We start from the raw sequence: 60132 nt of genomic DNA, 5'->3' as shown, positions 1-60132 counted from the left end.
TACTTTTAAGTGTAAAGTTTGATTTTTACTATGATTTGATTATCCTTATCATTAGATCATTTTAATATTTAAAAATTCTCAAATTTTGACACTAATTTACTGGTCAAATTTGTGATTTATAGTTTGTCATGTCCAATACAACTAGTTGCAGAGTTAGAATTTAAATTCATAACCATCTAGTTATTTTAATAGTTCAAACGTTCAATCTTTGAAACTTTTGTATTATATGATTTATGTTTATGATTATTTTATCTACAATCTCAATTCTAGTTTCTTGGTGTATTATGTTAATTATATTTATGATTACTTATCTACAAATTTGATATCAATTTGAAAGCCACTATGTTACGTATAAGATTACTTATCTAATTTCTAAATTAAAATTAAAATCTACCAGGTCAATTATGTCACGATTCTGGTTTTTTGTAACACTGTGTTAATTATATTTCTAATTATTCATCTACAATTTTGATTCCAATTAAAAAAATCACTATCTATGAGGACTTAGTTAGAGGGATCGCTGTTAGTATAAACTTTTTAATACCATTTTCTAAACTTTCAATTTTATCCTTAGGGAAAAACTTTTAATTTTTGCTCTAATTGTTTAATCACATTTTGCCAATATAACTACCCTAAGTATTGTAATTACCAACTTACTATAACCTTATGAACCAAAATTCTTCAATAAATTATTGTGAAAAATAAAATTTTTATAAAATTAATTCCTTTTAATTATTTATGTATATAATTACTCATCTACGCGAACTAACAATTAAATTTAATCCTTAAGATTGTAGTACACATAAATACATTTATGGGCTTTTAACTTACCAAAATTGCCCTTCAAATTTTGTCCTTCGCCAATTTGGCCTGAGAGCTGCTCCCTTATGTATATAATTACTCATCTACGCGAACTAACAATTAAATTTAATCCTTGAGATTGGAGTACACATAAATACATTTATGGGCTTTTAACTTACCAAAATTGCACTTCAAATTTTGTCCTTCGCCAATTTGGCCTGGGAGCTGCTCCCCAGCTAATGCCAATTATTGGATAATCCGACAAACCCAATTAATCCATTCAGAATTATCTTCTCCCAAGTCTCTTCTCTTCCTCCATCCTTTTTTTTCAAAATTTTCATTTTGTCATGATCTTAACTAATTTTGTTTCATTATTATTATTATTATTGTTGGTTTTATTTTATTATTTTATTTTCTCTTAGTTTGTTAACTTGCTCATTTTTTAGCATTACCAATTTATAATAAGTTTTAGCCTCTTTTTATATTCTTATTATTCAATTATTAAATAATATGTAATTTTGTGACATAGAGTATAAATGAAAAAAAATTGGTAATTAGGCTTATTGAGCATTATAAGTAAATATTTAAAACTAATGATGGGTACAAAGAGTGGTATAAATTGATAATTTAGTTTGCAAAAATGAATTTAAATGAGTTTATAAAAAGTTAAAATAAATGGGTTATAAATGGATAATTGGGTTATCCATTTCATTTTTCCCTTACCCATTTATACTCATTTAATTAAATGGGTATAAATGAGTTGACTCACTTATACCCATTACCCATTTTACCCAATCCAAACCCACCCAAGTCATCCATTTTGACACCTCTAGATGAAACCAGGAAATCTTGAGTGAATAAATGACTTTCTTGCATCAAAACCTGAGTTTTGTTATTAGCTATTACTGACAAGGTGTTTAACATACCAGTCCAGTTTTCAGAGTTACTATCCCGAGTTCAACATGCCATGTTGGTGCCAGCTGGGTTATGGTTATGAAATTGGTTTCTTGTTAATTATTATTACAAAAAATATTTATAATTGGAAAAGATTCAATTCTTGCATACTGAATAATAAATATTTATAGGAAAAATCGTTTAAAATGTCTTTCACATTTCGTTAAATGAAATAGTATTTTTCTTAAAGAAAAAAGAAAAAGTTGGTTAAATTATATTAAAAAAGAATTAAAAAGGAAAAATGCAATAAAGGAAAAATGCTTTTGAACCAATAAATAGAATTAAAAAATTAAATGACAAAAATTGGATAAATTACTTTAAACAAAATAGAAAAAAAGAACACTTTAAAATGTCTTTAAAGACGTCATTTTAAAATAATTGGGGATGTTGCATTGGGTCAGGGGAGGTTTTTGCAATTATCCCAAAAAACAATGCAATCCTCTGCAGAGTGTTTCTCTCACCAACAAGATAAATAATAACCAAGACAGCTAAAATATTCTTCTCATGTGCCAACCTTTCCCTTGAAGAGTGGATAAGCCTGGTTTAAATTCAACACGACGTGAGTTAAGAAAAATTTATGGCAAAGACCTACAATTCAAACTGAAAGCCTGAAATGACATTTACCAGAAGATCAATGTCACAAAATCACAAAGAAAAGTATAGGGATAATTGCAGAAACCCCCCCTGACTTTTATAGTAATAGCATTGACCTCCCCTATCAATTTTGAAATAGCACTGACCTCTCCTATCAAAAGTTGGAGGCAATTTAATAGGCAAAAGTGGGTCAATTTACTAAAGTACCCTTGACATGATTTAATTTTACCAAATGAATGTGATTAGTACTTTCATCAAACCAACAAAACATTTGTTAATAAAAATTACACTAAATTAACTATTTCTGCATAGTTTAACTAATTAACTAAATAACTAATTATCTAATTAATTAATAACTAATTATCTAATTAACTATTAACTAATTAACTAATTATCTAATTGTTAATAGTTATTAACTAATCAAACTATTTCTGCATAATTAAACTAATTAACTATTAACTAATTATCTAATTAATTAATTAACTAATTAACTAATTTCTTTTTATCTAATTAACTAATCTCTATTTATCTGATTAACTAATTAACTAAATCTGTTGTCTGTCCGAAACTAATAAACTATTTGCATGTTAAACTAATTAACTAATTAGCTGCTTAACTAATTAACTACCTAATTATCTAATTAATTAATTAACTAAAGCTATTGTCTATCCGAAACTAACAAACTATTTGCATGTTAAACTAATTAACTAATTAACTGCTTAACTAATTAACTAATTAACTAACTAACTAATTAACAAACTATTTGCATGTTAAACTATATGCAGTACGCATTACCTATTTAAAGTATCGGCTCTTTATAGGTATTTTACTTTCAAACATTTAATTTATAATAAAAACATCAATGTTTGTAAGTAAAATTCAACAAGTGTTACAAAAAATATCAATATTCTTACTTTCAAACATTTAATTTATGGCCCTATGCCCCTCCATTTTTGTAAGAATATTACTGTAACACTTGTTGAATTTTACTTACAAACATTGATGTTTTTATCATAAATTAAATGTTTGAAAGTAAAATACCGATAAAGAGCCGATACTTTAAATAGGTAATGCGTACTGCATATAGTTTAACATGCAAATAGTTTGTTAATTAATTAGTTAATTAGTTAAGCAGTTAATTAGTTAATTAGTTTAACATGCAAATAGTTTGTTAGTTTCTGATAGACAATAGCTTTAGTTAATTAGATAAATAGAAATTAGTTAATTAGTTAATTAGTTAATAATTAATCAGATAATTAGTTAATTGTTAATTAGTTTAACTATTAACTAATTAGATAATTAGTTAATTGTTAATTAGTTTAACTATTAACTAATTAGATAATTAGTTAAGCAATTGTCAAGCAAATAATAATTGTCAAGCAAGAAGAAGGCAAAATTGGAAGAAATTTCTTATCTCACTTCTACAAAAGCTGTCAAGGAGGTTTCTGCAACAAATTGTTACTGTTCAGGGGAGGTGAATGCAATTTCTAAACCTAGAGGGGAGGTCAGTGCAAATCTCAGAAATCTTAGGGAAGGTTTCTGCAATTATCCCAAAAGTATAATCTTTTTCTTTCTCAAGTCGAATGATAGGAGCAAAGCTAGTCAACATTCAAAAGATGCCTTAAAAAAAATTTAAAAAACAGCAAATGTCTACACACAAAGGAAAACTTTTCTTTCCCACATCATTTGCCCTCTCTGGAATTTTCCCCCTTTTTGGCTTTAGTTTTCTTATGATTATGAGCACAGCTAAAAATACTCAGCTACAGTGACAACATAATTTTTAATGTAATAACCCGTAATAATTCACTATTATTACAAAATCATTGAAACTAGACTACAACCGCCAACTGCTGTATCTCAAGCTATAATTTTTTAAAATAAATGAAAAAACAGCTAAGCACAGAATAATTCCCAATCATTCGTACCATATTATGTAAAAAGAAAGAAGCAATTAAAAAATTTGAACTTTACGAGAATTACTACCAACCCAGAAATAAAAACTCCTCAAATGAAGAATACCGCATCTGCCACCAAAGATTCACAAGGACTTGTGAAGCTTAAAAAAATAAACAAGAAATGCAATCCAGCATTAAAGGACTAAAAAACAATTTTTTTAGATAACTAAGCACATATTTACATGAATGATGGTGCTGTTGTAAACAAACACAATGGGCTTACGAATTTATTATTGATTCTGTTGGGCTTCTGCTGGGGAAATGAGTGAAGGTAGAGAGTGTGAATTGTCAGTGTGTAGAAAATAGAAATGTGAATATAAGAACCCTAATTTGACGGAGAGGGCGTGATTATTTAAGCGTCCTTGTTGCCCTCAAATTTGGCTTGATTTCTGGTTGTGTCCCCGTATATTTACAGTGCCCTTGTAGGATTTCCATATTCTAGAATGAGATGATAGTCCCTGAAAATGTGAATGAGACTGACATCTTCCCAATTTCTCTTCTTAAGATGAGAAGCTCACTGGAAATAGGATGTGAAACTTCTACACAAGAAGGAAGGATTATATTCATTTCATTTGCTGCATTTAGTGCTACAAGTGCCAAGGGGCACTGCTTCACCAGAAATCATCCTTCAATGTTTATTTTTTTGTAGCTATCTTCAAACCATGAAGCTTTCTGTTGTTTTCAAATCCTTGCGTAGCTATCCCGCTCTTCGTGTGGTTACTGGCTCTCTACAGTCTCGTGCATTTCAGCCTGATTTCATTCCCAGGGATCCCAAATCAAAGCCCGTAAGACACAAGTATCCAGCTTTCTATGATCCTTATGGCGCTAGACCCCCATCTTCAGATAAGATCATTCGGCTTGTAGAGCAGATTGCAGCCCTGTCTCCGAAAGAGCGTAATTTTATTGGTCCCACGCTTAGAGACAGACTAAGGCATCCTATGATTCCACCAGTTTTAGTGGAGGGCATGGACTTGAGTCCTTATGGAGGGTCTGGTGCTGGGTCTTCAAAGGCTGAGAAGAAAAATGTCGAAAAAACTGCATTTGATGTCAAGTTAGTAAAGTTCGATGCTGCTGCAAAAATTAAGGTGATCAAAGAGGTTCGTGCTTTCACAAATTTGGGGTTGAAGGAAGCCAAAGATTTAGCTGAGAAAGTACCAGTTTTAATTAAGCAAGGTATCACTAAAGAAGAGGCAAATGATATTATAGAGAAGATTAAGGCTGTAGGGGGAGTTGCTGTTATGGAGTAGATTTTCACCGAGTTTTGTATGCTTTCTTTGAACTGTTATCAAAGTTCTATTGCCAGTTTTTTGCTCTGATAGACAAACAATTGTCATTCTGAAGATGTTGTTCTTGCATATTCAAAAGAATGAAACTTTCCTTGCTAGGTAGAGGAGGACCATTATGTTTTCCTTCAAATTTGGTTTTCATACTTGATATTTTGTGCTGACCCTTAATGGGATTTTGGGATACGAATGGGCCACCAGGGAAGTTGGCTTAACAGATGTCTGGTTTGTGTAAAATTGCTGGTGTATGATATTGGAATTATTGCTGATTTAGCTGTGATTGCAACTTACAGGTAGTCTGTTTGGTTCAGCATTTTAACATGGCGGCTGACTTTTCAGTGGCCGCAAATGGCCTCTGTCCATTTTTGAGATGTCCAAACAGTTACATATCAGGCTTTTGCCAGGTATGAAAATTTTGGAATTGAATTATGAACTCTCAGCATGCGATTTTCACTTAACTGATCCCCAGCAATTAACAGACCCACACTCTAGTAGATAACATATTTAGCCACTTCATGCAATATTTGAGAATTTTTCTTGCGCAAATATGAGATGTGTAACCTTCATTGTTGTAGTCGAATAGCATTCCTAATTGACCAATTGTTACAGGTCAATCAGTTGATCTTAACCTGAAAGCAGTAGTAGAGTAAATAAACATGATTGTGGTCCAAGTCTTCAGTTCTTTGGCCAGATGATAGTTAATATACGATTATGGTCTTGATTGTTCAATTCTTTGGATGGATGGATGGAACTTTAGGGAAATTGTTCATTTAATAAATATGTTTGGTCTTGATTCTTCTAGAAAAGAAAGGTAAATCCTTAAAGGCGAAGGCAAGCTCTTCAAGTGTTGAACCTTGAACATGCATGTTACCTTTTTTGCTTTTGGGTGATGACAGTAGATAACATTTCCATGTGGAGCATGACCGAGAAAGACAAAGGTCTAGAGAGTGGATGACTGTGTTCATTGATTGATTTTCCATTTCCCAAGTTATTGCATTAGTTGATCTTCCAACTTGGTTAAGGTAGTGGTTGATGACGAATGAGTTGAGACTTTCCAAAAAGGATTTGCAAACGTGGATTCATAATGTGTCAATTGCGTCCCCATGTTCCAACTCTTATCCCTCTTGTGAAAAGCAAAGATTTTTCAACTTTTTTTTTTGACGTGAAAGAACTGATGGTGAAGAAAATTAAACATGAGCAATGACTTTGTTTTAACTCATCTTTCATCACAAAATCCTTAATTAACACGGCTTTTAGCATAAAACTTGGCTGCTACTACTTTTCCTCTTACCTTTCCACAGAAAGTAAGCAAGAAATTGACAAATACCTCCTGCGTGCCCTCATAAGTATTATTTGGCTCGTATTCTCCCAAGATATAGGTGCCTATCAAACTATAATGCGACGCAAGAAAAATAAGAAGTAAATAACAAAAGAAATGTGAAAATAAAAGCCATAAAATCAAACTAGTATAACTTACCTCTATACATAAGCTCTTTTTTTTTGTTCAAATTACTCAACAGGAGTGTGCATCAAAATCAAATTCGGTAATTTGGAATTTTAAATTTGAAGTTTTTGGAAATTTGGACATTAGAAAATTTGATCGATTTCAAATTCGATTTCACAATTTCCAAATTCAATTTGAAAGTCGGTAATAACCGATTTCACCTAATTCTGTAATTATATGCAAGTTTTGCTAAACTAAATGCCAACTTTTGTATAATATAAGTGTGTAGTTATACCATAATATATAACTAACTTAATAAGACTTATTATTGTATTGTTTTATAATACTATTATAATTAGATTTATTATTATATAATATAAATTTTTATATTACATATATATTAATATATATAACACATACGAATTTGAAATTGAATATCAAATTAGGTATTCGATTCCGATTTCGCATTACGAATTCGAAATCCAAAAGTTCATTTTGAGAAAACGTATTCTCAAATTCAAACCAAATTCGTATATTTTGAAAATAAAAAAATTTGATTTCCTTTTCACTTTTCGCTTTACCGATTTCGAGAATTCCAAAATTCGAATCGAATTCGATTGAAAAATCGATTTTTTTTAAGTTACATGCTCCTATAACTCAGAATGAATCACTTATTATATATTTATACTCCACCTACGAAAGGACATAAGAATTTATAACTCTCTTGTAGTATAAAGCTAAGTTAAAATATCTAGCTCAAGAAAAAAAGAAAAATACACACTTACACTTTTCATATTTTTTTTCCGTCATTTCCCTAGAAACAAAACAAGCACCTTTAATGTAGTAATAATAATTTTAAAAAAAATGTTCGGGGGCCATTACAAAGGGCACAGTAAATATATGGGGACACAACCAAAAATCAAGCCAAATTTGAGAGCAACAAAGACGCTTAAATAATCGCGCTCTCCCCGTCAAATTAGGGTTCTTATATTCACATTTCTATTTTCTACACGCTGACAATTCACACTCTCTACCTTCACTCCTTTCCCCAACAGAATCAATAATAAAGTCGTAAGCCCATTGTGTTTGTTTACATCAGCACCATCATTCATGTAAATATGTGCTTAGTTATCTAAAAAAATTGGTTTTTAGCCCTTAAATGCTGGATTGCAATTCTTGTTTATTTTCTTAAGCTTCACAAGTCCTCGTGAATCTTTGGTGGCAGATGCTGTATTCTTCATTAGAGGAGTTTTTATTTCTGGGTTGGTAGTAATGCTCGTAAGTTTCAAATTTTTTAATTGCTTCTTTCTTTTTACATAATATGGTATGAATGATTGGGAATTATTCTGTGCTTAGCTATTTTTTTCATTTATTTTAAAAAATTATAGCTTGAGATATAGCAGTTGGCGGTTGTAGTCCAGTTTCAATGATTTTGTAATAATAGTGAATTATTACTGGTTATTACATTAAAAATTATGTTGTCTCTGTATTTTTTAAATTATCCCAAAAAAAAAACAATAAAAGAAGGCGATTGGGAAAGCCATAAAGGAGCCAGACACTGGTAAAGTAATTTACGGGGCCAAAGAGTAAAATCAATAAAAAAAAAGACATTATTGGAAAACGGGCACTTAAATATCCGTCAGGGTTCTTATTCGCGTTTGCACATGCAGATGCTTCTCACTGTCCTTCTCTGTATTTGTTTATTCAACCCACAAAATCAACAAAAAATTGGTAAGTTCATTTGTTTGTTTATTTAGCTGTGAAGGATTTTTTCCCCCTGTTAAATGGATGATTTATTTATGTTTTAATTTCTTGATCTTGATTGTAGCTTGTGAACCTTTCGTTGCTAATGCCATATTGTGTCTCTCAGGAGTTCTTTATTTCTTGGTGGTTAGCTTTTCTCCATAAAGTTTATATTTTGTTATAACAATTTGTTTCTGGTGATTGGATTTTATTTTGTGCTTAGACCTATTGAAGTTCGATGAAATTGTTAGTTCTGGAGCCTGAGTTATTTATTTTATTTTATTTTATTTTTCGGCTGGAACTGGTCTGAAACTCGAATGAAGATGGATGTAAAATTTGTTCCCTAAGATGGCTGTTAAGGTTTCTTTTGCATATGAGTCAACTATGAATGAAAATAATCCGAAAGTACTTCCACTTGTTCCTTAAGCCCTCGAATGCCTTTCCTAGTTTTTCTTTCTCCTTTGATCTATTGAGACATTGGATAGTTTGGATTTTGAACAAGAAAATCTTGCAAGGGTACTCAATATTGAATCGATTGGTATATTTTGCACATTATCTTTTCATAAGGGTTAGGTTCATTCCATAAGTCGACCACTCTCTTTAAAGATTGTTCCTTTGTAATATTTGATTGCAAGTAAGAATGCAGCCTAATACCAAACTTAATCCAAAAAAACGTTGCTTAGTATTTAATTTGTTGTATGCCTAGTCTGCCATGCTCTGGGTATATGCATGGAAGTCAATTCCTAGAATGCTACCATTTACCAAAACAGTCTTGCGTGGTCTTCTTTCCCAAAGCACATTCATGCAAAAAATATTTATCAAGCATGGTAGCCAATGGCTTCACATTGGTGGACTGAAAATTTATGAGTTGTAAACGGCTTGCAATACTGGATGTCATATTGTTGATTAGTCTTCTTATTCCAGTAGTATTTCCATATTCCAGAATGAGATGATAGTCCTTGAAAATATAAATGAGACTAACATCTTCCCCATTGCTCTTCTTAAGGTGAGAAGCTCACTGGAAATAGGATGTGAAGCATCTACACAGGAAGGAAGGATTACATTCATTTGCTGCATTTAGTGCTACAAGTGCCAAAGGGCACTGCTTCACCAGAAATCATCCTTCAGTGTTTATTTTTTTGTTGCTATCTTCAAACCATGAAGCTTTCTGTAGTTTTCAAATCCTTGCGTAGCTATCCCGCTCTTCGTGTGGTTACTGTCTCTCTACAGTCTCGTGCATTTCAGCCTGATTTCATTCCCAGGGATCCCAAATCAAAGCCCGTAAGACACAAGTATCCAGCTTTCTATGATCCTTATGGCCCTAGACCCCCACCATCAGATAAGATCATTTGGCTTGCAGAGCAGATTGCAGCCCTGTCTCCGAAAGAGCGTAATTTTATTGGTCCCACGCTTAGAGACAGACTAAGGCATCCTAAGATTCAACCAGTTTTAGTGGAGGGCATGGACTTGGGTCCTGATGGAGGGTCTGGTGCTGGGTCTTCAAAGGCTGAGAAGAAAAAGGTCGAAAAAATTGCATTTGATGTCAAGTTAGTAAAGTTTGATGCTGTTGCAAAAATTAAGGTGATCAAAGAGGTTCGTGCTTCCACAAATTTGGGGTTGAAGGAAGCCAAAGATTTAGTTGAGAAAGTACCAGTTTTAATTAAGCAAGGTATCACTAAAGAAGAGGCAAATGATATTATAGAGAAGATCAAGGCTGTAGGGGGAGTTGCTGTTATGGAGTAGATTTTCATCGAGTTTTGTATGCTTTCTTTGAACTGTTATCAAAGTTCTATTGCCAATTTTTCGCTCTGATAGAGAAACAACTGTCATTCTGAAGATATTGTTCTTGCTGTTAATCGTCAAAAGATACGAATTGCAAACAAACGGATGTTACTAATAATCTTTGAAGAGAATCCTTTCAGAAATGGCACCAAACAGGTCTGAGGTCTTAGAGCAAAATGAAGATAAAAAAGGTGAAAAGCACTGAGGAAGATGTCGGACGCACAAAAGGAGAGTATCAGACGTCCGACATCCATTGAGTATCTTCGGACGAATGAAGAACTCAGACTTGGACGTCCGAAGAAGGCAATCCAGGGCTTCTACAACTACTGATCAGGATCGGACGCTCAACACCTGAGCATCGGACTTCCGACAAGCATTGCTGCTCTTCGGACGCAACATCTTGGATGTATCGGCCGTCCGAAAGAATTAAAGAGGAACCTCCAAGTTTGCATCTTACCCTCGGACGCATGGCGAGAAGGGATCGGACGTCCTAAGTGGGTCAAGAAAATTTCTCGAACTCACTGACCTCGCTCGGACGCATAAAAACTGACTACCGGACGTCCGACAGCACCAATGGCTAGTTGACTCTTCAGATGCCTTCTACCCGTTGACAGCATTAATTGAAGAATTTTCTGATCTCCTATAAAAAGAACAAAGTCAACCACCTCAGAAGAACTTTACACATTAAGTTTACATCAGATCTTGAGTGATTCAAGTGTGTGAATACTCCAAAAAGAAGATTTGTACTCTTAGTTGTGTAATTTTCTTTTAACTTTTCAAGTGTGATCTAATTTCATCAATAGTGTAGCTTTGTGAGGGTTATCCGTGTGATTGTAAAACTTCTTTGCTTGTTCGAGTGAGACTTGAGGTAAGAAGGAAATGATCCTTCGTTTGTACACAAGAGATTGGTTGAAAGTTGATCTACTGTGAAATAGCTTGATACATATACAAAGTGTTGTTCAAACTTAGTCAAGTTTGAAATTTGGTTTGCAAATTCCATCCTCTCATTTATTGTCTTGATATAAATTGCTTACTTGTTCTACTTACAAACTATTTGTACTAATCCATCAACTGGTTTTCAGTAAGGTTCCTTTGAAAAAGAAATCCAGGTCAAAGAAAAGGAGGAAAGGTGTCTCATATCTTGGCCTGATTTTTAGTTAACCTAATTCACCCCCCTCTTAGGTTGTTTTCGATCCTTACAATTGGTATCAGAACTTGGTCTCCTTGAGGCTAAGCTCAATCGGCTTGGGAGTAAAAAATGACAACCAACAATGCCATGTTCTTTGAGGGACAATCTGTCACCAGACCTCCTATGTTCAATGGGTCAAACTATGTGAGCTGGAAGGAGAGGATGATCATCTTCTTACAATCTATTGATATTGAGCTATGGTTTATTGTCAATGAATGACCGTTTGATACTTCTACTATTGATGCAGAGACGAACAGGCCGAGATCAAAAACAAGAAGGGAACTAACTGCTGAAGACAGAACTCATCTTACTCTAAATGCCAAGGCGATGAACATTCTGTACAGTGCTTTAGACTCAAACGAATCTGTTAGAGTCAAGGGCTGCAAATCTGTAAAAGAAATCTGGGATAAATTTTGAGAAATACATGACAGAAGTGAAAATGTGAGAGAACAGAAGAAGTCCATTCTGGTCACGAAGTATGAATCCTTCAAAATAGAACCTCACGAAAATATCGACAAGATGTATTGCAGATTCAATGATCTTATTAAGGATTTAGAAGTTCTTGAGAAAGATTACTCTCTAGGTTAGAAAAACAGAAAAATTCTGAATGCTTTGTCAAAGGATTGGGAGAGCAAAGTAACTGCCATTGAGGAAGCCAAAGATCTGAACACTCTATCTATTGAATCCCTTATAAATTCATTAACCTCTTATGAGTTAAAACTCAAGTCTAAGGTGTAGGAAGAAAAAGACACAAAAGTTAGAAAAAGCATAGCTCTGAAGACCTTACAAGAAGAAGATGATACAATCTCACTTGATGAAGATGACATGGAAGGTGATGACAGTGACATTGCACTCATCACACGAGGCTTCAAAAGAATATTCAAAAAGAGAAGATTCAGAAAAGGAGGACATAGCAATTCCTTTCCAAATCAGACCAACAGTTTCAGAAATAAAGGAAAGCTAGAATTCAACAAAAAGCAAACTGACAAGTGTTTTGAATGTGGCCAACCTGGACACTATGCAAATGAGTGTCCAATGGAGAAAAAGAAGGAGAACAAGGTTGAACGAAAACCAAAGTTCAACAATTTCCAAATCACCTGGAATGATTGCAACTCAGAAGGTGAAGTTGAGGAAGAAGAAGAATCTGCTCAAGTGGCTTTCATGGCCATTGGAGATGAAGAGGTAACTTAATGCAACTCTCAAACTGATAGTGATAGTGATTCTGATGAAGATGTTAATTCTTTTCTAGAAAAAATGCACAACAATTTAAAAGAATCATATGTTAGAAACAAGGAACTAAAACAGAAAGTTAGCTTTCTATTACAAGATAATGCAAATCTTTTTCAACAAAACAAGGGTCTTCAGCATGAAAATGAGAACCTGAAAAGGATTGAAACTGATGTGCTTGCTGAACTTGACAAAAGGACAAGATTCTGTAACATATTCAGAAGTGAACAATGCAGTCTAAATAGGAGGATGGATGATTTATGTCAATTGTTGCAACAAATAAAACAGACCCGCCTTCAGAAAAACAACACTGAACCTCATCTTAACACTCATCAGACAAGATTGAATTATAGTAAAAATGAGTTTAATATCTACAGGAGAAGGCAAGTCAAATTTATTAAACCTGTTCATTTGATTGATCTAATAACTGTATGCAATTTTTGTTGTCAATTTGGTCACATGAGTAGCAACTGCTATGTTTAGAAAAACATGAGAAATGGAATGAGATGCATGTGGATTGTTAGACATAATGCTAACCATGAAGGACCCAAAAAGTAATGGGTACCAAACATTATATTGTGGACTTCTGTGTAGGTAAAACTGGTGAACATTGTTAAAGAATCAAAATGATTCATAGATAGTGGTTGCTCAAGACATATGACTGGTGATGCATCCCGGTTCATCAAGCTCAAGCCAAAAACAAGTGGAAAGGTTACCTTTGGAGACGATAATAAAGTCAAAACTATTGGAGTTGGTGATGTTGGTAAGAATGGTCAGACTTTTGTTCTTAATGTTCTTTTAGTTGATAACTTGGGCTACAATTTGCTAAGTGTTAGCCAACTATGTGATAGGAATCTGCTTGTATTATTTAAGAAACATGAATGCCTTGTTCTTGACTCAAAGTTTAACATTATTTTCAAGGGAAAAAGAGTTAATGATATTTATGTGGTGTTTCTTGAAAAAGTTGATGCTTCTAGCCTTAGTTGTCTCAAAGTTGCAAATGAGGATCCCTGGTTGTGGCACAGAAGGCTTTGTCACTTCAATATGGATTTGCTGAAAGAGATTTCCAAAAAGGACCTGATTAGAGGCTATCAAAACTCAATTTTTGTAAAGATCGCATCTGTGATGCTTGCCAATTTGAAAAACAAGTTAAGATATCTTTTAAACCAAAAAAATGTATTTCAACCTCTAAGCCCTTAGAACTTCTTCATCTTGATCTTTTTGGCCCAACTCAAACCTCAAGCCTTGGTGGGAAGAGATTCTGTTTTGTTGTTGTTGATGACTATTCTAGATACACTTGGGTGATGTTTCTTGCACATAAAGATGATGCTTTCAAAAACTTTGTTTCCCTGTTTGCAAGGTTCAAAATCTGATTGGTTTAAAAATCATAAAAATAAGAAGTGACAATGGCACAGAATTTCATTTTTGTGATTTTCCTGAATTTTGTGACAACAACGGTATTACACATGAATTTTCTATTGCAAGAGTACCTCAGCAAAATGGAGTGGTTGAGAGGAAAAATAGAACTCTTCAAGAAGCTGCTAGAACCATGCTCAGTGAATGCAATTTGCCAAAGTACTTTTGGGCTGAAACCATAAACACAGCATGTTATACCGTGAACAGAGTTCTCTTAAGACCAATTTTGAACAAAACTTCCTATGAGCTCATGTTTGACAAATAGCCTGTTGTTGGTTACTTTAAAGTCTTTGGTTGTAAATATTTTATCTTGAACATCAAGGAACATCTTGGAAAGTTTGACAAGAAATCTGATGAGGGAATTTTCTTGGGATATTGTGAAAACAAGAGAGACTTTAGAGTTTATAATCGTAGAACTCTGGTTATAGAAGAAACCATACATATCACTTTTGATGAATCTAATGGTGATACTTCCATGAGTTGCGGTGAAGATGATGATACAGGTGTTCGAGATGAACTAAAGAAGTTGACGATCAGCAATCAAGACACAGCCCCATCAGAAAATGATTCAAAGGATGATGAAAATCAAGACAGTCCTGCTAGAGAAGACAATGACAGTGATACTGAAATTCCTAGTGATTTTCCAAGAGCCTGGAAATTTGTCCAAAATCACCCCAAGGAACTTATCATTGAGGATCCATCTGAAAAGGTCAGAACACGTTCCTTTTCAAGACAATTAATAGATAACTTTGCATTGGTCTCACATTTTGAGCCCAAAAATGTTGTTGATGCATTAAAAGATGAGATCTGAATTTTAGCCATGGAAGAGGAGTTAAATCAATTTGAAAGAAACAAGGTCTGGACATTAGTTGCTAGACCACAAAATCACTCCATTATTGGCACTAAGTGGGTTTTTAGAAACAAAATGAATGACAAAGCTGAGGTAGTTAGAAATAAGGCCAGATTGGTAGCCAAGGGATACACTCAAGAAGAAGAAATAGATTTTGATGAATCTTTTACACCCGTAACTAGGTTAGAATCTATTAGAATGTTTTTAGCTTTTGCATGTTTCAAGTACTTTAAGTTATTTCAAATGGATGTTAAAAGTGTCTTCTTAAATAGTTTTATTGATCAAGAAATTTATGTTGATCAACCTCCTGGTTTTGAAAATGAAAATTATCCAAATCATGTTTTCAAACTCTCAAAAGCCTTATATGGCATAAAACAAGCTCCAAGAGCATGGTATGAACGTTTGAGTGATTTTTTGATTGAAAATGGTTTCAAAAAAGGTATAGTGGATACTACCCTTTTCACTAAACAAAGTTTGCATGATTTTCTAATTGTTCAAATTTATGTTGATGATATCATATTTGGTGCTACTAATGAGAGATTGTGCAAGGATTTCTCCGAGATCATGCAAAAAGAGTTTGAAATGAGCATGATGGGAGAACTTAGTTTCTTCCTTGAACTCCAAGTGACACAAGCCCAAGAAGGAACATTCATCAATCAAACCAAATACACCAAGAAACTGCTGAAAAGATTTGGTATGAAGGACTCAAAGCAAGTTGGAACACCCATGTGCACATCTGTCAAGCTTGACAAAGATGAAGAAGGTACAAAAGTTGATGAAAAGAAGTATAGAGGTATGATTGGTAGCCTGCTTTATTTAACTGCGAGTAGACCTGATATCATGTTTACTGTGTGCTTGTGTGCTCACTTTCAATCTTGTCCAAAGGAATCACATTTAACTGCTGTAAAACGAATCTTTAGATACTTAAAAGGAACTGTGAATTTTGGCCTTTGGTATGCTAAATGTTATGAACTTCCCTTGTATGGATTCTCTGATGCTGATTTTGGTGGCTGTAGAGTAAATAGAAAAAGTACAACTGGTATATGTAATTTTCTTGGAAATTGCTTAGTGTCCTGGTTCAGTAAGAAACAGAACGCCATTTCATTATCTACCACCGAAGCAGAATATGTTGCTGCTGGTGCCTATTGTGCTCAATTATTGTGGATGAAAAACACATTGAATGATTTCAGTTTAGTATATAATTCTGTACCTATGTTTTGTGACAACACTAGTGCCATCAATTTGACAAAAAATCCCATTCAACATTCTAGGACAAAGCATATAGATATTAAGCATCACTTCATTCGTGATCTTGTCCACAAGGGTGAAATTTGTATTCAATACGTCTGTTCCAAAGATCAAATTGCTGATATTCTCACAAAAATCCTTCCACTGGATCATTTTGTATATCTGAGAACAAAACTGGGCATCTCAAAAAAAATCCTCTAAGTTTCCATTTGGTCACTTCTTATCAAATGTCCGATACATTTAGGGCTGTCAACGGGTCGGGTCCGGGCCGAAATTCATTATTCCAGATCTGGACCCGAATTACTATACCGGATCCGGATCCGACCCGTTTATCCGACGGATCTTTTATTCTATGTTCCGGATCCAGATCCGGCGGGTCTCGGATCCGGGTCGGTCTACCCGAACAAATTTAGCAAAATTTATGATTTCTAATAAAAATGAGAAAAAAAATATATTTGTAAACTAATTTCTAACTAATGCAAAGAAAAACCAAATAAGAAAAGAAATCAAATTGACTTTATTCAAATACATCATCCTAATCAAATTATATTAATGAATATATATTTTTTAAATTATTAATTCATTTATATTCGGATTCGGATCTAATACGGGTCGAAATACTATATTCCGTATCCGACTCATTTTTTTGTTTGACAAAACGGATCCGGATCAGGATCCGGGTAACGAAATTAAATCCCTACCCATACCAGCAATAATTTTACGAATCAGGTCCGGATCCGGGTCTAGACCCGACCCATTGACAGGCTTAGATACATTCAAAACGGACGTCCGACAGTGTTCTTCACTCTCTTCTGGAAAGGCACTGGTTCGGACGGTTGTGTCAGATGTTTCACTTCATTCGGACGTCCGACACTCAAAAATTGAGCCTTATAAGACAGTTACCCACCTCACTCAGTTCATTTTCCTCCACGGTCTCGGACGCAACCCTTCAGTCTCCTCTCAAATTTAAAATTCAAATTCCTCTCTCCTCAAATCAAGTTCCAAGAAATTGACTCAACCAACGGCCTTACAACTCTGTTGCCCGTTAACCACCCGTAAAAATCACTCCTAACCCCCAACTACCCCATTGTTCCCAATTCACATCCGAAACCCTAATTTCTTATAACTCTCTCCTTGTGACATTTCAGTGCATTCTCACTTTTTGTTCATACTGCATTCTTCCTCTGAACCACACATTCTGCATCAAAAACACATCCACATTGCATCATGGTTAGAATCAGAGGAGGATCTACTAGTGCCGGACGGTCCTTTAGACTTAGAGATGAAGACATTGAAATTGTGGAACCGTCTACCAAAATACCTAAAAGGAAGATTGTGACCCAAGGTGGTAAAGTGAGGCAAACTGCCCAAAGAAAGAGGGTTACTCCAACTGCTGAACCATCTGATGAGCAGATAGAAGAGCAGAACTCTGATGAAATCACAGTTGGTGGAAATGAGGAACCAGAACAAGCTATCCAGAATGTTGAATCTATCTCAAGGCCATCTGGTAAAAGAAAAAGAACAGCAAAGAAGAAGAGCACTCTCCAATCCAAGAAAAAGCAATCTGCTGATCCCTCTGATGATCAGCAGAATGAGGGAAACATTGCTGAGACTCAGCAAACACCTGAACCCTCCACCAGGAAATCTCCAAGGACAAGGACTGAGGCTTAAAATGTTGGGTCATCTGGCACACAAACCTCAAATACGAAACGTTCTGGAAAGGTTCCTGTTTCTCAGCCCATAGAAGAACCCACTCCTTTCCCCAAATTCATTGATGATGAAACCAGAGACAGATTTGAGTTAGTCTCTCAAAAAGGATTCATCACCCAAAGGCTCATCCTTCCATATGAATTTCGTAAACTTGATCTTGAACCTGTTATTAAACTGTTTGAATTCCAAAAATGGACTCACATTCTGACCATTACTCATGTCTTTTACCCTGACATGCTTTATCAATTCTTTGCTAATCATAGAAAGGGTAAATCACACATTGAACTCATCTCTAGGGTCAACTCTATAGACATTACGTTAACTCCTGACATTGTGAATTCCATTCTGAAAACTAGTATTGAATCTAGTTTCAAAGGAAAAATTGCAAATTTCTTTTCGTATGAGGAGTTTCCTTCTGCCTACCATCATTTTTACAATGCTAAACTCATGACCTATTTTCAAACCCACTTCAATACTCCTGTTGAGGTAAGATTAGATGATCTCAGTCCTCAGAATCTAATCATTTTCACCATCATTTCGAATCTGTTGGTGCCAACTGATGGCCACAGAACAGATGCAAACAAAAAGAAACTTTATCTTTTCTACTGCTTTGTTGAAAAAATCCGCATTGATTTTGGATTTGTAATGTGCAAGTTTCTGCTCAAAATTAGCACTGACAGTCGTAGGAAGCTCTCTTATGGCAGATTTCTGACCCCTATCTTTACCCATTTTGAAATAACTTTTTCTAGAAAATCTCCCAAAGACAGTGCTTCATCAGTTTTCTCAAAAGCTTATTTTGAAAGAAAGAACTTAAAATTTTTTGAAGGCCATTGGTGCTATAAGGAGACTATGGCTGAGTCTAGAAGGAAAAACTTCCATGAAACCCCTATCACTCCTAAGGCTCCTCGTGATCAGTCAGGTTATATCTCTCCTTTCACCATTCATCCTAGAAAGTCTGCCAGCAAGTCCTTCGCATCCAATTCTGAAATCATCTCCTTGCTTGAAGACCTAAAACAGCATGTTATGCTTATTGAAGATGGTCTCATGATGACTATGACCCCTGCCCAACAATCTTCCTTTATGGAAAAAAGGAACCTTTCTTGTGCCTCCAATACCTGAAAATAATGAAAATGCTCATCAGAAAGAGCCAAGACCTGAACCCACAGGGCCAACTACTGGTACTGATGCCACACCAGCTTCCAGCTCTCAGCCCAAGGATAAAGGCAAGGCTCCAGCTACTGTGGAGGCATATGAAGAAGACGATGAAGAAACTGAAGAAGAAGAGGATCCTGAACAGTTTCGTCTTGCCAGAAGGAGGCCTGGATCATCTAAAATCACTATCTAGGCACTGCTAGGTCACTGCACTTTATTTTAGGACTTGTGGTTCATCTTTTGCACTACAGAACTTTTCGTTTGTTATGTACTAAGAATTATATTTCTGGTCTACTTTTCGTACAATTGGATGTTTTCTACTATTTTTGATGTTATCTGCTATGAATAGCTACGTTTCTGTGTTTGTTATGAATGAATGTGTTTCTGTGTTTCTGGGCATGAATGGACTTTTCTGATATTATCTGATCTTTGTTGTCAAAATTTTTATTGCTAATGGATCACTGATGACAAAATTGATCAGTTCTAAAGAAATTGATCATGGCAAACCTGCTTTTGTGATGACAAAAAGAGGGAGAAATGTACTAGCACTAATGGTATAAAGAAATTAGTTAGGGGGTGTCAGTTTTAGGGAGAGGTGCATTTCTTTTCGTATACTCATTGCACTTTGTTAGGGGGAGCTGTTATCCCAGTTTGTATTTCTTTTTGCTCTATCCATGTGTTTTGCCATCATAAAAAAGGGGGAGATTGTTTATCCCAATTCATATCTTTTGATGATTAACAAAACAAACGGATGTTACTAATAATCTTTGAAGAGAATCCTTTCAGAAATGGCACCAAACAGGTCTGAGGTCTCAGAGCAAAAAGAAGATCAAAAAGGTGAAAAATACTGAGGAAGATGTCGAACGCACAAAAGGAGAGTATCGGACATCTGACATCCATTGAGTATCTTCGGACGAATGAAAAACTCAGACTCGGACGTCCGAAGAAGGCAAGCCAGGGCTTCTACAACTACTGATCACGATCGGACGCTCAACACCTGAGCATTGGACGTCCGACAAGTATTGCTGCTCTTCGGACGCAACATCTTGGATGTATCGGCCGTCCGAAAGAATTAAAGAGGAACCTCCAAGTTTGCATCTTACCCTCGGACGCATGGCGAGAAGGGATCGGGCGTCCTAAGTGGGTCAAGAAAATTTCTCGAACTCACTGACCTCGCTCGGACGCATAAAAACTGACTATCGAACGTCCGACAGCACCAACGGCTAGTTGACTTTTCAGATGCCTTCTACCCGTTGACAGCATTAATTGAAGAATTTTCTGATCTCCTATAAAAAGAACAAAGTCAACCACCTCAGAAGAACTTTACACATTAAGTCTACATCAGATCTTGAGTGATTCAAGTGTGTGAATACTCCAAAAAGAAGATTTGTACTCTTAGTTGTGTAATCTTCTTTTAGCTTTTCAAGTGTGATCTAATTTCATCAATAATGTAGCTTTGTGAGGGTTATCCGTGTGATTGTAAAATTTCTTTGCTTGTTCGAGTGAGACTTGAGGCAAGAAGGAAGTGATCCTTCGTTTGTACACAAGAGATTGGTTGAAAGTTGATCTACTGTGAAGTAGCTTGATACATATACAAAGTGTTGTTCAAACTTAGTCAAGTTTGAAATTTGGTTTGCAAATTCCATCCTCTCATTTATTGTCTTGATATAAATTGCTTACTTGTTCTACTTACAAACTATTTGTACTAATCCATCAACTGGTTTTCAGTAAGGTTCCTTTGAAAAAGAAATCCAGGTCAAAGAAAAGGAGGAAAGGTGTCTCATATCTTGGCCTGATTTTTAGTTAACCTAATTCACCCCCCTCTTAGGCTATCTTCGATCCTTACACTTGCATATTCAAAAGAATGAAACTTTCCTTGCTAGGTAAAGGAGGAACATTATTATATATTCCTTCAAATTTGGTTGTCATACTTGATATTTTGTGCTGACCCTTAATGGGATTTTGGGATACGTATGGGCCACCAGGGAAATTGGCTTAACAGATGTCTGGTTTGTGTAAAATTGCTGGTGGATGATATTGGAATTATTGCTGATTTAGCTGTGGTTGCAACTTACAAGTAGTCTGTTTGCTTCAGCATTTTAACATGGCGACTGACTTTTCAGTGGCCGCAAATGGCCTCTGTCCATTTTTGAGATGTCCAAACAGTTACATTTCAGGCTTTTGCCAGGTATGGAAATTTTGGAATCGAATTATGAGCTCTCAGCATGCGATTTTCACTTAACTGATCCCCAGCAATTAACAGACCCGCACTCTAGTAGATAACATTTTTAGCCACTTCATGCAATATTTGAAAATATTTCTTACGCAAATATGAGATGTGTAACCTTCATTGTTGTAGTCGAATAGCATTCCTAATTGACCAATTGTTACTGGTCAATTAGTTAATCTTAACCTGAAAGCAATAGTAGAGTAAATAAACATGATTGTGGCCCAAGTCTTCAGTTCTTTGGCTAGATGATAGTTAATACACGATTATGGTCTTGATTCTTCAATTCTTTGGATGGATGGAACTATTGGGAAATTGTTCATTTAATAAACATGTTTGGTCTTGATTCTTCTAGAAAAGAAAGGTAAATTCTTAAAGGCGAAGGCAAGCTCTTCGAGTGTCGAACCTTGAACATGCATGTTACCTTTTTTGCTTTTGGGTGATGACAGTAGATAACATTTCCATGTGGAGCATGACCGAGAAAGACAAAGGTCTAGAGAACGGATGACTGTGTTCATTGATTGATTTTTCATTTCCCAAGTTATTGCATTTGTTGATCTTCCAACTTGGTTAAGATAGTGGTTGATGACGAATGAGTTGAGGCTTTCCAAAAAGGATTTGCAAACATGGATTCATAATGTGTCAATTGCGTCCCCATGTTCCAACTCTTATCCCTCTTGTGAAAAGCAAAGATTTTTCAACTTTTTTTTTTGACGTGAAAGAGTTGATGGTGAAGAAAATTAAACATGAGCAATGACTTTGTTTTAACTCCTCTTTCATCACAAAATCCTTAATTAACACGACTTTTAGCATAAAACTTGGCTGCTACTACTTTTCCTCTTACCTTGCCACACAAAATAAGCAAGAAATTGACAAATACCTCCTGCGTGCCCTCATAAGTATTATTTGGCTTGTATTCTCCCAAGATATAGGTGCCTATCAAACTATAATGCGACGCAAGAAAAATAAGAAGTAAATAACAAAAGAAATGTGAAAATAAAAGCCATAAAATCAAACTAGTATAGCTTACCTCTATACATAAGCTCTTTTTTTTTTCAAATTACTCAACAGGAGTGTGCATCGAAATCAAATTCGGTAATTTGGAATTTTAAATTTGAAATTTTTGGAAATTTGGACATTAGAAAATTCGATCAATTTCAAATTCGATTTCACAAATTCCGAATTCAATTTGAAAGTCGGTAATAACCGATTTCACCTAATTCTGTAATTATATGTAAGTTTTGCTAAACTAAATGCCAACTTTTGTATAATATAAGTTTATAGTTATAACATAATATACAACTAACTTAATAGGACTTATTATTGTATTGTTTTATAATATTATTATAAATAGATTTAATATTATATAATATAAATTTTTATATCACATATATATTAATATATATAACACATACGAATTTGAAATTGAATATCAAATTAGGTATTCGATTCCGATTTCGTATTGTGAATTCGAAATCCAAAATTTCGTTTTGAGAAAACATATTCTCAAATTCAAACCAAATTCGTTTATTTTGAAAATAAAAAAATTCGATTTCCTTTTCGTTTTTCGCTTTACCGATTTCGAGAATTCCAAAATTCGAATCAAACTCGATCGATAAATCGATTTTTTTTAAGTTACATGCTCCTATAACTCAGAATGAATCACTTATTATATATTTATACTCCACCTAAGAAAGGACATAAGAATTTTTTTAAGTTACATGCTCCTATAACTCAGAATGAATCACTTATTATATATTTATACTCCACCTAAGAAAGGACATAAGAATTTATAACTCTCTTGTAATATAAAGCTAAGTTAAAATATCAAACTCAAGAAAAAAGAAAAATACACGCTTACACATTTCATACTTTTCCCCCGTCATTTCCCTAGAAACAAAACAAGCACCTTTAATGTAATAATAAAAATTTTAAAAAAAATGTTCGGGGGCCATTACAAAGGGCACAGCAAATATGCGGGGACACAACCAGAAATCAAGCCAAATTTGAGGGCAACAAGGAAGTTTAAATAATCGCGCTCTCTCCGTCAAAGTTGGCTGTTAAGGTTTCTTTTGCATATGAGTGAACTATGAATGAAAATAATCCGAAAGTACTTGCACTTGTTCCTTACTTAAGCCCTCGAATGCCTTTCCTAGTTTTTCTTTCTCCATTGATCTATTGAAACATTGGAGAGTTTGGATTTTGAACAAGAAAATCTTGCAAGGGTACTCAATATTGAATCGATTGGTATATTTTGCACATTAGCTTTTCATAAGGTTTAGGTTCATTCCATAAGTCGACCACTCTCTTTAAAGATTGTTCCTTTGTAATATTTGATTGCAAGTAAGAATGCAGCCTAATACCAAACTTAATCCAAAAAAACGTTGCTTAGTATTTAATTTGTTGTATGCCTAGTCTGCCATGCTCTGGGTATATGCATGGAAGTCAATTCCTAGAATGCTACCATTTACCAAAACATTCTTGCGTGTGGTCTTCTTTCCCAAAGCACATTTATGCAAAAAATATTTATCAAGCATGGTAGCCAATGGCTTCACATTGGTGGACTGAAAATTTATGAGTTGTAAACGGCTTGCAATACTGGATGTCATATTGTTGATTAGTCTTCTTATACCAGTAGTATTTCCATATTCCAGAATGAGATGATAGTCCTTGAAAATATGAATGAGACTGACATCTTCCCCATTTCTCTTCTTAAGGTGAGAAGCTCACTGGAAATAGGATGTGAAGCTTCTACACAGGAAGGAAGGATTTTGCTACATTTAGTGCTACAGGTGCCAAAGGGCACTGCTTCACCATAAATCATCCTTCAGTGTTTATTTTTTTGTAACTATCTTCAAACCATGAAGCTTTCTGTAGTTTTCAAATCCTTGCGTAGCTATCCCGCTTTTCGTGTGGTTACTGGCCCTCTACAGTCTCGTGCTTTTCAGCCTAATTTCATTCCCAGGGACCCCAAATCAAAGCCCGTAAGACACAAGTATCCTGCTTTCTTTGATCCTTATAGCCCTAGACCCCTAACTTCAGATAAGATCATTCGGCTTGCAGAGCAGATTGCAGCCCTGTCTCCTGAAGAGCGTAATTTAATTGGTCCCACGCTTAGAGACAGACTAAGGCATCCTAAGATTCAACCAGTTTTAGTGGAGGGCATGGACTTGGGTCCTCAGGGAGGGTCTGGTGCTGGGTATTCAAAGGCTGAGGAGAAGAAGGTTGAAAAAACTGCATTTGAAAAAACTGCATTTTAACATGGCGGCTGACTTTTCAGTGGCCGCAAATGGCCTCTGTCCATTTTTGAGATGCCCAAACAGTTACATTTCAGGTTTTTGCCAGGTATGGAAATTTTGGAATTGAATTATGAACTCTCAGCATGCGATTTTCACTTAACTGATCCCCAGCAATTAACAGACCCACACTCTAGTAGATAACATTTTTAGCCACTTCATGCAATATTTGAAAATATTTCTTGCGCAAATATGAGATGTGTAACCTTCATTGTTGTAGTCGAATAGCATTCCTAATGGACCAATTGTTACTGGTCAATTAGTTCATCTTAACCTGAAAGCAGTAGTAGAGTAAATAAACATGATTGTGGCCCAAGTCTTCAGTTCTTTGGCCAGATGATTGTTAATATACGATTATGGTCTTGATTCTTCAATTCTTTGGATGGATGGAACTATTGGGAAATTGTTCATTTAATAAACATGTTTGGTCTTGATTCTTCTAGAAAAGAAAGGTAAATTCTTAAAGGCGAAGGCAAGCTCTTCGAGTGTCGAACCTTGTACATGCATGTTACCTTTTTTGCTTTTGGGTGATGACAGTAGATAACATTTCCAAGTGGAGCATGACCGAGAAAGACAAAGGTCTAGAGAACGGATGACTGTGTTCATTGATTGATTTTTCATTTCCCAAGTTATTGCATTTGTTGATCTTCCAACTTGGTTAAGATAGTGGTTGATGACGAATGAGTTGAGGCTTTCCAAAAAGGATTTGCAAACGTGGATTCATAATGTGTCAATTGCGTCCCCATGTTCCAACTCTTATCCCTCTTGTGAAAAGCAAAGATTTTTCAACTTTTTTTTTTTGACGTGAAAGAGCAGATGGTGAAGAAAAATAAACATGAGCAATGACTTTGTTTTAACTCCTCTTTCATCACAAAATCCTTAATTAACACAACGTTTAGCATAAAACTTGGCTGCTACTACTTTTCCTCTTACCTTGCCACACAAAATAAGCAAGAAATTGACAAATACCTCCTGCGTGCCCTCATAAGTATTATCTGGCTGGTATTCTCCCAAGATATAGGTGCCTATCAAACTATAATGCGACGCAAGAAAAATAAGAAGTAAATAACAAAAGAAATGTGAAAATAAAAGCCATAAAATCAAACTAGTATAGCTTACCTCTATACATAAGCTCTTTTTTTGTTCAAATTACTCAACAGGAGTGTGCATCGAAATCAAATTCGATAATAAATTTTTGGAAATTTGGACATTAGAAAATTCGATCGATTTCAAATTCGATTTCACAAATTCCGAATTCAATTTGAAAGTCGGTAATAACCGATTTCACCTAATTCTGTAATTATATGTAAGTTTTGCTAAACTAAATGCCAACTTTTGTATAATATAAGTTTATAGTTATAACCTAATATCCAACTAACTTAATAAGACTTATTATTGTATTGTTTTATAATATAATTATAATTAGATGTATTATTATATAATATAAATTTTTATATTACATATATATATATTAATATATATAACACATACAAATTTGAAATTGAATATCAAATTAGGCATTCGATTCCGATTTCGCATTGTGAATTCGAAATCCAAAATTCCGTTTTGAGAAAACATATTCTCAAATTCAAACCAAATTCGTATATTTTGAAAATAAAAAAATCCGATTTCCTTTTCGTTTTTTGCTTTACCGATTTCGAGAATTCCAAAATTCGAATCGAATTCGATCGATAAATCGATTTTTTTTTAAGTTACATGCTCCTATAACTCAGAATGAATCACTTATTGTATATTTATACTCCACCTACGAAAGGACATAAGAATTTATAACTCTCTTGTAGTATAAAGCTAAGTTAAAATATCTAGCACAAGAAAAAAAGAAAAATACACACTTACACTTTTCATACTTTTCCTCCGTCATTTCCCTAGAAACAAAACAAGCACCTTTAATGTAGTAATAAAAATAAAAAAAATGTTCGGGGGCCATTACAAAGGGCACTGTAAATATACGGGGACACAACCAGAAATCAAGCCAAATTTGAGGGCAACAAGGACGCTTAAATAATCGCGCTCTCTCTGTCAAATTAGGGTTCTTATATTCACATTTCTATTTTCTACACGTTGACAATTCACACTCTCAACCGTCACTCCTTTCCCCAGCAGAAGCCTAACAGAATCAATAATAAATTCGTAAGCCCATTGTGTTTGTTTACATCAGCACCATCATTCATGTAAATATGTGCTTAGTTATCTAACAAAATTGTTTTTTAGCCCTTAAATGCTGGATTGCATTTCTTGTTTATTTTCTTAAGCTTCACAAGTCCTCGTGAATCTTTGGTGGCAGATGCGGTATTCTTCATTTGAGGACTTTTTATCTCTGGGTTGGTAGTAATTCTCATAAAGTTTAAATTTTTTAATTGCTTCTTTCTTTTTACATAATATGGTACGAATGATTGGGAATTATTCTGTGCTTAGCTATTTTTTCATTTATTTTAAAAAATTATAGCTTGAGATACAACAGTTAGCGGTTGTAGTCAAGTTTCATTGATTTTGTAATAATAGTGAATTATTACGGGTTATTACAATAAAAATTATGTTGTCACTGTATTTTTTAAATTATCCCCAAAAAAAGGGTAAACAATAAAAGAAGGCGATTGGGAAAGCCATAAAGGAGCCAGACACTGGTAAAGTAATTTACGGGGCCAAAGAGTAAAATCAATAAAAAAAGGGCATTATTGCAAAACGGGCACTTAAATATCCGTCAGGGTTCTTATTCGCGTTTGCACACGCAGACGCTTCTCGCTGTCCTTCTCTGTATTCGTTTATGAAACCCACAAAATTAACAAAAAATTTGTAAGTTCATTTATTTTTTATTTAGCTGTGAAGGATTTTTCCCCCTGTGAAATGGATGATTTATTTATGTTTTAATTTCTTGATTTTGATTGTAGCTTGTGAACCTTTCGTTGCTAATGCCTTATTGTGTCTCTCAGGAGTTCTTTATTTCTTGGTGGTTAGTTTTTCTCCATAAAGTTTATATTTTGTCATAACAATTTGTATCTGGTGATTGGATTTTATTTTGTGCTTAGACCTATTGAAGTTCAATGAAATTGTTAGTTCTGGAGCCTGAGTTATTTTATTTTATTTTTTGGCTGGAACTGGTCTGAAACCCGAATGAAGATGGATGTAAAATTTGTTCCCTAAGTTGGCTGTTAAGGTTTCTTTTGCATATGAGTGAACTATGAATGAAAATAATCCGAAAGTACTTGCACTTGTTCCTTACTTAAGCCCTCGAATGCCTTTCCTAGTTTTTCTTTCTCCTTTGATCTATTGAGACATTGGATAGTTTGGATTTTGAACAAGAAAATCTTGCAAGGGTACTCAATATTGAATCGATTGGTATATTTTGCACATTATCTTTTCATAAGGGTTAGGTTCATTCCATAAGTCGACCACTCTCTTTAAAGATTGTTCCTTTGTAATATTTGATTGCAAGTAAGAATGCAGCCTAATACCAAACTTAATCCAAAAAAACGTTGCTTAGTATTTAATTTGTTGTATGCCTAGTCTGCCATGCTCTGGGTATATGCATGGAAGTCAATTCCTAGAATGCTACCATTTACCAAAACATTCTTGCGTGTGGTCTTCTTTCCCAAAGCACATTCATGCAAAAAATATTTATCAAGCATGGTAGCCAATGGCTTCACATTGGTGGACTGAAAATTTATGAGTTGTAAACGGCTTGCAATACTGGATGTCATATTGTTGATTAGTCTTCTTATACCAGTAGGATTTCCATATTCCAGAATGGGATGATAGTCCTTGAAAATATGAATGAGACTGACATCTTCCCCATTTCTCTTCTTAAGGTGAGAAGCTCACTGGAAATAGGATGTGAAGCTCTACACAGGAAGGAAGGATTACATTCATTTGCTGCATTTAGTGCTACAAGTGCCAAAAGGCACTGCTTCACCAGAAATCATCCTTCAGTGTTTATTTTTTTGTAACTATCTTCAAACCATGAAGCTTTCTGTAGTTTTCAAATCCTTGCGTAGCTATCCCGCTCTTCGTGTGGTTACTGGCCCTCTACAGTCTCGTGCATTTCAGCCTGATTTCATTCTCGGGGACCCCAAATCAAAGCCTGTAAGACACAAGTATCCTACTTTCTATGATCCTTATGGCCCTAGACCTCAACCTTCAGATAAGATCATTCGGCTTGCAGAACAGATTGCAGCCTTGTCTCCTGAAGAGCGTAATTTGATTGGTCCCACGCTTAGAGACAGACTAAGGCATCCTAAGATTCAACCGATTTTAGTGAAGGGCATGGACTTGGGTCCTCAGGGAGGGTCTGGTGCTGGGTCTTCAAAGGCTGAGGAGAAGAAGGTTGAAAAAACTGCATTTGATGTCAAGTTAGAAAAGTTTGATGCTGCTGCAAAAATTAAGGTGATCAAAGAGGTTCGTGCTTTAACAAATTTGGGGTTGAAGGAAGCCAAAGATTTAGTTGAGAAAGTACCAATTTTAATTAAGCAAGGTATCACTAAAGAAGAGGCAAATGATATTATAGAGAAGATCAAAACTGTAGGGGGAGTTGTTGTTATGGAGTAGATTTTCACCGAGTTTTGTATGCTTTCTTTGAACTGTTATCAAAGTTCCATTGCTAGTTTTTCGCTCTGATAGAGAAACAACTGCCATTCTGAAGATGTTGTTCTTGCATATTCAAAAGAATGAAACTTTCCTTGCTAGTTAGAGGAGGAACATTATTATATTTTCCTTCAAATTTGGTTTTCACACTTGATATTTTGTGCTGACCCTTAATGGGATTTTGGGATACGGATGGGCCACCAGGGAAATTGGCTTAACAGATGTCTGGTTTGTGTAAAATTGCTGGTGTATGATATTGGAATTATTGCTGATTTGGCTGTGGTTGCAACTTACAAGTAGTCTGTTTGCTTCAGCATTTTAACATGGCGGCTGACTTTTCAGTGGTCGCAAATGGCCTCTGTCCATTTTTGAGATGTCCAAACAGCTACATTTCAGGCTTTTGCCAGGTATGGAAATTTTGGAATTGAATTATGAACTCTTAGCATGCAATTTTCACTTAACTGATCCCCAGCAATTAACAGACCCACACTCTAGTAGATAACATTTTTAGCCACTTCAAGCAATATTTGAAAATATTTCTTGCGCAAATATGAGCTGTGTAACCTTCATTGTTGTAGTCAAATAGCATTCCTAATTGACCAATTGTTACTGGTCAATTTGTTCATCTTAACCTGAAAGCAGTAGTAGAGTAAACAAACATGATTGTGGCCCAAGTCTTCAGTTCTTTGGCTAGATGATAGTTAATATACGATTATGGTCTTGATTCTTCAATTCTTTGGATGGATGGAACTATTGGGAAATTGTTCATTTAATAAACATGTTTGGTCTTGATTCTTCTAGAAAAGAAAGGTAAATCCTTAAAGGCGAAGGCAAGCTCTTCGAGTGTCGAACCTTGAACATGCATGTTACCTTTTTTGCTTTTGGGTGATGACAGTAGATAACATTTCCATGTGGAGCATGACCGAGAAAGACAAAGGTCTAGAGAGTGGATGACTGTGTTCATTGATTGATTTTCCATTTCCCAAGTTATTGCATTAGTTGATCTTCCAACTTGGTTAAGGTAGTGGTTGATGACGAATGAGTTGAGGCTTTCCAAAAAGGATTTGCAAACGTGGAATCATAATGTGTTAATTGCGTCCCCATGTTCCAACTCTTATCCCTCTTGTGAAAAGCATAGATCAAAGGAGAAAGAAAAACTAGGAAAGGCATTCGAGGGCTTAAGTAAGGAACAAGTGCAAGTACTTTCAGATTATTTTCATTCATAGTTCACTCATATGCAAAAGAAACCTTAACAGCCAACTTAGGGAACAAATTTTACATCCATCTTCATTCGGGTTTCAGACCAGTTCCAGCCAAAAAATAAAATAAATAACTCTGGCTCCAGAACTAACAATTTCATTGAACTTCAATAGGTCTAAGCACAAAATAAAATCCAATCACCAGAAACAAATTGTTATGACAAAATATAAACTTTATGGAGAAAAGCTAACCACCAAGAAATAAAGAACTCCTGAGAGACACAATAAGGCATTAGCAACGAAAGGTTCACAAGCTACAATCAAGATTAAGAAATTAAAACATAAATAAATCATCCATTTAACAGGGGGAAAAAAGCCTTCATAGCTAAATAAACAAACAACTGAACTTACCAATTTTTTGTTGATTTTGTGGGTTGCATAAACGAATACAGAGAAGGACAGTGAGAAGTATCTGCGTGTGCAAACGCGAATAAGAACCCTGACGGATATTTAAGTGCCCGTTTTGCAATAATGCCCTTTTTTTATTGATTTTACTCTTTGGCCCCGTAAATTACTTTACTAGTGTCTGGCTCCTTTATGGCTTTCCCAATTGCCTTCTTTTATTGTTTACCCTTTTTTTTAGGATAATTTCAAAAATCTATGAGGTTTCTCGTAATATCATTCAGCTCCTTGAGGTTTGTAAAATTTTGCTTACCTCCTCTGTGAGTTTGACGAGACTAAATATTCTTATCAAATGTCATAAATTGACAATAACACCTTTGCTCTTAATAACTATTTAACCAAAAAGTCAAAAAGTAAAATTGTTAAACCAAAAAATGTAGATTAAAACAAAAAATGAATTGTTATCTAATAATGGTCTATATTTCTCTATATAGAGATCGTGGTGGGACAGCAAAAGATGTGGATAAATTAAATCTATTTAGAATCAACCATTCAGGAGGATTTTGGTGAGTAATTAATACCTTGAAAACTTTCATAGATAGTTATACGAAAGTCAAGAAATTTTTTGGGGAAATACATTTTAATACATGATGTAGTTTAAGTTATGTTAAAAATTAAAAAAACTGAAGACTTGGGCCACAATCATGTTTATTTACTCTACTGCTGCTTTCAAGTTAAGATGAACTAATTGACTAGTAACAATTGGTCAATTAGGAATGTTATTCGACCACAACAATGAAGGTTACACATCTCATATTTGCGCAAGAAATATTTTCAAATATTGCATGAAGTGGCTAAAAATGTTATCTACTAGAGTGTGGGTCTATTAATTGCTGGGGATCAGTTAAGTGAAAATCGCATGTTGAGAGTTCATAATTCAATTCCAAAATTTCCATACTTGGCAAAAGCCTGAAATGTAACTGTTTGGCCATCTCAAAAATGGACAGAGGCCATTTGCGGCCACTGAAAAGTCTGCCACCATGTTAAAATGCTGAACCAAACAGACTACTTGTAAGTTGCAACCACAGCTAAATCAGCAATAATTCCAATATCATACACCAGCAATTTTACACAAACCAGACATCTGTTAAGCCAATTCCCCTGGTGGCCCATCCGTATCCCAAAATCCCATTAAGGGTCAGCACAAAATATCAAGTATGAAAACCAATTTTGAAGGAAAATATAATAATGTTCCTCCTCTACCTAGCAAGGAAAGTTTCATTCTTTTGAATATGCAAGAACAACATCTTCAGAATGGCAGTTGTTTCTCTATCAAAGCGAAAAACTGGCAATAGAACTTTGATAACAGTTCAATGAAAGCATACAAAACTCGGTGAAAATCTACTCCATAACAGCAACTCCTCCTACAGCCTTGATTTTCTCATTTGCCTCTTCTTTAGTGATACCTTGCTTAATTAAAACTGGTACTTACTCAACTAAATCTTTGGTTTCCTTCAACCCCAAATTTGTGAAAGCACGAACCTCTTTGATCACCTTAATTTTTGCAGCAGCATCAAACTTTTCTAACTTGACATCAAATGCAGTTTTTTCAACCTTTTTCTCCTCAGCCTTTGAAGACCAACACCAGACCCTCCCTGAGGACCCAAGTCCATGCCCTCCACTAAAACTGGTTGAATCTTCGGATGTCTTAGTCTGTCTCTAAGCGTGGGACCAATCAAATTACGCTCTTCAGGAGACAGGGCTGCAATATGTTCTGCAAGCCGAATGATCTTATATGAAGGTGGGGGTCTAGGGCCATAAGGATCATAGAAAGCAGGATACTTGTGTCTTACGGGCTTTGATTTGGGATCCCTGGGAATGAAATCAGGCTGAAATGCACGAGACTGTAGAGGGCCAGTAACTACACGAAGAGCGGGATAGCTACGCAAGGATTTGAAAACTACAGAAAGCTTCATGGTTTGAAGATAGTTACAAAAAAATAAACACTGAAGGATGATTTCTGGTGAAGCAGTGCCCTTTGGCACTTGTAGTACTAAATGCAGCAAATGAATGTAATCCTTCCTTCCTGTGTAGAAGCTTCACATCCTATTTCCAGTGAGCTTCTCACCTTAAGAAGAGAAATGGGGAAGATGTCAATCTCATTCATATTTTCAGGGACTATCATCTCATTCTGGAATATGGAAATCCTACTGGTATAAGAAGACTAATCGACAATATGACATCCAATATTGCAAGCCGTTTACAACTCATAAATTTTCAGTCCACCAATCTGATGCCATTGGCTACCATGCTTGATAAATATCTTTTGCATGAATGTGCTTTGGGAGAGAAGACCACATGCAAGAATGTTTTGGTAAATGGTAGCATTCTAGGAATTGACTTCCATGCATATACCCAGAGCATGGCAGACTAGGCATACAACAAATCAATACTAAGCAACGTTTTTTTGGATTAAGTTTGGTATTAGGCTGCATTCTTACTTGCAATCAAATATTACAAAGGAACAATCTGTAAAGAGAGTGGTCGACTTATGGAATGAACCTAACCCTTATGAAAAGCTAATGTGCAAAATATACCAATCGATTCAATATTGAGTACCCTTGCAAGATTTTCTTGTTCAAAATCCAAAATATCCAATGTCTCAATAGATCAAAGGAGAAAGAAAAACTAGGAAAGGCATTCGAGGGCTTAAGTAAGGAACAAATGCAAGTACTTTCGGATTATTTTCATTCATAGTTCACTCATATGCAAAAGAAACCTTAACAGCCAACTTAGGGAACAAATTTTGCATCCATCTTCATTCGGGTTTCAGACCAGTTCCAGCCAAAAAATAAAATAAAATAACTCAAGCGCCAGAACTGACAATTTCATTGAACTTCAATAGGTCTAAACACAAAATAAAATCCAATCACCAGAAACAAATTGTTATGACAAAATATAAACTTTATGGAGAAAAGCTAACCACCAAGAAATAAAGAACTCCTGAGAGACACAATAAGGCATTAGCAACGAAAGGTTCACAAGCTACAATCAAGATCAAGAAATTAAAACATAAATAAATCATCCATTTAACAGGGGGAAAAAAAGCCTTCATAGCTAAATAAACAAACAAATGAACTTACCAATTTTTTGTTGATGTTGTGGGTTGCATAAACGAATACAGAGAAGGACAGTGAGAAGTATCTGCGTGTGCAAACGCGAATAAGAACCCTGACGGATATTTAAGTGCCCGTTTTGCAATAATGCCCTTTTTTTATTGATTTTACTCTTTGGCCCCATAAATTATTTTACCAGTGTCTAGCTCCTTTATGGCTTTCCCAATCGCCTTCTTTTATTGTTTACCCTTTTTTTTTGGGATAATTTCAAAAAATCTATGAGGTTTCTCGTAATATCATTCAGCTCCTTGAGGTTTGTAAAATTTTGCTTACCTCCTCTGTGAGTTTGACGAGACTAAATATTCTTATCAAATGTCATAAATTGACAATAACACCTTTGCTCTTAATAACTATTTAACCAAAAAGTCAAAAAGTAAAATTGTTAAACCAAAAAATGTAGATTAAAACAAAAAATGAATTGTTATATAATAATGGTCTATATTTCTCTATATAGAGATCGTGGTGGGACAGCAAAAGATGTGGATAAATTAAATCTATTTAGAATCAACCATTCAGGGGGATTTTGGTGAGTAATTAATACCTTGAAAACTTTCATAGATAGTTATACGAAAGTCAAGAAATTTTTTGGGGAAATACATTTTAATACATGATGTAGTTTAAGTTATGTTAAAAATTAAAATAATCTCTTCATATGTGTGAATTCTTCAAGGTGTAAATTTTGCTTTGTTCCAAAACAACTAGTTTAAGTTAAAAAATTTACAACTTATAAAAAGTTAACCTTATTTTATTTTTTATTGTTGTTGTAAACTTTATAAATTAAATTGTTGTTGTAAACTAAAATAAAAGTATTATCTTTCTTGCATTTCCTCAAAGGGGCTAAAATGCTACAATGAATGTCAATTCAAAGGAGTTAAGTGAGATTTTAAAGACATCAGGAGAGCTGAGTGATATTATGAGAAACCTCAAGATAGGTTTCTGAAATTATCCCTAGTAATAGTTATTTAGGGAAATGAAAAAGGGAAAGAGAACCCGAGAATGAATTAGTATGTTTTATTATTATTTTTTTGAATTACTTTACATGTTTTATTACTTTTTTTCGAATTTCTTTATTTATTGTCTTTTTTTAACTTAATAATAAGAGATGACCCCCAGATGAGAAGTTCAAGAATTTGGCCTATATTTCTAATTAACAATTTAAGGTAGTATCTAGTACCTCAATTTTATTACTCACAATGCCTCATCTCTTTCATGTCCAATTTCGTGTTCTTTTTTGCTTAATCCATTTTTCCTATCTTTTTTTGTTTGTAAATATGTCGATAGCTAAATGAGAGTGTGCTACTTGTCGGTTTCTTTCTTATTTTGTGCACCAAGGTAGGAGGTAAAGTAGTACCCAACTGTTAATTTTGTGCTTAGACTTCTTGCTATTTAATAATTGATGATGATCATAGAGCAATGGAATAAGAATTAGTACATGTAAACAATCTTAACCACTCAGAAGATCAACTAAGGCACTAACGTCGAAAATGGCAAATCAATAAATGAATCAAAGCCATCCACTACCTTGAGAGCTTTGTCTTTCTTTTTTCAACTTTTACATGAAAATGGCACCCTTCGGGCATCTGCTATCTTTGGTAAGGACCACCACGCTTGGACCACAAAGAGTAGTACAATAAGAGAATTGCAATAGTTGGAATTTATTACTGATTCTGATGAAGGTTGGAATGTATTACAATAGAGTAGTACAACAAGTATAAGTAATGGTTGGAATGTGTAACTGGTGTTTGGATTGCAAATTTATCTCAAATAATATTTCGCTTGCATCATAAACACATTTACCAATCCACCTTTTCATATTTTCAATTAATTTTTATCTCACATACATCACATCACAAAAAGTGCTACATTAATTATTTTAAATAATATTTCAAATGATACTCTATCCAAATACACTAGACACACTCAGTATTCAAATAATTATTCCAAGGTTTGCAGCAGGAATATTTTATGTGGCATAACATTAATCTAGGCTACTTGCGAGCTATCCCATAAACCTGAGGATTTGCTATTGAGGCAGAAGACACAAATGCCCGCTGAAGTTCAACAGATGAGAAGACCGCTTTAGCAATAACTTCTCCAGTTTTTCTAGTGAAGTGACAGCCATCAGCAACAAACTGCTGCAAAGGATCAAGAATCCCTTGGAAAAATCTCCGAATTGTTCCATCTGCCAGCAAAACAGACAAATCAAGGCTTTGACGTTATAATTCAGTTAGATGGAGGTGGCAGAGAAGTTAACATGAAATAAAAGCTTTCATTATCGCAAATAGGAAGTACATCTTTATTACCTTCTGCTGCTACGTGTTCCACAAACACACAGAGCCCACCTGGCTTTAGCACCCTCATAATCTCTGAAAACAATTACTAGAATGTGTATTAGCCCCTGCTATCTTCTTTTCCACTCGATATACACTGAGCAGAACAAACCTAGCCACTGAGGCGTATATGACATGTTCTTCCAACAAGAAGTAGACCATTCATATTTTCTTAAGAAAAACCTTTAGATGCTGCATGCTAAAATTGTAAATTTTATCTACCAAAGTTTGAGTGTCTCATACAGGAATTAACCTACCTTGCAGCGCCAAGTCAACATCTTTGACAGAACATAGGACAAGTGTGGCCACTACAGCATCCACAGATGCATCACCAAGGGGCAGAGCCTCAGCAACCTGCACAATTCAATGGTCAGACACTCCCATTGCAAAATTAACTCCGAGGGATAAATGAGCTTCAAATGAGCTGTGACTAATAAGTCTGCAACAACAGACGGAAGAGGCATCTAAAGTGGATCGTTGACCAATATCAACACCAAGAAAATCCTAAGCTCAAGCCAAAAAGCATTTGACAGGAACTATATGCAACTGCCTAATCTCAAACAGACAGAGCAGATATCTTGGCATCTGATGTCCAAGATATAACTTAAATGAAGGAAAGAAGCTTTCATAAATGAAGCAACTGGGTAAATAAGGTAAGACAGGAAAAGCTCATAAACGAGGCATAAAAATCATCATTTCTTGCACCATAAGTTAGGTATGTGCACCAGTCATATCAACTTTAGATGAAAACCAAGCATGCTATCGACATACACAAATTAGCTTTTGGCTGTGGCCTTCTGAAAACCAAAATTCAGCTTTCAAACAGTTAATCAGCCATGCAAAGATACTGTTATCTTGCAGACATGAAAAAGACATCGCTAATAGAAGCCATCTGATTCACCATAGACAGGCTCATACTGCTTGTGTAAATTTAAAGTGAACTACGCCTTTCTGGTGGCTGCCGTGCATTTGCTACTGGTGGTAATAGAGGTTTTTGCGAAGAAGGGAGTACTTCAGGAGTGTATCTTCTTGTTAATGAAGAAGAGATAAATGAGCTGCCTAAACGTGATAACGTAGGCGTCCCCAGGAAGTTAAGACTTGGAGATGGTACACTGCTGTATAAATCGATGGACTGCCTGATACAAGGATATGAGATACCAAGCATTATCAACCAGAGTTTGAACACAGTCCAAGTGAGATGACTAATGTAACCATTTCTCAAATATATAATCCAGTTGTGCAAGTTTAAAACAAATTAACAAAGAACCATTGGAATTGATTCTAAATCTTAAAAGCTAAGAGCCAAATTATTTGCAGCTGGTAGAATTGCACATGAGGGAGTGATGGTTGTACTCTTGATCAAACCAGTATGTTTTATCCTCTCCAAAAACAACTGAAAACTGATGCAAATAAGAAACGCTGGTACATGATTGGAGGAGGAGAGTGGATCTCTGGCACTTATTTCAATCAAAATATCTAGCAGACGGTCTAAAAGTTGGTATAGCTCTGGCCAGATGTTATGACACACCAAAGTTATGGAAATTGGTTCAGTCTAAAGCCCATGAAATGAATACTCTGGATGTGGTTTGGAAACTTCTCTTCCAGAATCAGCGGTTCGATGAAAGGTAATATCCAAAATATGGTTTCTACCATTGATAAATGTAGTAACGACAAATACAACTCCTTCACTTCCAAAGATGGTTCACAGGGATTAACCACCAGTCCCTCATGACGAAGGAAAATCTTTTCAATAGAGGCAGTAGTCAGCAATATAAGTGCATCCTACCAAGTTCCGCTAAGCTGAAGAAGGATCCAGGGAAGACATAAAATGCTCTGGCCTTTTGATAACATTACATAGCCTACCTTAAGCCCATAGCTATCCTTTACTGATGTTACTGGATCCATTCAAACTCATAAACTATTGATATTCATGGCCGAAACAGAATGAAAATACTTGAAGAAGCTCCAAAATATGAATGATGAAAGCATTTCAATCCCATTTCTAAATATCTCTCCTAGCCAAAAATGAATAGGTAAAGCTAAACATCCGGTACCATATAAATATAACAGCTTTCAAGAAACCAAGTGCTTCACTGCTAAATACAGAATCTGCAGAACAAGAACAGAACAAACGTAGAGAACACCATAGCTAGATGTAGAAAGAAACAAATATAGATATGTGCGATAAGATGATACCACCTGTAAATTTGAGGCCAAGAGGTGGTGATAGATTTGCTCTCCGGCCTTTCGTCCTCATTATCATTAGAATAACTGCTAGAATCAGAATTATTTCCATCTTCACTATCTTCTTTCTCCAGTGCCTAAAATCAGTGCTAGCTGCAAAAAAGCTAAGCTCTTCAGAAGCCTAAAATCAGAACAAAATTCGCTTAGCATCAGAGGCAGCAACTAAAGTACAGAACAAAAGAGAGGGTTGCCCCTCTAGAATTCAACACTTCTCTCTGTAACATTATTCAGCAATATAGCAGGTTGTTTACAGAATTTGGACTATTAAACAACTTTTATTGCTAGTAACAACAAAGAAATTTTAAAATATAACAGAAAATCGGCCCTCAAAAATCTCAAATACGTGGCTTTGAACTGTACCTGGCAAATTCAGAGTTTCAAAGATATTCCCTTGCAATCAGTAACAAAATTTAACCTTAATGCACGTATGACAATATGAGCATATAAGCAGAGGTGAATAAGCTACACCCAGAACACTACATTCCATTTCCTATACATATCTATGCACACGCTCACTTTGTTTTGCATCTTTGCCTGTACATGATATGTATGCATATGTGTATAAATACACATATACATATATAATATGCATACACACGTGTAGATTGATGCATATATGCAAATGTCACCATGGTATCAGCAAAAAAGTGTCTCATGCGCTGATTATCAGAATTCAACTCTCAATAAGAAACAGATTATATACTTAGAAAATCACACCAAAATTTTGGAAGCATTCAATTTAAAGCTATCAACTGCTTTTTTTCATGAGTAACAACTACTTCTCCAAAGAATTAACTGATGTAGAAGCATCAAACAACTCAAATCTTTACCTACAAAATGAGCTGGCTGATAGAAATGAACATCACATCTCATTAATGCTTCTTGTTAATGCTGCAAAACAGCCAATGTTCCACTAACATTCGGCTAAGGCTTGCAATAATCAACAACCAGTTCTAGTAAATAAATTGACTTCAATTTACAACCAAACTCTGTTAGAAACCATCTATTCAGTTCTCTAATACAGTCTTTCGACTAATTTTGCCGGAATAAAACCGATAGAAACGAATAGATATTCAAACTTGGAAGAGTGATATATGTTAAAAGTCTCTATCACTCCAGTTAGGGTCTGTGTACACCTCTGAATTCAGTAAACTTGAAAAAAAATAGACAAAAATAGAGTCACTTTCCTATAATAGAACTCCAAGAATTACATGTAACTCCCTATAAAAAAACTGTAATCACTGACCAGCTAGTTCAAGCTTCTGTCTACATCTTGGGTTTATAAGTCCAAACCATCTGCAGCAGAAAATTAGAATCCTAAACATTAGAAACAAAGGAAATCTGATAGTAGCAAAACTAACAAAACGAATACCCATTCAGCAGATACAAGTTTTCACAGTACGGCAATTAAGAAAAAATTTCTTTTAGAAACAAGAAACACACATGACCTTGAAAATTTTCTTGTAGCAGTATATGCTCAATAAAACAATGAATATCAAGCTGATGTGTGTACCTTCTCAAAAGTAGATGTACAGGCTTGGAGCAAGCTACTTCGTTCTCCCAAACTCACTGGGTTCTGTTTATTTACTCTTCCACATCCTATTCCTCTGCTTCCTCCACATCCAAAATACCAATAAGGAAAATTCTAAACCTTTTTTTTTTTGCAAAATCAACAGCATGATTACAAAATCAAGCCCTTTTTACAAAAAAGAAAAACAAGGAGACCAAAAAAGAAGTCTTTTTGAGTACAATGCATTGTTAATGAGTATAATGCATAACCATTATGAGAAAAGATATCCTCCCCAAGAATAATTCAAACTGAACCTCCCAGCTTCATATATGATTCAGAAATTGGTAAAATTAACAATTTCAACATGCACCAAAACTTCGTCAAAACCACAAATAGCACATAAATCAGAAATTTGAAATTCAAAGTTAAGGTAATCTAGAAACATGACCGCAAAATAAAAAGAAAAGACGATAACCTGAAAAGCTAAATCTTTTTCTCCTCCTTTTAGTATTTCCTTGTGATTTTCCTCAATCTATCAAATAGGCGGCAATCTTAGATTATGAGGAGCAGAAAAACTAAAGAAGTAAGCAAAAATTTAAGAAATGAAAAGGAAGCAGAAACTTGAAGGTCCAATCTAGTGTAAAATTGGAAAAATGACAGGGAAATAAATCAAAAAAATTCACAACCTGAAAAGTTAAATTTTTTTTCTCCTTTAAGTAGATATTCCTTCCATTTTTTCAAACTGTTTTCACATTTAAATACTGTAACGTTGAGATACCAAGAACCATACACCACATACACTAAACAAAATGACTTCACCAATAATGACTAACCATAGAAAAAAGGGTTTTAAAAATCTCATTTGGCAAATTCACATACAAAGGAAATAAAAGCACAAGTAAGATATTGTCAATAATATTAAAAAAAAAACCAAAAAAGTATAAATAAACAATTATTATCAGACTAAACTTGGCTGTTTTATCTTACAATTACTACGGGCAGAATCGACTACTATTGTAGGCAATGAACCACATAGTTCAGTTGTCAATTCTGCTTTACCCAACTTGCTCACAAACGCTTCTAGAACAAAGGCCACGTAATTAAATGATAATGCTCAAAATGTAAAAGCATTTGCTAAAAATTTGATCTTCTAGTTTTTAAAACATTAATGAGATGTTATGAAGATTAAGATGCAAAGAAGAAAAGTAAGTTTGTAAAATCTACCCATTAAATTGAAGAAACAAACGTCCAACCTAACCATGCTATAATAATAACCAAAGTAATAGGCTCTTTGAAGAGCTAAGAGAACTGGAAAAAAGAAAAAAGAAATAACAGGCCAGAAAAGAAATTACCCCAGTCCAAATCATAATTCGAGAGTAGAAAAGGCAAAGAAAATTATAAGGCACAACTATTCAATATGTTATTTTTAACTTTCACAAGCAAATGTATCAACCCCGTGGAAGTTTCTATTCTAACTTCCTAACCTTCAACCAGCACCTTCTTGTTGAGGAAAACAATCTCTTCATAGAATCAAATAAACAAAAGAACGCAATTAGTAGATAATCTAAATATGTTAATTTTCCTATCAGCATATAAATTTAAGAATTTAGGGAAGGGAAAAAAATTCTCTTATTCAGGGAAAAAATAAAAAAAAAGGGATAAATCAATTTAAGTCCATTGAAATAAATGAAGTTTTTTTGTCCAAAAAAGAAACCAATAACAAAATCAAAATTTTTGAAAAAAAGGGGGACCCAATACATTAGGCATTAGAATCCGCCAAGAAATGAGGGAAAAAATTACACTACAATCAGAGCGGCAGACAAAATTTGCAAGCCCAAAAATAACGGCGAGAAAAGTGGAGTTGTATAAAGCATTAAGGAAACCACCAGGATAAAGTAGAAGCTTGTAGTGTAAAATTGATGTTGAACGCATAGCCAAATATTTTAAAGCAAAACAGGAAATCTTTTATGACTTCCGGCAAGGGTGATTTACCATACATATAGATTGAAAGCGAAACAAGGTAAAAGATACTTAAAACCATGAAACTTTCCTCAAATTTCTGTAAAATTATTGAGTTTTTATGAATTTTGATGCATTACATGGTTAAAAGAAATTACCTAAGCAACGCAAGAAAACAACCCAAAAATAATGAAATTGAAGTTCACCTCAGGAAATTTCCTTTCCTCTCCAAAAATGGTACAAGAAAGACAGTAGCAGCTGCATAGACCTAGAGAATGAAGAAACCCAAAATTATTTAAGGAAAATGATAAAGCTGAATGAAGAAACAAAGAAAAGCCAAAATTTTGTTTAAGTAGAAAATAAATCAAAATATCATACCAAGAAAATGCGCGAGGCCTTCAAGACCTTCTGGATCACTAAAAGAACCTACTCCAACATTCATTAAATACTAAATCAACAAAAGAAATTAAGCAGGGTGAAAAAGAAGAAACCGGATGGATTGAAATTTAGTACCTTATCAGTTTCTGGATAGCTGATGAGGAGGACCTCGAGAGCGTTGTGAAGAACGATTCTTCGGTAGTCTCTTTTGTCGGTGCGAGGCTTCACGATCCCTCTGACTTCCTGCTCGTTCCTGGCTCCAAACGCCATTTTTCTTCTCGGCAGGAACCAGAGACAGAGAGAGCGAGAAGAAGCTGAGAAGAACAATAAGCTGGAAAGCGAGCAAAACCAACAGAACAGGAGAAGAGAAGGCTCAATTTTCTAAAGTCTGACAGCAAAAGTAAAAAGCTATTGTAAAATGACTATGTTAGACATAAGTTGAAAATATATAGTCCATTCAATGAGTATTTTGAAGGAGCAAAATGTAATTAAACAACGCAAAATGAGCTGGCTCCAAAAAATGAACATCACGTCTCATTAATGCTTCTCGTTAATGCTGCAAACACCCAATGTTCCACTAAGAGCATCCACAATGGATTACACTTTGTGGAGTGTAATCCACATGCCACGTCAGCATTCCACTTTCTCCTCTTTTATTACACTTTCACTCACAATGGATTACACTCCACAAGGTGTAATAGCATGGGTCCATAATTAATCAAATATTTATTTTAATAATGCATAACTCATATCCCATAAATAAATAAAGTAATTTTTAAAACTAATTTTGTTATTTTTTAAAAATAAAGTACTAACTTTCGTTAAATTTTGTACATTTTGAATTTTTTTATTTTCTAAAAATGATATTATTAATTTTTAAGTTTGAATAATATATTTTTTTCTATGTTTCAAAAATAATATATTGTTATTTTTTTTAAAATAATTATGTAGAAAATTAAACAAATATTTGATATAATGTTATCCTCAGCACCCAGGAAATAATGTTGCCGTTGGAAATCCTCTTTGAGCCATTTTACCGTTGCCAGGAAGAAAAGTCAATGGATTACACGCATCACACAGGTGATGCGTGTAATATCCATGACACGGCTCCAATGGGGAGCCGTGTCATGGAGGGGTGTAATGGCTCCCCATTACACCCCCGTTGGAGCTGCTCTAAGAGGCTAAGACTTGCAATAAGCAGATGAAGTGAGCAGATGAAAAGCTAAAAGGACAAAAATGTCCCTAAAGTGAGCAGATAAAATTGCAATGAATAGGAACCCAAAACGCCTTCTTATATATTATAAAGATATATGTAATATAAAAATTTATATTATATAATAATACATCTAACTAATAATTATATTATAAAACAATACAATAAGTCTTATTAAGTTAGTTGTATATTATGTTATAACTATAAACTTATATTATACAAAAATTGGCATTTAGTTTAGCAAAACTTACATATAATTACCGAATTAGGTGAAATCGGTTGTTACCAACTTTCAAATTGAATTCGGAACGAAATTTGAATTTAGAATTTGTGAAATCAAATTTGAAATCGATCGAATTTTCCAATGTCCAAATTTTCAAAAATTCCAAATTCAAAGTTCCAAATTACTGAATTTAATTTCGATGCACACTCCTGTCGAGCAATTTGAACAGAAAAAAGAGCTTATGTACAGAGGTAAGCTATACTAGTTTGATTTTATGGCTTTTATTTTCACATTTCTTTTGTTATTCACTTCTTATTTTTCTTGTGTCGCATTATAGTTTGATAGGTACCTATATCTTGGGAGAATACAAGCCAAATAATACTTATGAGGGCACGTAGAAGGTATTTGTCAATTTCTTGCTTATTTTGTGTGGCAAGGTAAAAGGAAAAGTAGTAGCAGCCAAGTTTTATGCTAAAAGCCGTGTTAATTAAGGATTTGTGATGAAAGAGGAGTTAAAACAAAGTCATTGCTCATGTTTACTTTTCTTCACCATTAGTTCTTCTCAAAAAAAAGTTGAAAAATCTTTGCTTTTCACAAGAGGGATAACAGTTAGAACATGGTTAGGCAATTGACATATTATGAATCCACTTTTGCAAATCCTTTTTGGAAAGCCTCAACCCATTCGTCATCAACCACTACCTTAACCAAGTTGGAAGATCAACTAATGCAATAATTTGGAAAATGGAAAATCAATCAATGAACACAGTCATCCAATCCACTCTCTAGACTCGGTCATGCTCCACATGGAAATGTTATCTACTGTCATCACCCAAAAGCAAAAAAGGTAACATGCATGTTCAAGGTTCGACACTTGAAGAGCTTGCCTTCGCCTTTTAAGGATTTTCCTTTCTTTTCTAAAAGAATCAAGACCAAACATGTTTATTAAGAGAACAATTTCCCAATAGTTCCATCCATCCAAAGAATTGAAGAATCAAGACCATAGTCGTATATTAACTGTCATCTAGCCAAAGAACTGAAAACTTGGGCCACAATCATGTTTATTTACTCTACTACTGCTTTCAAGTTAAGATGAATCATGAATTAATTGACCAGTAACAATTGGTCAATTAGGAATGCTATTCGACTACAACAATGAAGGTTATACATCTCATATTTGCTCAGGAAATATTTACAAATACTGCACGAAGATGCTAAAAATGTTATCTACTAAAGTGTGGGTCTGTTAATTGCTGAGGCATTACACCTAATCAGTTAAGTTGAAAATCGCATTCTGAGAGTTCATAATTCAATTCCAGAATTTCCATACCTGGCAAAAGCCTGAAATGTAACTGTTTGGACATCTCAAAAATGGACAGAGGCCATTTCCGGCCACTAAAAAGTCAACCACCATGTTCAAATGCTGAAGCAAACATACTACTTGTAAGTTGCAACCACAGTTAAATTAGCAATAATTCCAATATTATACACAAGCAATTTTACACAAACCAGACATCTGTTAAGCCCATTTCCCTCGTGGCCCATCCGTATCACAAAATCCCATTAAGGGTCAGCACAAAATATCAAGTATGAAAACCAAATTTGAAGGAAAACATAATGGTCCTCCTCTACCTAGCAAGGAAAGTTTCATTCTTTTGAATATGCAAGAACAACATCTTCAGAATGGCAATTGTTTGTCTATCAGAGCAAAAAACTGGCAATAGAACTTTGATAACAGTTCAAAGAAAGCATACAAAACTCGTTGAAAATCTACTCCATAACAGCAACTCCCCCTACAGCCTTGATTTTCTCTATAATATCATTTGCCTCTTCTTTAGTGATACCTTGCTTAATTAAAACTGGTACTTTCTCAACTAAATCTTTGGCTTCCTTCAACCCCAAATTTGTGAAAGCACGAACCTCTTTGATCACCTTAATTTTTGCAGCAGCATCAAACTTTTCTAACTTGACATCAAATGCAGTTTTTTCTACCTTCTTCTCCTCAGCCTTTGAAGACCCAACGCCAGACCCTCCCTGAGGACCCAAGTCCATGCCCTCCACTAAAACTGGTTGAATCTTAGGATGCCTTAGTCTGTCTCTAAGTGTGGGACCAATCACATTACGCTCTTCAGGAGACAGGGCTGCAATCTGTTCTGCAAGCCGAATGATCTTATCTGAAGGTGGGGGTCTAAGGCCATAAGGATCATAGAAAGCAGGATACTTGTGTCTTACGGGCTTCGATTTGGGATCCCTGGGAATGAAATCAGGCTGAAATGCACGAGACTGTAGAGGGCCGGTAACCACACGAAGAGCGGGATAGCTACGCAAGGATTTGAAAACTACAGAAAGCTTCATGGTTTGAAGATAGTTACAAAAAAATAAATATTTAAGGATGATTTCTGGCGGAGCAGTGCCCTTTGGCACTTGTAGCACTAAATGCAGCAAATGAATGTAATCCTTCCTTCCCGTATAGAAGCTTCACATCCTATTTCCAGTGAGCTTCTCACCTTAAGAAAAGAAATGGGGAAGATGTCAGTCTCATTCATATTTTCAGGGACTATCATCTCATTCTGGAATATGGAAATCCTACTGGTATAAGAAGACTAATCAACAATATGATATGACATCCAGTATTGCAAGCCACTTACCACTCATAAATTTTCAGTCCATCAATCTGATGCCATTGGCTAGCATGCTTGATAAATATTTTTTGCATGAATGTGCTTTGGGAAAAAAGACCACATGCAAGAATGCTTTGGTAAATGGTAGCATTCTAGGAATTGACTTCCATGCATATACCCAGAGCATGGCAGACAAGGCATACAACAAATAAATACTAAACAATGTTTTTTGGATTATGTTTGGTATTAGGCCGCATTCTTGCTTGCAATCAAATATTACAAAGGAACAATCTTTAAAGAGAGTGGTCAACTTATGGAATGAACCTAACCCTTCCGAAAAGCTAATGTGCAAAATATACCAATCGATTTAATATTAAGTACCCTTGCAAGATTTTCTTGTTCAAAATCCAAACTATCCAATGTCTCAATAAATCAAAGGAGAAAGAGAAACTAGGAAAGGCATTCGAGGGCTTAAGTAAGGAACAAGTGCAAGTACTTTTGGATTATTTTCATTCATAGTTCACTCACACGCAAAAGAAACCTTAACAGCCAACTGAGTTTCCTGCACCTTCAATCATGTCCAGTCATCTAATATAATGCATCAATCATCTTATAAGTCAGCTATAAACATGACCCATTAAAATTGAAGCAAACAAGGATGTTGCTACAATGCTATTCTCAACTGTCCCTATTTTTAGGGGTGAGCATTCGGTGCAAATGCGGTAAATCGGTGCGCTGAATTCGGTTTTTTCGGTTATTGCACCTATAGAAATCTAAACCGTTTTCAATTTCGAATTGGGCATTACCGAATTCATGCGGTACCCGATTTCAAATTTGAAAACGGTAATGAATTCGGTCTAACCGAATTCATCTATTATTTAAAAAAAAAAACCTGAAGCTAATTAAGAGAATATATAAACCAATCTTTATAGTTCAGCAACTACCAACCCCCGCAAGCCATTAGATGTTTCTCTTTTACACATTGCAGAAAATTCATATCCAGAATCCTAGGTACAACTTCTGGAGCCGTACTTTCACTAGATGTGCACCAGAGATTGAGAATCTCCACGGACAAGGAGGTAAAATTTTCATTTTAGCAAGTTTTTTCCTTTTTAATTTTTCTAACGGGTAAAAGGTGGAATTTTTCCCCAAGGCCTTAACTTTTAAAGGCTGCACAACTGGAGAGAGCTTCTTGTGTATAAAATACAAAGCTTATGTTATATCACACCTAATCTAAACTACTAAAACAGTTAGAGTTTGCAATTGGAAGCTCAGATTTCGTTCCCCTTATCAATTCAGGATAACAAGTTTCCTAGTCGATCTTGGCCCATTTTAATGCCAGAGACACAGAGCCAAAAACAGAGGAGCACTTACCTAAGTGAGCCAGAGATGAGCAGTGATGAACCAGCGATGAACTAGTGAGATCTTGGTGCTTCGTCTTCGACACTCGGCAGCGATGAACCAGCACGGCAGGACACAGCCGACAGGAGACGTAGAGCGCGGCGGACTGGCGGAGGCCGGAGAGGCAGAGAGCAGCTTCGATTTGGGAATTGGCACTTGGGACTTGGGAGTGTTAGTGCTGTGAAAGCCCTGGGTGACGGCAGTCACGGCACTATGCAATATTGCAAATTTGCCATGGTTGTTTTGATGTTTTCTCACTTTTCAAATTTCATCAGCTGAAGATGAAATCCGACTTTTTCCAAATGAAGTGATTTTGTAATTTTTAATTTACAAATTGGGGCTCCTAAATTATAATACATTCATTATGCTCCTCAATGATTTAAAAATTATTACTAATTTGATCCCCAAATTTATTCATAATTGAACGCATTACTTATGTTCAAATCATTTTGTGGTTTAATTGGCATTTATTTGATCACTTATACCTAAAATCCTTGGTATATGATTTAAGAAACACATAAAAAGTGATTAATTTAAACTAATTTAGTTAGTAGTTACAATGAATTTATAATTTACAATGATTAATAATAAGTAATATTAGTTACAAACTTACAAATTACAATGAATCAATGATTAGTGATAAGTTACATTAGTTACAAATTTATAATTTATTTCAAATCAAAATAAAACTTATTTACTTGATTTGCAACTCACATGTATTCACTTACACTGCTTAGTTATTTTGTCTATACTTAAAGCCTTAAGATTAGTAAATAGATAATATGAACTTTTAACTTATTTGATCACTTATACCTACAATCCTTAGTCTATGATTTAAGGAACACATAAAAAGTGATTAATTTAAACTAGAATAAACCTTAGACTGTACAATGGTTAGTAATAATTTATGAATTTATAATTTACAATGATTAATAATAAGTAATATTAGTTACAAACTTACAAATTATAATGATTAGTGATAAGTTATGTTAGTTACAAACTTATAATTTATTTCAAATCAAAATTAAACTTATTTATTTACATATGTTATTGTGAAAGTCAATACACTAATACATTGATTTGCAATTCATATACATTCACTTACACTGTTTAGTTGTCTTATCTATACTTAAAGCCTTAAGATTAGTGAATATGTAATATAAATTTAGAGTACATTAATACTTGCAAGTTATAGATTACGCATTCAAATATTCAATAATTCAAACATGAATGATGTATCAAATTACCAATATCTAAATTCTAATTACTAATTATGTTTATTGTTTAATATTTAGTATTATACATATATGTATTAATTATTATCTAATTCTAGTCATGTTACTCATGTATAAAATAATAAGTATTATAGTTATCTTATATTGTAATGTATTACTATGCATTATTGTAGTCATATAACAATTAATAAATACTAAAATAATATAAATATATTGTACATTATTATATATTATTATTATTATAAGTACATGATATGATGATAATACCATATACTAATTATTATTAATAGCATTTACCTATATAATATAATAAAGTATTAGTAGTATATACTAATACTAAATAGCATTTATCTATATATTATATAATTTTATATACCAATTTGGTAATTCGAATGCGGTAATGCGGTACCCGATTTCAATTACCGAATTTGAATGCAAAATCGGTTATTACCTAATTCATAATCTCATTACCTATTTCATACCATATTAGAATTCGGTGAATTTGGTACGTACCGAATTTGTACCAAATTACCAAATACCCGATTTCAAATTACCGAATTGAATTTGAAATCGGTTATGAATTCGGTAAGAACCATTAATACAGATTTGTAGCTTCTGTCTAAGCTTACATTAATACAGATATTAGCTGTTGCTGCCTTTTGATGGATGTTTTGTTGCTTAAAAGAAACATTAAGCACGTGCACTGGTACTGTGAGATTAGTGAGTCATCGTCATAGGAGGCTGCTTATGTTTGCCCTGCAGTGCAATACGGTTCTGAGTTTCCTGCACCTTCCATCATGTCCAGTCATCTAATATAATGCATCAATCATCTTATAAGTCAGCTATAAACATGACCCATTAAAATTGAAGCAAACAAGGATGTTGCTACAATGCTATTCTCAACTGTCCCTATTTTTGTGTTGAGGGGTTACCCATGATTTCAGGATTGAGATCCCTACAGTTCATGACCTCAACATGAACTCCCACCCCTCCTCCCTCTCTCACAACACTCAGACATGAACGCATGGAAATGCATATTTATCTCTTCCCTTCTTCCCTGGTATACATTGCCCTTATATCATACTCTTTTCTTGAGGTCACTTGTGGGGCTGATGATGGGAAGCTAAGTAACAAGATGCTTTAAATTAAGTTTTTCAATTAAATTGCCAGGACAAGAAAATTGTTGAACATAGATTTGATAGCTTGGTGATGTCATTAGCTGTAATTGATTATTGACCTGGTTGGCTGGGTACAGATTGGTCCATAACCTTATGGGTGCACAGCTTGAGTGAGACCTGTGATGACAGAGCGTCATGGTGGATGCTTCTATAGGCACTCTTGGTTTGGTATCCTGGCTAGTTCACATTTTCATCTTGTTTTTATTGCTAATTATGTGCCTTAGGACTTTCTTCTTTTTTAAGGGCTTATTTATCAGAATTTCCTGTATTTTAATCTACAAAAGAAAATTATATTTGCTTGTAGATGATAAAAAGTTGTTTTACGTTTGTTTTTATTTGAAACGAGTACGTACCGATAGTATTGATATTCAGCCAACTACTGGTATTGTATGGGAAAAGCTCAATGTCACATTTGTAGCTTCTGTCTAAGCTTACATTAATACAGATATTAGCTGTTGCTGCCTTTTGATGGATGTTTTGTTGCTTAAAAGAAACATTAAGCACGTGCACTGGTACTGTGAGATTAGTGAGTCATCGTCATAGGAGGCTGCTTATGTTTGCCCTACAGTGCAATACGGTTCTGAGTTTCCTGTCAATCCTGAGTAATTTTATTGTTCATGTAACTTCCCTTTCCCTCTGGAAGAATTATATATTTTATATCTGTTGAGAATGGTATTAGCATATCTAAGTTGTAATTTTCCTATGACCCAAGTAAGTTACAAAAGGATTTGCTTTTGTAGGGCCATCAGGATTAGATTGTGCATTATGGGGTGATATATAGTTTTTGCTTGTTCAGCATGACTGCATCTGGCTCTTGAAAATTTTGTTGAAGCATCACTAGTACATGAGTTTGATTTTCATTAGAACACATTACCATAGAGATAGTCATCAATATGGAACTAACCTTTATGGTTTCATCTGTCTTGGGTTCGCTTTAAACATTTTCAGTTTTGTGAAATCGTTTGTCAATATCTTATGCGGTCTATCATTGGGGTTGCTTTACTGTCATTGGTTGTATGCATAAACAATTGTTCATATTAAGTGAACTACTATGAATGGAAATTTTAAATTGCTGATACTATCCTTCTCTTGTTTGATGCAGTCTCAAGGCCCTTATCCTTTTCCCCTGCTATGGAAGTAAGTTATGATTTTCCTTTCCCATGCTTAGCTGAGTAGTACTGCCTGAAGTTCAACTTAATTATACTTACTTTTGCAGGGCACATCAGCTGCAAGGGATAGTGGTGGCTCAACTTCATCCAGGTCGGACAGTAGTGATTACGAGTCTGTGGCCAAGACACATCACTCTCATCGTAATTTTTCAAGTCGCCGTTGCTTTATGTCAAAACCTGTTCACCCATTGACCCTTCCATCTGACACACCTAGAAGAGAAGCTACTGACAGCAATGCTGCTGGGTATTTGGAATTTGATGCTGTTACTCCTCGAAGAGAAAAACATCGCTTGAGCAGTGCTAGTGGTAGTGTCGATCTCACTGATGTTTCTGAGCCATTTGAAGCTGATTTTTCAAGTAGATATTGTAATCCATCAGATAGTTTCAAATGTGGATTGTGTGAGAGGCTTCTTTCACAGAGATCTCCTTGGAGTTCTCGACGTATTGTGAGAAGCGGAGACATGCCTGTTGCTGGGGTTCTTTCATGCTGCCATGTATTCCATGCTGAATGCTTGGAGCAAACCACCCCAAAGGCCAACAAAAATGACCCCCCTTGCCCAATCTGTGCCAAAGTTGAAGAGGAGAATTCTCCAGATCAGCGGGTCTTTTCTAAGTTCTTCCCTAGGCTTAGGCCTTTCTGCGAAGATGGACCATCAAGGCCATGGGGTTGCGCACAGGCAGGAGATTGTGTTGAAGGTGCTTTGCATGCACCTTCCCGCAGTACCATGTTGTCACTTACTCGGAGTCGGATTAAAAAGAATCTCTCGTTGAAGGGTAATGTAGGCAGAGACTTTCCCGGGAAGGCGAGGAAAAGTGGCTCATTTGCCTCACAGTTATTTGTTGGTTCAGTTGACCATGGAGTCGCCTGTTCGTCCGAGACAGTTTCTGGCACAAGTGTGAAGTGAAACCAGAAGAGTGTGTCTGATGATTAGGAGGACCATATAAAAATGTATTTGCATTTCAGGGATCAATCCATGGCTTTGGGTTGATTGCAGTCGGTGTGTTGAATTGGGTAGTTGGGTTGTGTTTCTGTCATGTTTAGTGGGATTTGGGGTTCTAAATTAGGAAAATTTAACGTATGTTGTAATCATTTAGCCTGGATCTAAATCACAAGGATGTAAAAATGAATGATGGAAATGCCACGAAATCGGCCTAATGAATTACTATTATTGAAAATTGTTGTTGCCATGTTCTTTGGTCCTCTTGGCATTGATCAATCAATGGTCACCCGGTCTTGGTGTTTCATCAGACCGGCCGGATGCAAGGCTATTTATGCATCATACCTCCAACTGTTAATGCATGATGTTTGCAAGGTTTTTTGTCCTTTTTTAAACGTGCAAAGAAACTTGCGACTGGGAAGGGAAAGAACATTGGAAACAAAACCCGTCAGTAACAACACATTCAGAATAAGAAATCAGGGGCCACTGGCCCGCCCTTGTACCAAAAAAAAAAAAAAAAAATGGCGAGAGATGGGCCACAGAAGAGCTAGAATTGGAGGTCGAGAAGTGATAACCTTTTGTCAATAGGTTCAATTGCTTGACATATTACCAGTTTCTTTCCCCTTCAGCAATGTATATCAAAAATCATATGGCTGTAGTTTCACATTGAGCTAGAATTTGGAAGGATCACAGTCAGCGACTGTCCATGGGCTGGATTAGCCCGAGTCTGATCAGCAAAAAAAAAAAAACAAAAAACCGAGGAATCATATGTTTAAGAGGGCGAAGCAAAATTTGAATCTCAATATTGAGTACGAATAAAATATATATCGAGCCTGAGTTTTGCTACGAACAGATCCAATTAAGACTCGACCCATATAGGTTGCATACATACATCCTACATATATAATAACTACATGTATAATAAAAAAACACTTTGGTTTATATATACATATATATATGTATGCATATACACATATTATAACATAAAGTATTAATAGTTTGTCTATAAATTTATAATAATTAATAAATATTAAACATGGATTGAATCCGATTTGGACCCAAAACTCGTATTAAATTGTGAGTTGAATTTGAAACTTATAATTTGGATTCAAACTTAAAAGGCTTGAAAGCCAAGGTTGTATTTACCAAAATTGGACTCATGAAATCCGAATATTATATTGACAGTCACAGTCGTAATGCTCATCCAAACATTCCTCCAAGGCAAACATTGGATTTTGGACCACTTGCGCAAGCTATCAAGAGCATGATGGGCTGCAAAATGCTCACAACAATGAGGATGTAAGATGCCAGATCATGGATGATGTGACACGTCAATCCCTGTATCTAAAGGTTTTCTTGACAACCCCAAAAAAAAAAAAAAAAAAAAAGCTCCTTTCTTAGAATAGCGGCCATGTGCTAATCAAACAACAATCATTTCTGGGCCAATGCGCCCTTCGTTTACGGGGAGGCCTCCACCCAAACATTAAATATGGAATAGCCCACGGGCCTTTACAGTATAAGATAAAAAGCACATTTGGGCGGGGGACCAATCAATTTTCCAGGTTCATGTGCTCTGTTTCAAAACCGCGGGACAAGGGCGCATTTGCTTATCAAACATCGCATAAGTTGGGCCTCCCTATTCAATTTGCACACCAATCTGTAGTTTACCCAATGGGCCCCATTTAAGATTACCGTAATTTTTTTTTTGAAAATTTTTGGATGAGCATTTTGAACTCCTCTTGTCACTTTCTTACAATTGTTGTATTGAGATTATTCCTTTACTCTCCGAAGGAAAATTCAGCGGCATGATCGTGACGACACTTCGATCATTTGTGAACTTTGCAAGATCTCTGTTGCTTTCTTCAATTTTCTTTCCTTCTTTCTCCCTTCTGCTGGACTTTGCTGGATGGGGTCCACGGCCTAAATTTGAAGCTTTAAAAGCTTTGATTCCAGCCATATTGATAGGTTTTGAAAAAAAAAAAAAAGATTTTTTTTTTTTTTTTTTTTTGTCAATGGACATTACGAAATTGGCCACTATAAAGTATAAAGAGCCCTGCTAGCCAGCCAACTAGATAATATGTTGGTAGAATCGAATTAACCTTGCATTAGAAAGATTCTTCACTATAGATATGGATGATTAAGACTTAAACCGACAAAGATATGTACCAATCGGATTAGAGATGGCCTATTCATTCTTCACTATAGCTTTTTTTTTCTCATCGGAGGGAAGTTTTAGTGGGATTCCAGTTTTTTTTTTCTTTTTTTTCATATACTGGTTCTTTTTGGATAATACTGCAGCACTTTTTAGGATATGACGTAGTGTAGTACGTAGTAGCATAAAAGGGCAGACGGAAAGATTTAAAAAATCATTAAAAAAATGCTACTATGATGCAACAAATAATTTTTTTAACAAATAATACACCATCCAAAACAAAATTTTTTTGTGGCATGGTGCCGCATGCTTATATCAAAGAATGGAAAACTAAGCCCGAATTTAGGGTTTAACCCCAGGTATGTTGTGGCTATATATGGTGCTTTTCAAGTAGGGAAGGGAGGTATATGGGACCGAGTGAAAAATCAAAAATGATGAAGCTATCAAGTCTCATGATCCACACAGGCAAAGCCAGCAAGGAACATCCCATCCCATTAACAACCTTGCTCGTGGCCTCTCAAAAATGTTGCCCCCTTGCATGTGTGACCTTTCACTAGTGAGAGTCACATCTCTGGGAAAACTCTCAATAATCTCTATGTTTTTTACCTCCCAATTTTCTCAGCCTACTACTACATCCACTGCCCACTTAAAGTTAAGTTAGATATCTGAATGGGACGGCCTGCCCCTGAGAAGCTCTGTTTTAAAACTCGGACCGGACCAACCGGTCGAACCGAGAACCGGTCAGGTAGCCGGTTCAAGTCATATTAAAAAATCGGGAATTTAAAACTCAGTCAAAGCCGGTCAAAAATCGGGTTTGATCGGAAAAAAATCGATTTTTCCGGTTCAACAGTAATTTTTTTAAAAAAAATTTAAACTTTTAAATATTATGTTTTGACCCCCTAAATTGTTAAAACTTATTCATATACCTCAAATATTTGATACTTTATAAATATTGTCCTAAAATTTAATGTTATTTTTTAATTAAATTCATAATTTTAATTCTAAACTTGTTAATATTTATTAAATAATATAAATTGCTACTTGATTGTTCTAATTTCTTTGTATTTTCTTGTTAAATATATTTGAAACATCAAATATATATGAATATACCTTTATTAATATCAATATATTATTAGATATTATATATATAATATTTTAATTTTTAAATAATTTTTATTTATGACGTCATCCGGTTCAACCCCTATCGACCCCCGGTCGAACCCATTGATCCCTGACCCCTGACATCGGCAGAGTCACTATCAGGTCCGGTTCTGAAAACATAGCTAAGAAGTATCACTCAGCTGGTTAGTTAGTAGGAAAGTGTCACCGCCTTTTCCATATTAAGTGCTCGTCAACCTGTACCGATCTATGGCTTTCGTCTTTGTTTGGTTTTCTTTGAATAATTCCCCCGTATTTCTTTGGCATGTTTTCATTCTCAGCCCATCAACTTTACATACGATAGTAAGAAATTTATGAATAATCTCATGAACTGTTATTAGAGTTGGAGCAACTTATGGTCTTGAATTAATGTGTTGCTATCTTGGGGCCTGTTTGGAACCTGAGTTTTTTGGGAGTTTGTCTAAAACTTTACAGTAGTGCACTGTAGAAGTTTTTGAAAAAATTTTGTAGAAGTTTTTGTAAGGTGAAAACTTTTTTGTAGAGGTTTTTGAAATGTTACTGTAGACGTTTTTTGGATTATTTTTAGAGGTATTTTTAAAACATATTTTTGAGTATTTTATAATTTATAATTTTTATATTCTTAAACAATTTTTGCATTTATAATACATTTATAAATATTTAGAAATAAATATATTTATATATTTATATAAAAATATATAAATGTATTATATTATATATAATACGTAATATACATCTATTTATAAATGTATAAATATATAATTAATATAAATTTATAAATTATAAATGAATATTATATAAATGAATATATTATAATTTATAAATGTATATGATGATTATGTATAAATGTATAAATGTATTAATATTATGTATAAATGTATAATTAATATTGTTTATAATTTATAATTTTTATTGTTTAAATATTTATATGCATTTATGCATTTATAATACATTTATAAATATTTATAAATAAATATATTTATATATTTATATAAAAATATATAAATGTATTATATTATATATAATACATAATATACATATATTTATAAATGTATAAATGTATAATTAATATAAATGTATATATTATAAATGAATATTATATAAATGTATAAATTAAAATTTATAAATATATATGATGATTATGTATAACTATATTAATATAATTAATATAAATGTATAAATGTATTAATATTATGTATAAATGTATAATTAATATTGTTTATAATTTATAATTTTTATTGTTTAAATATTTATATATATTTATGCAATTATAATACATTTATAAATAAATATATTTATATAGTTATATAAAAATATATAAATGTATTATATTATATATAATACATAATATAAATATATTTACAAATGTAATAATTGTATATTATTATAAATGAATATTATATAAATATATAAATTAATATATTATAAATATATAAATATATAATATTATGTATAAATGTATTAATATAATTAATATAAATGTATAAATGTATTAGTATTATGTATAAATGTATAATTAATATTGTGTGTTAATATTATGTATAAATGTATATAAATATACATAAATATATATACATAAATGTGTAATATATATAATATGTATTATATTTATTAAATATATAATATATAATATTTATATAAATGTATAATTACATATTTATATTAATATTAATTTATATGGTATATAATATTTATATAAATATATAAAAATATATTTTAAATAAAATAAAATATTTATAATATGTTTAAATAAATATATAAATATATTATATTATAAATATATAATATATATAATAAATTTTTGAGGGTGAGGGACTCAAAAATTCAAAAAAAATTTTTGAGGTTACCAGCGGCGCCGGAATAGGTGATCGGCGCCGGGAGAGGCGGTGGAGGCGGTGTCTGGTGTGGTGGGTTGGGTGAGGGAGGAAGAAAAGTTTTTGAGAAATTTTTTGTGTATAGATTTTTGAAGTGTGTAGGTAAAAAACTTTGAAAAGTTTTTTGGGGTTCTTGTAGCAAAAGTTGTTAAAAAACTAGTAGCTAAAAAATTTGGTAAAAAAACTAGGGTGCCAAACAGGCCCTTACTTTGCAGTACTAGTAGTAAGTTTCTGTCTTTATCCTGGCCTGGGAGGTATTTCAAAGTTATTTTTCTACTTCCTCTTTGTTAGATAGATATAACTATAAGCAGTTGTAACATCATGCTTCCAACTTTTGACTCGTACTAAAGCAAAGAAAAAAGATTTTTGAGCCATGAAGAAATCCGCATTCCTCCCATCTTCTTCCACATCCATCTGCAGTGGGCCTCACGCTTGTACAATTTGAACCCAGTCAGCCCATGTGCTTCATTTCGCATATCTTCTCAATTAGGCTATTAAGTGCTAGTCACTTGTTCTCTTTACCGAAACGGTAAGACTTTTGCCTGTAAACCTTATTCCCAGAAGACACCTCAAAAGCCGGCAACTCTTAAGGAGCTCTCAGGGACTTATAAATTCAAACCCAACCCCCCCTCCAATGAACCGAGAAACAAAATACTAATGCTCATGCTTTAGATTGATAGATAGATAGATAGCCAGTCACTACTACAAAAATGTCCTTTTATGACATTTAAAAGCGTCATTATAACTCAATGTAATGACGTTTGATCTATAATGACGCTCTGCTAGAAACGCCGCCCATTCCAGCGTCACTATAAGTTTTATGACAGTCAGAGGAGTCATAATTTATAGTTCTGTTAGCATTTGTAAACGTCATTATTTATCGTTTTAATGACACTTTAAAATGACAAGAAATGCTAGAGAAGAGTTACTGTTATATGAATCTAAAGTGATACTCTTAATTGCCATAAATTGGATCTATCTTGACGCTTCTATTATGTAAGTACAATAAGATATTATGACACATTTGCAGTATAAGTAGAATGAAATATTATGACACTTTTATGGTGTAACTAGATTAGGTTGTTCTGACACTTGTTAACATGAAATTTTGTGAATATTTTGAACCGCAAAAATCGAAGTGGTGACACTTTTAAGTGTCAATACATCATATTACATTAGCCCTGTATACCATTCGGATTTTTATACCCAAAAGTAGAAATCACATTTCATCCTGCCTGCACAATGTAGACTCTAATTTTTGGAATAATAAAGTTATTAGTACCACCTTATAAAGGAAAACTAAAGTGATTTACGTTTTCATAGTAATCAGTGCAATACAATCAGCCAAACTGGTGCAAAAGTACATCATCCAAGCAACTTACATAGTGCTATGTCAACAAATTACATGCTAATTCAGAGATTTTTCAACAGTTATGAGTATTGCTGTAGCATTGCCAATACATATCAAAGAAACAATAGTTCAACAAGAGTTCAACAAAAAATGCCTTGACAATGTCTTCAAAAAATAGCCAAATCACCCAAGGATCCTTTAGTTTTCTTCAAGATTCACCTACAAGTGTCATAAACCAAGAAATAGGAGTTACAAATCACATCTACAGCTCTTCTTTTACAGTTTTAATGTTAGAAAATAAATAAAAACTAAGTTAAACAAATGATATAGATAAGATAAAAAGATTACTAGGTTTATTGGCCAAGCAATAGCAAGTCTTCAATACATAGTACCGCAATAAACAACCCAAAATGACAGCCACAACAAGTACCAAAACCAAAGTGCAGTCCATTACAATCAATAATGGTACCCAAAACAAGAATCTCAACAATTAAGTAACATATAGCAATTACGAACATGTTCATGAAAACCATTTGTGAACGCAGCATCTAAAGAAAGTCATAATTGAACTATTTATTACCTTTATCGGCCGAAGAATAGCATTTGAAGACTGTGAAGTAGATCTTTGCTGAGATGGTGAACTTTGTCCTTGTGATCTTCCTTGTTGAATTGATTCTAGTTGCTAAATTCTTCGCTCCATTTTTGACATCACAGCGCTTTGTTCCATAACCAAGCAAAAACATATTGAACGACATGGTATATCACCCCGCAAATCAGCTTGTGTAACTCCTAAACCATATGTACGAACTCTTCCACCCCTTTCTTCCCCCATTACTTTTGCAAACACATCATTCCTACCCATGAGCTAACCATTGAGCATATCCCTTAATAAATCCTTTCCATATCAAGTGTGATTTGGCCTGCTCTCTCCTGACAAATACCCCATTCCCACACCTAATGCATGGGCATAAAATC

At 34.4% G+C, this 60132-nt stretch overlaps 7 protein-coding genes, 1 long non-coding RNA gene and 1 pseudogene across 26 annotated transcripts in view; 5 read left to right on the top strand and 4 right to left on the bottom strand.

The window, feature by feature from the left end:
• Nucleotides 1–4798: 4798 nt before the first annotated feature.
• On the top strand, nt 4799–5738 carry LOC113721527 (uncharacterized). The gene has a single exon (XM_027245638.2). The coding sequence runs from the start codon at nt 4967–4969 to the stop codon at nt 5549–5551; it is 585 nt and encodes a 194-aa protein (XP_027101439.1). The 5' UTR covers nt 4799–4966; the 3' UTR covers nt 5552–5738.
• A 4094-nt stretch (nt 5739–9832) lies between these two features.
• LOC113724275 (uncharacterized) lies at nt 9833–10560 on the top strand. Its single transcript, XM_027247197.2, has one exon. It carries the CDS (start codon nt 9933–9935, stop codon nt 10515–10517), a length of 585 nt encoding a protein of 194 aa, XP_027102998.1. The 5' UTR covers nt 9833–9932; the 3' UTR covers nt 10518–10560.
• Nucleotides 10561–21452: 10892 nt separating this feature from the next.
• On the top strand, nt 21453–24835 carry LOC113740245 (uncharacterized). Its single transcript, XM_027267798.2, has 3 exons — nt 21453–21536; nt 24230–24292; nt 24443–24835. Exons 1-3 carry the CDS (start codon nt 21453–21455, stop codon nt 24833–24835), a joined length of 540 nt encoding a protein of 179 aa, XP_027123599.2.
• Nucleotides 24836–27597: 2762 nt separating this feature from the next.
• LOC113724269 (uncharacterized) lies at nt 27598–29766 on the top strand. Its single transcript, XM_072048663.1, has 2 exons — nt 27598–27685; nt 28699–29766. The coding sequence occupies exon 2, from the start codon at nt 28850–28852 to the stop codon at nt 29432–29434; it is 585 nt and encodes a 194-aa protein (XP_071904764.1). The 5' UTR covers nt 27598–27685; nt 28699–28849; the 3' UTR covers nt 29435–29766.
• A 2394-nt stretch (nt 29767–32160) lies between these two features.
• Nucleotides 32161–34297, bottom strand: LOC113724305 (uncharacterized; annotated as a pseudogene).
• A 1797-nt stretch (nt 34298–36094) lies between these two features.
• Nucleotides 36095–43154, bottom strand: LOC113724404 (uncharacterized). Of its 18 annotated transcripts, none has more exons than XM_072071752.1 (11): nt 42804–43154; nt 42669–42716; nt 42497–42558; nt 41816–41851; nt 40807–40882; nt 40335–40435; nt 40068–40117; nt 37349–38914; nt 36835–36931; nt 36551–36613; nt 36095–36429 (listed from the first exon to the last, which is right to left on the bottom strand). In XM_072071752.1, the coding sequence occupies exons 8-11, from the start codon at nt 37451–37453 to the stop codon at nt 36236–36238; spliced, it is 459 nt and encodes a 152-aa protein (XP_071927853.1). In that variant the 5' UTR covers nt 37454–38914; nt 40068–40117; nt 40335–40435; nt 40807–40882; nt 41816–41851; nt 42497–42558; nt 42669–42716; nt 42804–43154; the 3' UTR covers nt 36095–36235. The 18 variants fall into 18 exon arrangements, 17 of the variants coding, with proteins under 17 accessions (XP_071927853.1, XP_071927681.1, XP_071927895.1 ...); XM_072071580.1 differs by having other exon boundaries at nt 40335–40428; XM_072071794.1 differs by having other exon boundaries at nt 40807–40863.
• Nucleotides 43155–45702: 2548 nt separating this feature from the next.
• On the bottom strand, nt 45703–48368 carry LOC113724397 (uncharacterized). Its single transcript, XM_072071572.1, has 2 exons — nt 48097–48368; nt 45703–46608 (listed from the first exon to the last, which is right to left on the bottom strand). Exon 2 carries the CDS (start codon nt 46454–46456, stop codon nt 45872–45874), a length of 585 nt encoding a protein of 194 aa, XP_071927673.1. The 5' UTR covers nt 46457–46608; nt 48097–48368; the 3' UTR covers nt 45703–45871.
• Nucleotides 48369–49971: 1603 nt separating this feature from the next.
• Nucleotides 49972–52881, top strand: LOC113724239 (uncharacterized). Of its 2 annotated transcripts, none has more exons than XM_027247168.2 (3): nt 49972–50704; nt 51639–51673; nt 51753–52881. In XM_027247168.2, the coding sequence occupies exons 1-3, from the start codon at nt 50659–50661 to the stop codon at nt 52608–52610; spliced, it is 939 nt and encodes a 312-aa protein (XP_027102969.2). In that variant the 5' UTR covers nt 49972–50658; the 3' UTR covers nt 52611–52881. The 2 variants fall into 2 exon arrangements, with proteins under 2 accessions (XP_027102969.2, XP_071927671.1); XM_072071570.1 differs by having other exon boundaries at nt 49973–51155.
• A 6275-nt stretch (nt 52882–59156) lies between these two features.
• The window catches only part of LOC113724231 (uncharacterized), a 3290-nt gene continuing 2314 nt past the window's right edge, over nt 59157–60132 (bottom strand). Inside the window, exons 4-5 of the long non-coding RNA XR_003457146.2 lie at nt 59738–60132; nt 59157–59376 (exon numbers count right to left, since the gene is read on the bottom strand). The exon at nt 59738–60132 is cut by the window's right edge and continues 117 nt beyond it. This is a non-coding gene — a long non-coding RNA (uncharacterized lncRNA). The remainder of the gene's footprint in view (nt 59377–59737) is intronic.

The sequence above is a fragment of the Coffea arabica genome, chromosome 1c, assembly GCF_036785885.1.
Source record: "Coffea arabica cultivar ET-39 chromosome 1c, Coffea Arabica ET-39 HiFi, whole genome shotgun sequence".
In the NCBI taxonomy this organism is placed as follows: Eukaryota; Viridiplantae; Streptophyta; class Magnoliopsida; order Gentianales; family Rubiaceae; genus Coffea; species Coffea arabica.
Note: the sequence above shows the minus strand (reverse complement) of the source record. Positions and strands in the feature narration are given on the sequence as shown.

Coding starts and splice junctions, on each gene's coding strand:
- LOC113724239 (XM_027247168.2), top strand. CDS start 50,659: ATGACAGAGCGTCATGGTGGATGCTTCTATAGGCACTCTTGGTTTG. Junction 50,705..51,638: donor CTATAGGCACTCTTGGTTTG/GTATCCTGGCTA, acceptor TGTTTGATGCAG/TCTCAAGGCCCTTATCCTTT. Junction 51,674..51,752: donor CCTTTTCCCCTGCTATGGAA/GTAAGTTATGAT, acceptor TTACTTTTGCAG/GGCACATCAGCTGCAAGGGA.
- LOC113724275 (XM_027247197.2), top strand. CDS start 9,933: ATGAAGCTTTCTGTAGTTTTCAAATCCTTGCGTAGCTATCCCGCTCTT.
- LOC113724269 (XM_072048663.1), top strand. CDS start 28,850: ATGAAGCTTTCTGTAGTTTTCAAATCCTTGCGTAGCTATCCCGCTCTT.
- LOC113724397 (XM_072071572.1), bottom strand. CDS start 46,456: ATGAAGCTTTCTGTAGTTTTCAAATCCTTGCGTAGCTATCCCGCTCTT.
- LOC113740245 (XM_027267798.2), top strand. CDS start 21,453: ATGGCGACTGACTTTTCAGTGGCCGCAAATGGCCTCTGTCCATTTTTG. Junction 21,537..24,229: donor ACATTTCAGGCTTTTGCCAG/GTATGGAAATTT, acceptor TCCATATTCCAG/AATGAGATGATAGTCCTTGA. Junction 24,293..24,442: donor TCCCCATTTCTCTTCTTAAG/GTGAGAAGCTCA, acceptor CAAACCATGAAG/CTTTCTGTAGTTTTCAAATC.
- LOC113721527 (XM_027245638.2), top strand. CDS start 4,967: ATGAAGCTTTCTGTTGTTTTCAAATCCTTGCGTAGCTATCCCGCTCTT.
- LOC113724404 (XM_072071752.1), bottom strand. CDS start 37,453: ATGTCTTTTTCATGTCTGCAAGATAACAGTATCTTTGCATGGCTGATT. Junction 36,932..37,348: donor ACAGCCAAAAGCTAATTTGT/GTATGTCGATAG, acceptor TGAATTGTGCAG/GTTGCTGAGGCTCTGCCCCT. Junction 36,430..36,550: donor GGAACACGTAGCAGCAGAAG/GTAATAAAGATG, acceptor TTTTGCTGGCAG/ATGGAACAATTCGGAGATTT.